The sequence below is a fragment of the Solanum pennellii genome, chromosome 1, assembly GCF_001406875.1.
Source record: "Solanum pennellii chromosome 1, SPENNV200".
Classification (NCBI taxonomy): Eukaryota; Viridiplantae; Streptophyta; class Magnoliopsida; order Solanales; family Solanaceae; genus Solanum; species Solanum pennellii.
The window spans coordinates 45,464,676-45,533,606 of NC_028637.1; the positions used below are offsets into that span (position 1 = coordinate 45,464,676).

Genomic DNA, 68,931 nt, shown 5'->3' on the forward strand with positions numbered 1-68,931 from the left:
CATAAGTTGTAAGAAAAATAACCAATTTAAAAATTATAAAGTTTTAACATTCAGGTTATCATAGAAATTATGAATTATTAATTTAAAAATGAAACTGATCTTAAAATTAAAATAAAAATTGCGATCACAAAAAAGTGTTTCAACGTGTTTATTGGTTGGCTTTTTTTTTGTTGAGATAAATTTAATTATCTTAAATTTCTATTAACTGAAAGTTATTGCGTGGTTAAGTTAGTAACCGCAAACATTTATTATCTATAAAATCTATAAAATAGTATAAGTATGAACAACTTTTTAATTTATTCCGATAGATACTTTTTGTCAACCGCTTCAATAAAAGAATTTCAAATTGAGACAACTATTATACTATATTTGGATCATTGTTATCTATTGTATTGTAATGTATTGTTACTATACCTAAAATGTTTGTTTTGATTGTTACTTAAAATGTGTTGTACTATATTGTTAAATTTCGTTGTTACGTAACAATAGAAACCCCTATTTTATGGAACAACCAATTTGGTGTGTTTCTATTGTTACTTAATTTATTTTTTCAATTCTATCTTTACATAATATTTTAAACTACTATTTTACTATTTACCTTAATTATTTAAATTTAGTCAAACCTCTTACCCTAGAATAATTAAGGATATTTAAGTAAATTTATAAATTACAATACAGTATGATACAATTAAACCAAACAATTAAAATGTCACTTAACAACAACAAACAATACAATCTACCAAACAGTGTATCTATCATACAATAAAGTACAATAGAGTACTATACAGTACGATACATTATGAAACAATGGATAACAATGAATCCAAACAAAGCGTTGGTGTCATTTTATAGTAACCTCTTCAACAAAATTTATATGAAAAAGCCAAAAAAAAAAATTGTTTGTCCTATTGTTTGGTTTTTCACTATATACATCAATCTCAATAACACATATTATAATTATTGTAAAATTATTGAAAATCAAAGAAATTACATAGCTTGAAGCGTGCCGATGATACTGTCCTTAACGATATTTTGTCGATTAAGGTATATATCCTAGAATTTAATAAAATTTTCTAGTATTAAAAATAGAAGTTAAAATCTAACAAAAAATATATTTTACTTAAAAAAATCCAGCAAATAAATAAAAAAAATTATTTAATATAATATATCTTACTTTATCTTCCTTTTTACACATAAAAATACTATCTATAGATATTTAAAAATATGGTAAACATCATACCATCGGCTATGTGCACAGCTGATAAAAATGTAACCGCCAATCTGTTATTAAGGCTATGAATTACTACCAAAGATAGTCTTGCATACAATGCACATAAGAAACAGGAATATTGTCATAAAGTAGACATCAAACATTCTATGAAATATTCTATGGTTCTGACTCCTGAATCCAATATTAATTATTTAATATCATAAAGGCAATTTTCCATTGACATATGAACTAAATCAAACGGCTGGCCACTTTAATATAAAATTAATGGGCCAAGTTATTAAAGTAATAAAATATAATAAAATTATTTTAAATATTATTCTTAATACTTTTTAAGATAATAAAAATATTTTATCAAACAATCCCTCGTATATCTTAAAAAGTATATAAAGATGTAATATAGTAAAAGATAATTATTGCTGGATTTTCAAAAGAAAGAATAATCTGTCGATGTCTCGAAGACTATAAAACAGACCTAGGTAAAATAAGACTAAACTTACCAAATAAATGGTGAAGTTTTAAACTTCTATGAACTAAAAATTTCATTGTAAGTGTAGAGTCTTATTATATCACATTATACTTGCACAATCTTTGTTGTTATCACGGTTTTGCGGTAAGATGCCATGGACATGTCCTGGTATTCATGAATGATTTCAACATCCGTCACAATTTCATAGAAGTGGCACCACTCCACACTCATCTAGGTCCACTCATCTAGTATATTCTGCAGAGCAATACACCACCTATAAAGGATACGGTTATGGATTAGGAGTTTACAACTCAACCTCACTTTCTTTGCAGATTTGCACTATATACACACCATAATAGATTACAGATGGAAAAAAAATTATAGTGCACAAGATCAAATATTGACTTGTTATTATCCATATGAACCTAATTCATTAGATCTCTAATCACATAGGTTGGGTTACCATCATGTTTGATTCACAACTTGACAATAGTCTCATTCTCGTTGAAGCTTCATTTATTAATTTTCCTACCAAATTTTACGTTAGAGAATTGGCCAAATTCACGTATGACTTCACGAGATTCATGGATTTAATTACATCTGTTAACAATGTTCTATTATTCTTCATCTCAAACTTATGGAATCATCATATGAAGGTTACTTAAGCACTTAATATCATTATCAGCCAACTCCATTATATTTAGCTGATTTTAAATCATCTACACAATAGATGGACATATATTTAATTTGAATAACAAGATCACATAAAGTACGTTACCCCCAAATTTCAAAAAGTTCAACCTAGAAAATAATATTTCTAAATATTAAGTTTAACCAATTTTTCAAATAAGCATGTCATCATAATAAGCTAAAAATAAAACTTCAATTAAACATTATATATCATCATTCATCTAGTGATTACAAGAAATATTAAATTAAATTAAATTACAAAATGAAATTGTATCATTAAAAGAACTATATATTTTATTTTATTTTTTACAATCCTTAACATATTGAAAACTAATTATTTACCATAGTAGAAAATTTTATCATCGAAACATAAAAAATTATTTATTCAACTTGTTCCAATTTAGCATGTCAAAAGTAAATAATTAAGTACTAGTTTCTTCTTTTATGACTTGAGAAACATTGAGAACAAATAAGCCATGATTACAATATCATTTACCCACAAACACATTATTCTTGGTTATTACTACCTCACTAGATTCAAATGCAACATTAACCCCCACCTTTCCTAATAATTCCACGGAAATCAAATTGGTTCAGATACTAAGAACATGCAACATCGCAGACAATGCCAATGTTTTTCGAGATGTAAGTTTGAGAATAATTTTTTCTTTTCCAAGGACTTGAGTGGTTGAAGAATCACCAAGATACACAACTTCTTCCCCTTCATTGACTTGGGTGTAAGACACAAAATCTGTTTTATGGCATAAATATGCCTAGTAGCTCCTGAATCTATCACCAGTCGCTCACATTGACCACAAGATTAGCATGGGAAATGACCGGCACTATGATATCATTTGCTTCAGCCAGATTTACTCTTGGATTAGTAGGATTGTCATTTTTCCAGCTGTGTTTTCACATTGAACTACATGGTGGTCTGGTTTGCCACACACAAAACAATTACCTATTTTCTTGAAATTTTGATTATTGACCCTGAGTTTATCATCATGTTCTTTTTCATACATGTTGTGTTTGTTGCGATTGTCTTCCACAAGATTGGCTTTTGTAGCACTTTTTTTTGCTTTGGCAAAATATGATTGCTTTCTGTTGGTATTCTCAATGATGACGTGTTTTACCAAATCTTCAAGAGATAGTAACTTTTGTTTGTACTTCAAATTTTGTTTGTAGTCATTTCAAGATTCTGGTAGTTTTCAATCAATATACGAGCCACGAACAGCTCTGGTAAAATGATTTTCTCCGACTTAAGATCTTCAATTAGTTTGTGAAACTCATTGATTTGTACCTTTACATCTTTCTCCTCATTCATTTCCCATTTGTAAAAATTATCAATAACAAACTTTTATTTGATAGCATCTTCAGCAGTATATTTAGCAAGTAGCGATTCCGAAATCTCCTTTGCTTCCTTATTAGAATAATACACATAGAATAATTCATTAGAAAGAGTACTTAATATTGTGTGCTTACATAGCTTATTTGCATAAATCCATTTATTTAGTTGCTCAAAATCAGATTCCTTCGCTTTTGATTCTGTAGCGCAGACGTCACTCCATACATGTCAAGAGTAAAGAAAATTCGTTCATGTCATCTCTTACAATTTTATCCATAAAAAACTTCCACTTTTAGTAAAGTTGGCACAGTAGGAACAACATCATGAGATGTTTGAGCATCAATGGTGGTATTATTAGTAACAATAGCATGTAAATCATTTTCGTGAACCATGTTAACCAAAATATCATTAAGATTATTGTAAAATTATTGAAAATCACTGAAATCACGGACCTTGAGGCCTGTCATTGGCAATGTCCTTAAGAATATTTCGCCGGTTAAAATATATTTCCCAGAATTCAACAAACTCTTCTTGTACTAAAACTAGGCGTCGAAATCTATAAAAAAAAAGAATATAATTTGCTTAAGAAAATCCAACAAATAAATAAGAAAGAAAATTATTTTAATATAATATATCTTACTTCATCTTTTACGCATAAAATTAAAGTATATATATATATATATTTGGTAGTAATTCAGTCTTGATGGAAGATTGACGGTTACATTTTTATCAGTTGTGCACATGACCGATGGTATGATCTTTACTATATATATATATATATATATATCATGTGCACAACTGATAAAAATGTAACCGTCAATCTTCCATTAATACTGAATTACTACCAAATGTAGCCTTGCATACAATGCACATAAGGAACAAAAATATTGTCATAAAGTAAATATCAAATATTCTATGGTTGTAACTCCTAAATCAAATATCAATTATTAAATGTCATAAAGGCGATTTGCCATTGCCATATTAACTAAATCAAACGGCTGGCCACTTTAATATAAAATTAATAGGCTAAGTTGTAAGATAATAATATACAATAAATTATTTCAAATATCATTCTTAATACTTTTTAAGACAATAAAGATATTTTATCAATAACAATTATACATGAAATTTGTTGAACTTTTTATTGTGATTATAAAGCTATTAAGGAGATGCAAGAAAAAGGTTGTAAAAGGTTGAAAGTTTATGATCTTTATTCGGTAAATTAGATTTACATTTTGCATTTAAAACTATTCTAATGGCAATTATGAGGGAACATGGATGGTGATAATAAACTTGTGGATGACTCTGAATTTTACCAAATATTGTTGAATGTGTTCTTAATTTGAAACAATAGATCATGCATTATCTAACAAGATTTTCAACCCCTCCACCCTCTTCACATGAATTTTGCCATACATGCAAACTTCACATGAGTGTCAAATCTATAATTTTCAGAGCACGTAGCATCATGCAAAAGTTTCTAACTTTTACCATTAAGATGAGCTTTTCTCAAAATAGTATTAGTATGATTATAGTTTTTTTTTGTCTGAGAATACACATAAAATAAGTCCATTCAAAAAGTCACTTACTCAATTTTTTTTTAAAGATAAACGAAAAATACATGTATATAAATATATTAAATGTCGAGATAAATATACCAATATTATTTTTATATCTATAAAGAAAAACGTAAATGTAGAGATAATAATAAGAAAGACCTTTTTATAAATTTAGTGATTAACTTTGGAATTCAAGTTACTGAGAATTTTAAAATTTGCCATGAAATAAGTTGATTGTTGAATTTATTGAATTTCATAAACTATTTAAAATTTTTATATAAATAATATATTAAATTCTACTAATATATTTTTTGACATAAAGCTATCGCCACTAATTATTATTTAATCTATGCGATTAGTTATACATCTTAATACATAATTTACATAAACTTTCTTTTCGTTGTAAAATAAAGTGATACTATTTTTTAATTGATTGTGACCTATATATGTTTTTTTGGACCTATTTTTTTTCTACTGTTGGTTTGTTTAAAATGAGTAGGAATTATTGTAGAGGTCTAAAACTTACACTAGGTTCAAAAAATCATTACATTTTGGCAATAAAAGATTCAATGGAAGAGAATAATAACACACAAAAAAAATACATAATTTTTGAAAAAGTTCTTACAATAAAAGAATATTTACATTTATTTTTACTTTTTAAATAACAGTACATCAAAAAATTGGATTCTTGGAGATAAGTATAAGGATGAAAGATATGAATGAAGCTAAAGGCGATAACTCCAATGTAATTTTGCACTTCTCGACAGATTAAATTTTGAATATTAATTAAATAGTTGCAATTGAACAATTTTTCTTAGTATTTTTCTTAGAACAATTTATTGGTTACATATGTTGAGCATTCTAATAGTTATTTGGTAACTATATATCAACTGGATATAAATTTTGCATTATTTAATTATTTATTTTATTTCATAATTTATTATATTTACTAGTAAAAGATAATCCGTATTGTGCATGAGTCCAATAATACATGTGAAATATTTAAAATTCAATATTTTTTATTATAGAAATCTTCATTAATTAATTGGTGCAAATTTTGTAAACGTATTATTCAAAAAAAAAAAGGTTCAAAATGTAGTATCCAAAAATAAAATTTGTATTGTTTGTGTTTATAAACTATTCTCTCTAACATGTATTATAAATATAATGTGGGTGTATTAAAATGTGTGATAAACATATTTCTCTAATATATAAAAAAAATTATCTCTCTAATATGTATTATAAGTGTCCCATGAAAAAAGAAAATATTATTGTTATCAATGATAAATATTTTCTCAATAGAGGATATCTATGTAAGTTTCCTTTATAATACGTGGATAATATTTATATTTGAATATAATATTTTAAAGTGAGCTAACAAACAAGCTATAAGTTAATTTTTTTTAATTTGAAATATAACGTAAAATTTGTTTTCAATTTAAGTAAAATCAATTACTCACTGTGTCTCAATTTATGTGACACGTTGCATTTTTCAAGAGTCAAACAATTAAGCTTGATCGAAATTTTGCGCATGACATCTTCAATTTTGTAAAATGAAATTTGTATATTTATTAACTACATAGAAAGTACTATTACAATAAACAATAATCGAAAGCTATAAAGTGTATGAAAAATTTAAGTGAAAAGATTGAAACATATATACCTTTAAAATATACTATAAAATAGTCGAGGAAGTAACCATTTTTTCATAAGTTTGGTATCGTAACAACAATTTCAATCTGATGTATTTTTCAAAAAAAATCCTCAAAATTTATGATTAAAGATAAACTTATTTAAATTTTAAAATTTAAAATAATCATATAAATTGATTCGGAGAAAATAATATTTTTTGTTGAAAAAAGTCATACAAAGAGAAATGAAGGGAAAGAGTTGGGTGGAACCCATAGTAAATATTGGTAGGCCCAATATATGATGATATTAAAGGTTAATTATGTCACAGAATTTCTTAAAGTCGTAAAAATTGCAACAAACTGAACATTGAAAGCAATAAAATAAAAGTAAAGGACAAAATAGTCTTCAACCTATTGTAGAAATTCTGGTAAGCACACACGTTGACGGAGACGTGTGTGCTATTTCCCTTTTTTATAATGTACTATGATATATGAGTCTGTGCTAGCACGGACCAACATGTTATTTATTTCGGATAAATGTATAAAATGGAGAATTACGAATGTAAAATAAATATAGTAGTTATCGTTTGATTTATTTGTGTTTCATAGCAAACTATTTGTCAGTCGCCTCTCTCCCTCATATTCTCGCTTGTCACTCTCCCGCTCTCGCACGCTCCCAGTTGTTAGCGTCTCTCGCTTTATACAATGGAGCGAAATTGTATAAAGCGAGAGAAAATTGTGTATACACATATAAATACATATATCTTCGTCCTATACACCTATAATTATACAATGCAAATATTCTGCTCAATTTTCTACTGTCTTGCTCTCTTTCTCGTTTTATATATATGCAAATAATACAATTGATTTGTATAAATTTTTACATTTCTATAAGGATACTATTTTATAATGTTCATATGGACATATAGAATTGCACAAACTTACACATACAAAAATTGAAATCTGTTTGTATAATGTATATATACAGAACCATGCATTCAAACTAAGGACGAATTTTCACTATATAAATATACAAACAGATGTTTTCTCTTTTCTCTTTACTTTATACAATTTGTTCTACACTGTATAAATATAGTAATTATACAATTAACCAAACAACGATTCATCTGTAATAAACTACAATTTTGCTAAAGAATGCAATTTTGAAAAGTTTGTCATCACATAAAATTAAGAATTTTATATTTGTTATATGTGAAAGTTGCCCTATTTATTTTGTCCTAATTTATGTGATAAATATAATTTCGAGAGCCATTCAATTTTTGAGATAGTTTTTTAAATAATTAAGTTGTAAATTATTGTTGCCTATTGAAATTTACATAATTTTAAAATAATATGTTATTCTCTTGGTTCAAACTTATGTGACACGGATGAATTAGAGAGTCAATCAATTTTTTTATATGATTTTGAGATGTTTTAAGTCGTCATTTATGATATTTTACGTAAAAAAGATTGTAATTTTTTTAGGTTTCTTACTCTATCAATTAAGCTCTTTTTCAATATTTAGTCAAATAATTTATAGCAGGATAAAATTTATGATTTATTATGAGACGCATATGTGGAAATAACTATTTACTTCATTTTCAAATAATGTATGATACTTCTTTTGTTTCAATGTAAATGAGACATATGAAATTAGAGAGCTAATCTTAATATTTTCAATTGCTAATTATTGTGACTTATAATATTTTTACGTAATTTTTAATAATATATATTATTTCATTCCAAAACTCAACTAAATCTTTTTCAAAATTTTAGTTTTTTTTATAAAAAGTTATACTCTAATATATTTTGTAACTAAAATGTAAGAAATTGAGCAAATAAATTACAAAAAACTTGATTCACACAACAAAAATAAAGTGATTTTTTTAAAAAGAAATAGTCATAAGACACAAAAGAGAATGGAAATGAAAACTGCTCAACTGGGGTCCATATATTAAGAGGTATTTGGGCAATAGTGAAAAGAAAATTGCAAAGAAGGGAAATATAGAGATATACAGGCCCCACATGCATGGGGAAATCCAAAAGAATTTCGGCTGAAGCAAAGTAAAAAGCAAAACACAGACAGGCTTTTATGTCAGTTAATGCAAATATATGTGATAAAGCAGTGATGTACAACAGTATTTAAGCATAACAGAAATGTAAATACCCATATTACCCCTGAAGTAGATGACCTTTTAATGCCAGACAGGCATGTCGACCGTGAGGTGTGTGGTTACTGTGGCTTATGTATTAGTAGTAGATTTGATGGATGCATTTTACACGTTGTGTTTGGTTTGTGACAAAAGTTCACATGATTACGTAAATAAGAAATTAATCAAAGTAATTGAAAGATACTAACTATCAAATATCTACAATTGCTTTAACTTTTTAGAGCTTTTTAGTCTCAATTTTTAGTCAACTACGTGAGGTTTTTGTATGCATTAAATATATTAATTATTAAATATAGTAAACTGTTAGTTTGTGTTGATTTTTATAAAAAAAAAAATTCAATGATTTTAAGTTTGTTTGTTTGTTTGTTCGTAGGCTTTATGTGTGAATCCGCTGGAGTTTAATTTTAATTTTTTATATATTGTTAAAGTTTGTATTACTACACATATTTAAAGCGTATCATTTGTTTTATAATAAGAGATAATGCATAAGTATCCTCTTAATCTATGCCCAAAATTTCACAGACACATTTATATTATATTAAAGTTCTATTATCCTCCTGAACTTATTTTATAAGTAATTTTCTACCCCTTTTCGGCTTACGTGGCACTATCTTGTGGGCCCAACGTTGGTTGATTTTTTTTTTCAAGCTAGTGTCACGTAGACGGAAAAGAGGTAGAAAATTATTAATAAAATAAGTTTAGGAGAGTAATAGGACCTTAGTATAGTATAAGTATGTCTCTGAAATTTCGGACATAGATTGAGGAAATAGTTATGCATTTTCCCTTATAATAATGATATCTTATAAAATTATTAATAAAGTCATAATTACACATATTTAAAATTTAACATATGTTTAATAACAATAATATTTATCTATAATATAAGAGGACAAAATTTCCATCTATATACATTCACTCTATATATATAAATTATAAGCCAACTAGAGTTGGACTAACAGGGCATCTATAACATGTTTGATTATATAAGTGAAAAACACCAACACAATTTTGCTGTCTTATTTTTCTCAACAGGTTTACCTAAATCGGTTGCCCCATATTAATTTTTCGACAACTCAAAAGGTATGTTATTACAGGATAAGTTTATAATGTTATTTTTTGTGTTAAAAAAATAGGAGTTTATAAAATCGAATCAAACTGTAAATTGAGTGATTCGAAAAAGAAAATCGACTAATGGTTTGGTTTGATTTGATTTGGTATTGGAAAAAAAATTCGACTATATTTGGGTTGGTTTGATTTTAACTAAAAAATTCAACCCGAGACCAAACCAACCAAACATTATATATGTTATGTTAAAATTTATTTTATATATAAAAATATTTACTTTGATATAAGTTTAAAATATTTCTTATACTATTCCATAGTTTTATCTTTTAATATATTATTTCAGGCTTAAAACTTAAAATTCGGAATGGTCCAATAATGATTATAGTTCATAAATCTTGATGATTATAATAAAACTTAAATCAAAATCAAATTAATACTAATGCAAAAAGAAAATCAATTCAATACTGAGAATGACAATATTATTGAATATTTGTTTTTTAATTTTACATTAATTTAGATAATTAAAATACATAATCTAATTTTAATTTTACTTAAATATTTAGTAAATAACTAATACTACTAAACTTATTTTAGCAAAATTTAATACTTTTAAATTATGACCGTTTTCATTAGTGTCTTTAATTCTGGAGAAAAAACCTTTAGTTTATATTTTCTATTAACACCATGTTTCTATAGGTGTGCAAGATTACTTTTCAATGAAATTAACTTGTGGCATGAACTAATAACTGTAATTTACTACCTATAATATTTGTTGTGCAATGTACAATCAAATTATCTTGTTTGTCATGCTCTGTCATATTTCTATATAATACTAGAAATATATGGCGCGCGCGCACATACACACGCACGCACGTACGCACACACACACAATATTAGAACTGTTAATATGGGCTAGCCCACCTCATCCGGGCTAATCCATATAGGCTTCGATATTTTACGGGCTAACCCTTTTTGGTGTGAGCCAGAAAATGGCCAGCCTAATCCACAAGTACGTGGGCTACAGGCTTGCAAAGTCAACCCACTTTATTTAAAAGTATATTATATTTAAAATTATTAAATTAAATTATAAATTATAATTTAAAAATATTATCATAAATATCGACAAAACAATATTACAGGATGTTAATGTTACGATTTTTTAATCAAATTCACAAATAAAATCATCTTTATAATATTTATTAAGATTTTTTTTTCCAAGTAAAAGTATAAATATCTAAAAAGAAATATTAACCTAATTGTTTTGAGTTTGTAATCTCTTTAGTTTTTAATGTTAATATTATATTATATTATATTTTTAATTAATTTTTATTGGCCCATGGGCCGGCCCTACCGATATTTCTCAAGCCCCACAAATCAATAGGCTTATTCAGGCCGGGCCAAAAATTCGTTTTCTCAAATGGGCTTCAAAAATCGTAGCCCAGCCCTATTAAATCCAGGGCTAGGCCAGGCCGGCCAAACAGGCCTAGCCCATATTGAAGGCTCTAATTAATATGCATCTAGGCACCTCATTTAAAAGCTTATAAGGAAAATCCAGTGGGACAAAATCTCCTAAGGGAAAAAAATTTCAAAGCGTATTAACGCCCCCTTATGAGAACATCGATCCAGAGACTTGAATCCTCACATTCCAAGCTTATGCACCATCTTCTTGAAAGTTGCAGTTGATAATGTTGAATAGGTCAGCCACATTGTCACTTGAACGAATATGTTGTACATTTATATCACCATTCTTTTGTAGTTCATGTGTATAGAAAAACTTTGGTGAAATGTGTTTTGTTCTATCTCCTTTTATGAACTTCCCTGAAGTTGTGTTATACGTGCTGTATTATCTTCACATAAAGTGGTGTTACTTTATCACACTCCAAACCACATTTTTCTCGAATGAGATGTATCATAGATCTTAACCACATACATTCTCTACTTGCTTCATGAATAACTATTATCTCAACATGATTTGATTAAGTGTCTACGATAGAAAACTTTGTAGATCTCCAAGATTGACAGTCCTCCAACATATAAACACATAATCTGTTTGGGATCAAACTTTGTGTGGATCAAATAAATATCTTGCATCATCATAACCAACAACATTGGGGCTATAATTGTTAGAATAAAATAAGTTCATATCAGTTGTCCTTTTAAGATATTGCAAAATGTGTTTGACTCCATTTCGATGTCTCCTAGTAGGAGCAGAACTATACCTTGCAAACAAATTAACAACAAAAGTTATATCAAGCCTTGTAGTATTAGCAAGATACACTAGTGCACCAATTTCACTACGATATGGTACTTCAGAACCAAGGATTTACTCATCTTTTTCATGAGGTCAGAATGGATTCTTATTCATATCAATTGAACGAACAACCATCGAAGTACTTAATGGATGCACTTCATCCATACACAAAATCTTTTCAACACTTTTGCTGTGTAGGCAGATTGATGAACAACAATACCATTTGTGAAATGATGAATTTGTGAATCAAGACATAATTTTATCCTTCCAAGATCTTTCATCTCAAATTTATTCTTTAAATAATCAATTACCCTTTGAAGATCTATTGAAGTTCCAGTAAGATTTATGTCATCAAAATAAATATCAAGTACAACAAATTATGATGTTGTTTTCTTTATAACATATGGACAAATTGCATCATTTGTATAACCTTCCTTAACTAAACACTCACTAGGACGGTTATACCATATGCATACGTATTGCTTCAAACCATATAATGATCTTTGCATCTTAATTGAATACATTTCCTAAGATTTTGAATAACATGATTTTGGCATCGTAAATTCTTCAAGAATTCATGTATATCTCATTATCAAGTGATCTGTAAAGGTAGATTGTAACTACATACTACAAATGGATTTCAAATTTCTCATGGACTGTGAAACTAATGAGATAACATAATGTTATTGTATTCATAAGGGGTGAGTATGCCTCATAATAATCGACACTGAGGCTTTGTGAAAATCCTTGTGCTACAAGGCGTGCTTTATACCTTTGTATTTCATTTTTCTCATTTCTTTTTTAGCACAAAATTTCATTTACAATCAACAGATTTAATACCACTAGGTGTTTGAACTATAGGTCCAAAAACTTCACGCTTGACAAGTAAAATCAATTGAGACACACTTACTTCTTGCCATTTAAGCCAATCATTTCTTTGTCGACATATATGACAAATTGAGGTTCAAGATCCTCATTATCTTGCATGATTTTTGTTCCAACATTATATGTAAAAACATAATTAACCACTATTTTTGATTAGTTTCAACATCTCTTATATTTATGGTTAGAACATTATTTCCTTGAGTTTCATGTTTATTGGTTCCGTCATGGATATCTAAATTATTCAAATTTTTGAAATTTCATATGAGATTCTTTCATAGTGTCATCTTGGCATTGAATATTTCTTTTTCTAGGATTTTGATCCTTAGAACCCAATGGTCTATCACGCTTTACGCATGCTTTTGACTCATTAGTTTTGACACTAGTGGATGATCGTATAGGGACATCAATTTTAATTCAGACATTTTTTGCAGGAATATGTGATTTAGTAATTGTTTTCAAATCTGTTAATGCGTCTGGCATTTGATTTGCAATTTCCTGCAGATGAATAATCTTTTGTACTTCTTACTCACAAATAGAAAAATATGGATCAAGATGAGCAATGATAAAATATTCACAAAATTCTCATTTTATTTCTCTATTTTCTCCCCCTAATTTTGGAAAAACTGTCTAATCAAACCGACAATCTGCAAATCGAGCAGCAAATATGTCTCCGTTCAAATGGTTCTAGATTAAAAATAATGGAGGGTGATTCAAACCCAACATTTATTTCTAACCTTCTTTGTAGCCACATCTTAGTGCGTTTTGTTAGTGCCACAGACACATGTACTACACAGTCAAAACTTATTTGATGGAATATATTAGGTTGTTGACTCATAACCAATTGCAATGAAGAAAGTTTATGATAATTTTTTGGTCTTAAACGAATAAGTGTTGCAGCATGCAAAGTTGCATGTCCCCACATAGAAGTGGGCAACCTAGTTTTCATAAGCAATTGTCTTTCTATTAACTGCAGACGTTCAATTAATGACTCAATAGATTATTCTGAGCATGAATATGAGCAACATGGTGTTCAACTCTTATCCCAATTGATAGAAAATAATCATTAAATAATTGGGATGAAAACTCTGCAAAATTATCAGGAAGATCTGATTATTGTGAAAGTGTGCCATTAATCTTATTATTTCTGCAAATAGTTTTGCAAATGCAAAGTTATGAGATGACAATAGTCACACACGAGACCATTTAGAAGAAAATCTATTAGAACCATATAGCATCTAAAAGACCCACTAGGTTGGTGAATAAGTCCATAAATATCCCCATGTATACGTTTCAAGAACGTATGGAACTCAATCTTAACTTTCGTTGGTGATGATTTTACAATTAACTTGCCTAAATAACAAGCAGTACAAGAAAGTTCACCATTTAAAAGAATTTTTAGTTCCTTTAATAGATGTCCATTTGAATTCTCTATAACTCGTCTCACAAAAGTATTGGAATCAGTAAACTTCTTATTTACCATGAAATACGTCTTAATTGCACTAATTTTTGTCCAATACAAGCCAGTAGATAAAACATATAACTTTTCTATAACACATATCTGCCAGAAACATTCTTGGTAATACGACGATATTCAAAATTTATTTCATCCATTGATTGTATATGATAACCATTTTCATTGATATCTTTAAAACTCTACAAGTTTATTTGAGATTTGTGAGAAAACATAGCATTATTTATGATGACTTTACTTCCCTTAGGCAAAATTGCAACGACTCTTCCAAAGCCCTCAATCATATTAGTACTATAAAAAATTGTAACAACATTTATTTTGCCCATACTTAAATGCGTGGAATATTTCTTATTTTTGAATATGTTGTGTTGTGCCAGAATCATTCAAGCAAAATATCTTCATATTTTGATAGTATGTTTTTAGAATTATCCATATCTTCACATGAAATTTCATACACAAAATAAACATATATTAAATATTAATGTTGTCAAAAGGCTACAATTTATTTAATAATTATCAATGTAATAAACTAATAATTAAATATTAATAGTTGAGCCTTAATTTATTGCTTCATCTAAGTCAATAACGAGTCGTTAGAAAAAAATAAAAGAAAATAATTGTTTAATCCTAGTTAAAACAAATTGCATAGCATTATATCAAATTAAAGACCTAATATAATACAAACACATCATAAAATTTAGTAGTTGATTAACAGTATCACATTAGAATCATATAAATAAATCAATTATCTAGTCTAGATGGAACAAATTAATGAACTAAAAAAATATGACTGAACTTATTAAAATACTAATACTCATATAAACAACTATGATTGCATGAAATTTATTAATAACTATTACCATAAAAAATCACTCTTCCATGTTCACAGATCCATCACCAATTAAGTGATCTATCTTTCCTTCAGGATGTGCGAAGAAATTTGCTACATCCAAGTGCGTGATATAAACTTGATTTTAAGAGACAAGATTTGCTTCATGATTTTCTATTTACTCTTTAGTGATTCTTGCTAAAGCTCAACCAAGTGTTTGAGAGTACGACAATTACGTGCATAATGACCTCTTCCACCACATCGAAAACAACCTTCCCTAGTCGTTTTACGTTTTTCATCATTTCTTTTTTCCTTTTGATTGTAATTTTTATTTGATGAATGATTAACACCAGAAAAAGAATTACGTTCTTGACCATAACGACGATCATGTCCATGTCCACGTCCACAACCACAATTAGGGTTGCAACCTTTTTCACACCTAACATGGTGGGCATACACCTCATTTACTTCACGAAGTGGTTTAGATCCAATAGGTCGATTCTCATAATTTTTCATTAATAAATCATTATTTTTTAAAGCCACAAGAAGATGAGAAATTAGTTCAGAATACTTTTTGAAACCTCATTTCTTTTTCATCATATCAAACTCAATAACTGTTTCTCCAAATAATTTCAACTGAAAAGTGATTCTGAACATGGCAGAATTATACTCATGTATAGACTTAAAGTCTTGTAGCCTTAAATACATCCAATCATATTGTGCCTTTGCATGTATGACCATTTTCAAGTAATCATATCTTTCTTTAGGCTTTTTCACAAAACAAGTGGATCCTTAACTGTGAGATATTCGATTTTTAGAATCTGACAAAGATGGTGACATAAGAGTATCATTGCCCACACATTGTTCTGCTTTGATGTCTTATTTTCTTCTTTTATGGTTACTCCAAGACCTATTCCATCAAGATGGATTTCAGCATCCAACGCCCATGAAATGTAGTTCTTTCCCAAACTATGAAGGACAATGAACTCTAATTTTGTAAGATTGACCATTAAAATTAAAAGCAAAATAATAAATAATATCTTATCAATTCTTCAAACTTAACCTTCACTTTTTGAGAGGGTAGAGTTTAGTGCTGATAACATGTTATGAAACTATAGAATAATAAGAAGAAAGTAGAGAGAAGAGAAGACTTATTATTTCTCTTGGGGGATGATTTTACAATGAAGAGGACTCCTCTATTTATTGGGAAAATCTAACTTGGTCCCCAATTAAAATTCCTAACCGTATCGTAAAAGGACTCCACGTGATAGACATTCACTATAATACAATATTTCATAACACTATTTATAATTTTAAAACAAAGTTTTCTTATTTGTAGCAACTAAATACAAGTTCTCATTTCCTTTTTCACTCTATTTTTAAATTTTTAAATTATACTTATCCAAATCTACATCCTAAATAATTGAAGTTTTTGAATTTTATTGATCACGGTACAGATTTAAAATTTGATCAGTATCTTAATTGTTCATTTCAAGTGTTCGCATTGTGTTTGCTTCATGATTTATTTATCTCTTTAATGTTTGTTTTCTATTGTATTTATCTCTTTTATGTTTGATTCTTTTAGTATCTTTATGCCAAAGAATTTAGAAAGGAACAATTATTCAGATGAATGGGTTCGTAAATTAGTTCAAAATTAAATGGAACGAATCATAATTTTTCTTTACTTTTTCTCAAATTTTCATTTATATGACTAATTATAAACTGTTGTAATCTTAATTTATGATAGAAAATTCATTGAATTTTTGGACAGCCAATCTTATGGGCATGAAATATATTTCTTCCTTTTAGTTTTGATTTATACAAACTTTTTATGAACAATATTTTTGACGGTATCCAGATCATTGCTTATACGCATATATAGATTTAGTTTTGTTCTTTTATTGTTATTTTTTTAATTTTTGTTATATTTCAAAGTCCATATGCAAGAAACTTTACCACATTAAAATGTAAAGAAAATGTTAATATATTGGTGATGGAACTTTTTTTAAATTTGTTCAGAAAGCTTTTTCGATAAAATTATCTTTTATTATTCATTCATAATTGTGATACAACATATGTGACGTTTTTTCCGAAAAAATTAGACTCATCCATTGACCATTGTTTAAATTTTGTTTTATGCTTATGTTTTGAGCTTTTACTCTTGAAGAACCTTCATTTAGTTCTTAATAGTGTATCATAGTAGACAACACATAAGACATATATAATGAGTGTTTGTTGCATTGTATTTTTAGTAGAGGCTCAATTGCCTTTTTAGTTTCTTATTATGACAAACATGTTTTAAAAAAGGGATAATGTCCAAGTAGCCCCTCAATCTATGCTCGAAATCTCAGAGACACACTTATACTATACTAAGGTCCTATTACCCCCTGAACTTATTTTATTAATAATTTTTTACCCCTTTTTAGCCTACGTGGCACTATCTTGTGGGTCCAACGATGGTTGACTTTTTTTTTTTCAAACTAGTGCCACGTAAGCTAAAAAGGGGTAGAAAATTACTTATAAAATAAGTTTAGGGGTAATAGGACCTTAGTATAGTATAAGTGTGTCTCTGGGATTTCGGGCATAAGTTGAGAAGGTACTTGTGCATTTTCCCTTTAAAAAATTATACATTTGTATTGGTTACCACATTTTAATAATCAAATATGTTATCTTCCAACTTTTTTTTTTTTATAAAATCAATCTGAAATACTCATATTTGGGTATGCCCCATCTTTATATTACATGAATGGCAATATATTTTCTCAAATGAAAAAAAATACTTCAACAATTATTCATCAAATATTGGAATTATAACTTTTGTTGTCCTTTCGAATTTGATTGAATTGTTTGTATTCGTACTTATATCAAATAACAGAGGACTCGAATAAATTTTATTAAATCTTGAAAAAATAGTGTAAGATAATATCTGTAGTTCACCAAGAAATATTTATTGTATTGGATTTTAATGGAATGTTATATTTGAATTCTGTGAAGTCTCTCTACTAAGGGTATGTTTAGTACGAAGGAAAATGTTTTCCAAGAAAACAAGTAGATCTTTGACTTATTTTTTATGTTTGGTTGGTGAGTAGATAATATTTTCCGGAAAAGATTTTGTGTTTGGTTTATGAATGAAAAATATTTTTGAAAATATCTTTTATTTTACTAGAGTAGAAACTATTTTTTGAAGTTGAAAATATTTTTTAAAAACAAACTTAAAACTTTTTTTCAGCGTGGGGGTGGTGTTNAACTTAAATTTTCTTTAGGGTGGGGGGTTGGGAGTTCGATGGTAGGGGTGATAAAAATGAAATTTTGAAGTTAAAGATATTTTTTTAAAAAAACAAACTTAATTATATTTTGGGTGTTGGGCGGAGGGTGTGTGTGTGTTTGTGTGGGTAAATAATTAAAATTAGAAATATCTTTTCAAAACAACTTTTAATATTATTTTGGGGGAGGGGGTGGTATTGGTAGGGGGTTGGGGGTAGGTGTGAGGGTGGGTAAAAAATTGAACTTAAAAATAATTTTTAAAAACAAGCTTTAAATATTTTTGGGGGTGGGGTGGGGGGCTGGTTTGAGGGTGAGACAAAATAAATTGATTTTTCAATCGAAAAAATTGTAATTTGAAGTTGGAAGAGAGTTTTAAAAAATGTTATCCTTAATTTTTAAAGGGAAGTCATTTTTCTTAAATTTGAGGAAAATGAGTTGATTTGAAAAACATTTTTCAAAACATTTAACTCAATCAAAGATGACCACACACACCCTAAATCTCAAAAGATTAAGTCTTTTAGTTTATCTTGTTAGATTTGCCGACACCGAATGTTTACACCAAGTCAATGTAATTTTAAATAATTTAAAGAAGTAAAACACGTGTAAATTAATTATGATTTAGTAAAATTAAATGTAAATTTAAACACATGTCATGCATGTATTAACTTGGTATAAACTCCCGGTGCAGGTAAGTTCTACCCATTGTAGTGTTGTTCATTATATAATACATTCACTCATTTTTTGAAGAGTTTTTTTCTATTTCTATTTATGTGTAGATGAGAGAACTCTTTAATTTTTGCGTAATGCATAGATACGTATACTAATAAATATTTAAAAATAACTTGAGATACTATCATGTATAAAAAAATTATTCATGCCCAAAATTTCGAACGTGATTAATATTTTTTTATCAGAAATAATATAAATCGAAACTTGCATTAGATGATGAAAAGGTTACAATAGACTTCCCAAATGGTGCAATATATATAATTCTACGAAAAATCTTCTAGCTAATAGAAAAAAATGTTGATGGAGAAGATTTAGTTTTCTCTATTAATTAGCTGTGTTTGATCTGGGGCGTGGATTATTTGGGTTAAATTGAATAACTAAATTAAATTGAAATAAATTTTAATTTGGGTTGATTTTATATTTGAGTTTCAATTAATAATTACTTTATTTGATTTTTCGATTTGATTTTGAATTTAGAAAAAAAATGTGTATAATATTCAAATTTAAATTTATCTTAGAGTTATCACTTTTGATTTATATGACAAAAAGTAATTACTAGTTACAATTGTTTTATAATTGATATTGTTTTTTATGAGTCTGATATTAATAAGTGTTTGCTTTTGGAATGAAATTGGTATAAATATTGACAAAAAAACTTGTATGCATTTCGCATGCTATTTATGTAACGAAACACAATTTTTAGTTACAATTGTTTTGAAATTGATTTTTTTTATAAATCTTGTATGTACCAGTGTTTACTTTTAATATGAAATTGGTATAATTATATAAACAATCTTATCTATCACCATATTTTATTAATATTGATAAAAAAACCTTCTATCACAGTATAAAATGAAAAACGAAATAAAAAATATTGTGAGAGAAGACAATGACAACTACTTTTTAGCTATGAAAAAGACATTAAAAAGCAAATATGTTTTGATAGACAATTAACAGCAAGCGAAAGAAAAGGTCCCTAACTGTTTCGTAAATAATCAAAACAAATATTTTTTTTTGTTATGACTCTCTTGATTTTATGCCGATTTTCAATTATCATTACTAGTATAAAATGTGTCAATTTATATGTTGATTTTTTAAAACCTTTTTGAATCAAATATTATAGTCCATAATTGTTTAATGTTAAAACATGAAACACAAAGAATATATGTCATAATTAATAATAATTAGCCTTATATATGTCAATTATAAAATTTACTCTTTATATTTATGTTTGGACATTTGTAATTTAAGTGTTGTGTTTTAAGTTTAACTTGTGATTTAGATTGAAAAGTACATTTTAGAAATTTAATATACTCGCACGCGCACATACAAAAGATTCGCTTTGGTCCGTGTTTAACATGATTATTAATAGGAAAAATTATGCGGTTAAGCAAACTTATATTATTTAATTACTCATCATAATTATAGTTTGCTATAGTTATCACTCGCGATTAACATTATACATTTATTACATTGACCGACTTCGAGTTTGTATAATTAGTCACATTTGTATATGTATAATTTGCCAAAATATACAAATGCATATGTATAATATACAATTATTTAGCCTAAATACATATACAATTCACCTTTCTCCCACTCTCTGCCCTCTCTCATTCGCCTCTTTCCTCCCTTTCCCCAATCTCGCTCGCCTCTCTCCTCTCTCTCCCAATCTCGCTTGCCATATATACAAATGCATATGTATAATATACAGTTATATACATATACAATTCATCTCTCTCCAACTCTATGCCCTCTCTCGCTCGCTTTTCTCCTCCCTCTCCCAATTTCACTCGCCACTCTACTCCCTCTCCCAGTCTCGCTCCACTCTCTCCTCCCTCTCCCAATCTCTCTTGCCATATATACAAATATGTATGTATACTATACAATTATCTAACCAATATACATATACAATAATTCACCTTTCTCCCACTCTTTTCCCCCTCTCTCTTGCCTCTCTCCTTTCTCTTCCAGTTTCGCTCGCCTTTCTTCTGCATAGAACATGTAACTACGAATTGTAATTATCAAACTATAGCTATGGAGAGTAGTTAGGTTATTTTAAGTGGCTATATGTGAAAGTTCACATGAATTATTATAAGGAAAAATTACTTGGATGGTGCCTTTTAATAAATAAATACGAATTTTAGCAATACTTTTTATTTATTATAATTTATAGCACTACTATATTAAATTTGCAATTTGTATTAAAAGTGAATTAAGTATGTCTAAGCAAAAATAATGTACTCCCATCATTACTTTGATTCCAAGTGTGAAAATTAGAGATTATTGAGAAAAAATTGTATAATTTAAAATCATACTTCTTTTCTCATAAGTTTCTCGGCTCTTTATAAAGGATCTTCTTAGTGTCTGCAGGTCTATGATACTTCATACATTTTTAGGCTCTTTATAAAAGATCTTCTTAGTGTATGCAAGTCTATGATACTTCCTTCGGAGTGAAAATAATTTTATAAAGTGACATTAAGTCTTTGAAAACTAAGTCAACACAAAAAAAAAAAAGAGCACAAACTATCCAAAATCACAAGAACTAACAAAAACAAAAAAGTTCCAAGGCATTAAACCCATCTTAATCTGCCGTAACCACAAATATAAGTCACAACTTTCATTTCTTGAATTGTACTTGTATTAGTCTTAGGACTTCCCTCTTTCATCTTCTTATGATCCTTTTTTTTTTCATCCATTATCTGACCAACAAAATTCTCAGACTTAAAAACATAGCCATAGTGCACCCTTCTTCTATGATCACAACTTCAATTAGCACCCAATTATCCTCTATTTCTTGTGGCAATATTGACCGTGCATATTGCAGCTATATAAAGCTTATGCCATAAGTAATGTTGAAACCCACATTACTTTGTGTTTTGACACCATTAGTTTCATCATTGTTCTTCTCTTGAATGGGATAACACTAACAAGGATATTGACAATGCTAAGGGAAAGGAAAAATGTCATTACATACCAAAAGCACCTTAAACGCATTTTTTTTACCCAATAATGCTTTTCAAACTGCTTGGACTAATCCACCTGGAGGATAACATCAACAGCAAATGGCACAATTGTTATTGGTACTGAAACAATTGTTATCGTTTTTCTAGCATTTCTTAAACCTTCACTTTGAAACTCCACTTTTTTGTCCTAGTAGCGCGATAATTATTTTTGTTGTGCTTCCTTTGATGATTATTGTTATTTTATGTAATACGAATGCTGAGATGATGAGCACTATGCATAATATTAAACAGAAACGCTTTGAGTGTAGTATCCACTTGCAAATATCATTGATCTTGATAGCTCAATTTTTTTCCTAAGATAATTTATTTTTTCACTAATTAATTGAAAACAAAGACAAAATTCACCAAATAAACATAATGTATGAGAAAATTATAAACATGACGTAAAAATTATCGAAAAAATGATTCATAAGAGCTGAAAATTAAAAAACATACATGAGATTGTAATTCTGAACAATAACCTAGCTAAATAGATATATAATACAACCCAATTAATATTTACTACATGTAAACTGTTATAAGGATGTAATTAAGAGAGAATAAGTAGTCAAAAAGACATAGAAAGAGTAGTTTCAGTACAAAACACACATACTGGTAGACATTATCGGCCAACCTGACTCCCACCTCATAACATAAACAATCAAGTAATAAGATCATAAAGTTGACCACGCTGTTCTCCACCGTTACCCTTTTCTTAGAACATAAAATTTCAGATTACCAATCCCCATCTCCAACTACTTACTCTTCTGGTTCATGATCATAACCTAAACATACTAACACCTTAATGAACTCTAAATTTTGCACATGCACACTTCAACTGATATCCCCATACACACTCTTACTTTCTATCATCTTACTCAATCATGATCACATAGTACCCCACCACAAATTTCTTACCGCTAACCCCAATCTTCCCCACCCCCTCAAGGTGAAACCCGCCTACGCACACTTCCTCACCACACTACATCTACTTCCGTTTTGTAATTTCAACATCCGAACAACCCTAGCTATCCATTACTTTTCACTATAACCCTTTGCCTCTCCACTACACTCCACGAGTTTGCTCAACACAACCAAACATAATCCATCAGAACATATAACCACCAAGTCAACATATATGATTCAACACAACCATATCATCACATAAAGATATAGAATATATACGATGACATCAACATGAAGAACAACAACATATTTCACAGTTCTTAATTATCACAATTATGTCAAGTAGTTGGTCCTCTCATGGAACCCAAACCCAACAGATAACTTGGTGGAACGTGGCAATCCGATACCAAAGTTATGCCGGAACTTGGAAATTCGATCCAATATTATGTCAGAACGGGCAATCCAATATTGACATTATGCTGGAACATGGAAACTAATCCAAATTAGTTATGGCGGAACGTGACAATCAATCCCAAATCAACACCACAATCACAATCACAAGTATATCATCATAATCATACATTTACATCATTTTTTCATCCAGGCATCATTCATTTATCTCATTTACAACAAGTGTGATCAATATTGCAACATTCATACATATACAAGTATCACAATGAAGATAGAGCATGCATACATTACACAAACATGGCTATACAACCATCACCTACAAGGAGTGCCTCGTCACACACCTCATGCAAACCCTAGCGCGACCATACTAAGCCCTAATTCCTCCTCTAAGGCTCCTTCCTAGGTTTAGCTCATAAATCATTTGGTGCATGAAGTCTTACACATAAATCCTACCATTGATTCAGATATTACGTAGTGAGCATGTTGACACCCAATTTCGACCCTCCCCGGTATAAATTAATTTTCGAGCTTCTTAAATTTCCGAACAATTTAAAATAATTATTTTATAAATTTTGCGAAAAAAAATAATAATGTATGAACTTTATGCCATTTTCTTATAATTCTTTTTAGATAATATATATTTACATATTTATGTATATAGTTGGTATATTTTACGATTATTTCTCAAAATATTTTAAATTTTAGTAAGTATTCTATTTAACTAATTTAGTTTCAATTATGGTTATATTTTGAATCACTATTTTACAATTTAAAAAATTATATTACTAGAATAAAGAAGCTCGTTCATTAATTAATACAAATTCGTTTTATTTAAGGTTTAGCCAAATTTATTATCCTAACTCAATTTGGATATTTATTAAATTAACCCACCCCTAAACTCATCAAAAACCAAATTTGGGCCTTTTTCATTTTTCCGATCAGCCCACTTTATTTCTTATACCATTCCCTTTCCAACCTTTTTTTTTGATTTCCCAGGCCCAATTTTTTTTTAATCAGTAGCCCACTTCAACCCTTTTCCCTTTAATTCCTAACCCAAACCCCAGGCCCACTCCTTTTCAATAGTTCCAGCGCCCCTTTTCCTTTTAACCCGACCCAATCCTCTTTTTCCACCGACTCGACCCGTCTGCTGTACCCTCTTCCTCTTCAGCCCACAATTCCCTGAAAAAACAGAACTGTACCCCAGACGCGTAAGAGAAAAGTTCCCAGAAGCCCCTCCCATCTCCCTCACGCGCTGAACCTCCCCCCAAGCGCGCTCCTCTCTGTTCTTCCCTCAGTTGCGCGTAAAACTTTTTCCCCGTTTTTTTCCTCTCTGTACGCTCGTACTATCCCTGCAGGGGCGACCGTTTCGAATCGTCCTTGCTCGCGTGGATTGACGCCACGTCGAGGGCAAGGACGAAGGATTATATCCCAGCCGTCCGCGTCGCTCCAAAGGCCGTTGAGCAAGGAATTTTTGAGAGAAAACCAGCTGTCCTCTGTCCTTGGGGAAGTTTAAAATTTTGAATTGGGACTTGAATTGTCGATTTTATCCCAAGCTTTTTCGAGATTTTCCCCCCCACTTCCCCCTGTTGAAAACCCTAGTTTTCCCCTTATAAATTCCCCTTTCCTCGTCTTGTTTGGGGGTTGGATTTTGGAGAGGATAGAAGAGAGAAGAGAAGAGAAAAAGAGAGTTGGAAAATTTGTTTCAAGGAAAGGTTCTGTTTTCTTAAAAGATTCTTGAATAGAATACTCAAGCTTTTTTTTAGTCTGAAAATATATTTCAAGATCGAGAGTTTAGTTCCGGTAGTGTTATAGCATTTCCGGCTTATTGTTCGAGTTTTGCTCGTGATTCCCACTTTGTTGGAGCCTATTTGGTTGCTGTGTTGTATCGACGTCTGCGTAGTGAGGATTGTCATTCCCCTGCTCGTTTGTCCCTGTTTCGCTGCTCCGAAGAAGGTAACACCTTTTCCCTTGTGACGCCCTTCCCTTTATCTCGTTGTGTTGATTCGATGTTACTTGTGGTTGAGATGATGACTTTGGCGTAAAGAGTATACATATATTCGTATGTTATTCCTATAACTTAGTCGTGATGAGTAAAATTTCGTAGCCTGAATATCCTCTATCGATTCCTAGCAGTCCCCTTTGTCTGTATTTCCTTGTCTTTCTTTGTTGGCTAAGCATTTTGTTCCTCCATGTTTTCTCGATTTCGTTATGTGTCTCCAGTTCAGTATGAATATGTGCAGCGTTATGATTTTTCTCCCATGAGTTAACATGACAATGGTTGTACCTTGTATTCATTATCATATGAACTCGAGTTCTTGAGCGACAAAGATGTCATTTTTTTTAGTTTTCTTTTTTTTTTGTTTTTGCTTTACTGTTTCCTTTGCTTCTTCCTAAAAGTTCTCTTGCGATTTCTTAATGTATTGTCCCTTTGGAATCATTTGCTTTCCTTGCTTTGGAATCCTCTCGTTAACGTTGTTCTTTTTATGTGCATTTAAAGCATTAAGCATGATTCATCTGATAATGGAAGTCGTTTTAGCATTATATATTCGTCGTTATGTGCGTTGATTCGAGTTCATATCTATGAAGTTAACTAATGCGCTGTTTGGTGTTGTTTGTTGTTCAACATTTGTTTCTCTTGCTTGGTCTTCCTTAATAAATCTCTTGCATAGTTGAGCTTGTTATTCACATTTATAAAATTGATTAGGAGGTTTCTGTAATTTGTTTCAATAAGTCCAAGGCACTGTTTAATTGCTTTTCTTTTCTTAAGCTTAGGATTATATATTTGTTTCATTTTGATAGATTTTGTTCTTTTGACTTCTACAGCTTAAAGAAAATCACGACCTTCCTTGTTTAAAGCATGTTTTAGTTACAAATAATTTATGTGCTGTTGCTACCTTTTGCGTAATGTAATCACTGCTTTAAATCTTGGTTCTTTTGTGTCCGTTGCTATTTTGAATTCTTTGTAATGCATGGAGTATGTTTGATCAATAAAGCGTGGTGTTTGTTTTGCATTTACTAAGCAGTAGTGGTATGCAAATGACGGATGCATTAGTATGTGTCTATGCATTTCGTGTCACTGCCATTGCTCTACTTATTGTGGGTTCTTGTTTTATTTCTTACCTTCATTTGGAACTGTTTTGAAGTCATTTGTTTCCCCTAACTCGATCTCCTATTAGTTCATTTTTATCTCCGTCTTGCAAGACGCATGCTATTAAGTATATCGTTCAAGGTGCTAATTCTCTTTTGTTTGTTTGATTGCATGTGAAAATTCCTCTCGAGTCCGTTTCGGGACTCCATTTTTCTCCTTGCATTTCGGAAGAACCATGAAGGCTCAAAATTCTTTTCATCGAGTCGACCGACGAACAAATTTTGGAATCAAAATTCAAAGCAAAATTTGAAGAGTTGAAGAGATTGGGACAATCAACCATTTTATTTTACCGCATTGTATATAATTTGTAATGGGCATAAGCCCTTGTCGTCTTTTACCTTTCTGTATTTATTTTGCATGGTTAGATTAGGACAGGTGAAGTGGGTCGAAAAATCCAAACGAGAAATGGGTTAAAAACCCAAAAAGGAGGTGGGTCCAAATTACGTTCAAGGCAAACAGAACCCGGAATTGGACCCAATCTCTCTCTCTCTCTCTCTCCCTCTTTTACTATATTGTTTATATGCCTTCGTTTGGTTGTCGATAGCTTAGAGTTAGAAAACTCCGATCCTCGTCGAAAGTCATACTATTTTATCAAACCTAAAATTGAACCAAATTTCAAAACAATAATACTTCGAACTCGTAAGTTTCGCCTAGATTAAATTTTAGGAAGTTCAACTTCAAACAAATTTGCAAATTTTAAACAAGTATTAGCCAAATAGTTAGGTGTCGCATAGCCGCAACTAAGAAGAACGTCTTGGGTGCTTCTAAAACCTTCCTAAGATGTTAATAGGAATTCCCGAACCCCCTTAGAGTTTTCAAAAGATTTTTCCTGTTTAAAGTATTGTTGAAAACAAGTTTTTCTTAATTTTCTTTAAAAAATAAAGTGGCGACTCTCTAAAAGTCAAAAATCTCTTAAAATAAATTATTTTCCGATTTTCCGATAAAACAGAATGGCGACTGTGCTGGGGATGTAGGAGGATTCTAACCCTAAAACTAACGTTATTTGGCTATTTGTGATAAACTGTTTATTTGTTTAGTTGCTTTAGTTTTGAAATTGTTGCATTTCATGGCATATTCCCGCCAGACAGCAAATAGTATGCATTAGGAAAACGAAATTTACGTGGCTTTCCACGGCTTTCTTCAGAAATACCCAAGAATTCGTTTGGGAGTATCAAACAAATAGTTGGAATGCGGTCATCCGACGTTGTTTGGTAGCTTCACCCCGATGTTTGTCCGACTCGGGTAACCGTCAATATAAAACTATTCTAGTAAACCTAAGATAGAGCGAAACCAAAACCCAAATTAAGCATTAGCCTAAGATGGCTTAATACCCAAGGTGTATTAAGTTCATTAGTAGAAAACCGCCAAAAGCGTGTCTAAGGTCTTCGACCTCGCGACACATCATATTGTTTGACATTCGAATAATGTACGTGTGAAAACCAACTTGGGGGTGGGGAGAAATCTAACTGGTTTCTGTTTTACAGATATGGATCGTTTCTCGAAGTTTGATATGGTCGTCTCAGCGCCACCTCAACTAACGATGTGGTACAATGATTTGGATGGGGATCATAGAAGAGCCCTTAACAAATACGTAGGTGCATTAACCGAACTAATCAACATGAATGGTTGACCAGAACTTGTTGAGGTACTTACGGGATATTGAGATTGTCAGAGGATGATGTTTCGATTTGGAACCGCCGAAAGTACCCCGACTTTGGAAGAAATAAGAGACTGTATAGACACCGTAGGCACCGGGATAGAAAGGAGAGCAAGAAAACAAGAAGACATCTTCATCCCCAATAAGCCTTCCGTAGATGATATTATGGACTGGTTTGGATTGAGAAAGGACTTTGCCTACTGGTGCCAAGAATCCCACGTAGCCTTCAGAGATCTTTATATTTGATTTGGACATGCGAGTTTCTATGCCACTTACAACCGAGAGTTCAAAATCTCCTACAGAGAATGGAACGAGATCCATCTTCTAGCAATTGCTGTGGCGTTATTGGGAACAATGGTCTTCCCTCATGGTCCGAGTTTGAGTGTCAATACCCGAGTTATAACACTCGTCCACACCTTGTTCAAAGGGTATGAGAACGAAGGAACAACAAAATACTACCCTATAGCTCCGGTCATCCTGTCCGACATATATCGAGCCTTGGGAAAGTGTAAAGAGGGACACCGATACTTTCAAGGATGTAATCTACTCCTTCAGTGGTGGATCCTCATCCATTTAGCAAAGGGTGCTGGGACTCGGGAGCTGCATACCCTCGACAACAAAAATACCCTTAAGGATTTAAATGACGTGTTGTACTGGGCAAATATGAACAATCGGAGAACAAGGGGGAGATGGGCCCAAATTTTCTCCGAATTGAGAGAAGAGGACCTCCAATGGATGCTCGACCGTTTTATATCCAAAAAAGTCGTCATGGAGAGTCGCAGACATGTTGTGCTTCCTCTACCAGGAATTTGGGGAATTCGCCCTTACGCACTTTTTCGAGTCTTCCGACAGTTTGGAAGGAGACAAACTGTACCCAGTGAGGCGTACTATGGCACTTATGTGTACGATATTGGAGATGATAGAGTGCACGACGCGTCTGAAATGTTCAGAGAATGGAAAACCGCCAAACGTATGGATAAGGACACCATCGCCCCTGATCGATTCAACGCATGGTATGACAAGGGTTACAAAGAATAGCTGAAGAAGGACATACAAAACGTCTCCTTTCAAACTCCACGTAGCTTTCATAGTGTAACGGACAGAGAAGCCAAAGCAGTGGCCGAGCTACAAGAGATAAAGGAAGAGGCCAAGGAGGTGTACGCTAAGTTTGTCGAGAATCAAGATGCTCTCGACAGGGTGACTCGAGAGGTTGAAAGACTGAGGCGTGGTTATGATGATTTTGATAACTGGATCAAGGAGAAAATCGAGAGGATACGATACGAAAGTTTGGAAGACAAAGGACGCCTGGGTGAAGGTTTCTTGCTGATGCTGAGGTATATGTTTCAGCAACACAAGGTTCAAAGGGACGGCGACGGAGCAGGATCATCTGGAGCGGCATAGTGGATCTCACCCCTGCGTGGGTCTTTATATGTATTTACACTGTTTTAGCTCCTGCGTGGGCCTGATTTTATTGCACTTTCGAATGGCTCCTGCGTGGGTTTGTCTTTATATTTGTTTCCCTTTTGCGAACATTATTATTCATTAGTAAATTTTATTTTGGGGGAATTGTTTATTTGGTTAAATTTCACACGTACATCATTCGAATGCGCTAGGCCTACCCTTGGCGGAAAAGGGTCCCCCTGTATGTTTTAGGACGCGATATATATGTGTGTTTAACTGCTTATGTGTTGTGTTGCTATGAATGAGGATATCGTAGACCCACTCCTAGCTAGAAATTTTCAAAGAATATACAGAAGCTACTATTACAAAAAGTCCGACCAAAATTCCCAAGTCTTAAGTTTCTCACTCAAAGGCTATCTCCTAAACCACAAAATCCTACATACTGCTCTATCGTCTCAGGGAAGGCAAATTACTACTATGGACAAGGGCAAGAACATCCGGATGGAACTCACTGAAAAAGAGCTACAGAGAAAGATCGAACGAGTCACTCGGGAAATTCAAAAGGCCAAGGAAAAAGGGCTCAGAGTTGACATGGCCACAACAATTTACAAAGCTGCAGCCGTGACATTGGATGAGGATCTGGGATCGGCGATGAAAAGAAAGAAAGAGGTTGAGATGGAAACCGAAAGCTTGAGAAAAAAGTTGGACATGCTTCGTTTGAAGGTGCACGAAGGAAAAGCGAGAGAGGCAAAGATAGATGTGGAGATCGCCGTTCTGTTAGCCAAAAATGCGTTACTTGACAAGGAATTGACAACCCGTAGCAACCTGAAGGGCGGAAAATACCTCGCTTGTGAACAGGGAGCCGACAATAATGGCCCCGGCAATGCTCACCCCGAATTGATTGAGGAGGACGACGAGGAGGAAGTCATCTACAAGCCTACGTTTCTAGGTCGTCTGAACGGAAGAGAGTGACGCTGCAACAAGAGGAGAAATGACTAATGTGTCGTCGTCATGTTATCATTTGAAAATTCTACTGTTGTCTTTCAATTTCCTTATAATCATGATGAAAGAATGAATGAAAATATTTCATCCTAAACTCGAACTACGTTGGTCCTGAATTCTCCTTGCTAGATACGTAGGCAACCTCTCCCGGCACGGCCCCTATCTTTAAAAATTTCCATTCTCCTTCATGTTACGAAAATACGAAGATTAGATCAACAAACATCAAGAAGCAGCTGCAAGAAGACCATAGCTCAACGTGGTTTAGCCTTCCTGAGACAGTGTCAAAACTAAAACGGGCAAATTCCTGCTTGTTAAAAAATGTATTCCCGTCCTCCTTCGCGGGTTAAAGATATACTCAAACAAAGCCACTTGTGTGTTTACCTGATCTTTGTGTGATATTATGCATTTTGTACTCCGAATCTGCACTAACAAATCTGCCTTTGAGTTGTTTCACTTCTCAGGTGCTTTTTAACTGGTCTGTATCGATCAAAGTTGGCAAATCATCCTTACTTCACCAGATCGAAAGGTCCTACAGATTCCTTCCCTAGACAAAATTCAGACAAAGGAAAAACAGTTATGGGAGACAACAACGACGAAGTGAGTCTTACTGAAGTTGTGGTGGCTCAGCCCACCGTAGCGAAACAGAATGAATTGATCATGCAACTAATGCAACAGATTGCTGAAATGAAAGTTGAAATGCAACGGAGACAGGATACGCCTTCACCTGGATTTGGTCCTAATATTGTTGATGCAAGACCTCCGATCTACTTCCCTTCATCAAACATGGATCCAACTAAGAGCCAGCCTTCTACACCTGTGCATAATCCGTCTGTGATAGATCTGACAACCCAAAACCCCCAATACGCTTCTGTATCATACCAAACTCCCTCACCTATCCCAAATAACCACCCTCAAATGCCACCCCATCCTCAAAATACTCAAACTGCCTACCGCCACAGAATCAAAACCAAAATCAAACTGCCTTCAATCCCCAAACACCTCATCACCATTTAAATCAGAACACCAATCCTCAGGCTTACCCACAAAACTACCAGACCGCCCAAAACGTCCCAAGTCCTTCTATAGCTCCACCCCTCCCAAAAAGAGCCACCTTCAAAGTTCCCGTTCCCGCCGAGCACGAGGTGCACGGTTCTGAGTTGGATCATTATGAAGAACAGGAAAGAGAATGGAAGGCAAAAGAAGAAGCGAATATTGATATAAAGGAGGAAATCAAAAGGGCTATGAAAGAGCTACAGTGCATCCCAGACGTCGTCGACTCAGTTACGCAGAGTTGTGCATCCACCCAGATTTGAACCTTCCCAAAGGGTTCAAAATTCCGAAGTTTGATACCTTCGGAGGAGTAGGCAACCCCATGGCGCATCTGAGAGCGTATTGTGACCAGCTCGTTGGAGTTGGCAAGGATGAGGCCTTATTGATATGGATTTTCAGCCGAAGTCTATGTGGGGAGGCCTTCGAGTGGTTTACTTCACACGAAACCAGGCAGTGGCCCAGTTGGAGCGCGTTAGCTAAAGACTTTATTGACCGATTTGCATACAATGTTGAGATTGTTCCCGATCGGTATTCTCTAGAGAAGATGAAGCAGAAACCAACTGAAAGCTATAGGGAATTTGCCTATAGATGGAGGAAGGAAGCAGCGAGGGTAAGGCCTCCAATGACCGAGAAAGAGGTTGTGGAAGTGTTTGTGCGGGTACAGGAGCCCGAATAGTATGACAGAATCATGTTGCTAGTCGGAGCTAAATTCGCCGAGATAGTGAAAGTTGGTGAGACTATCGAAGACGGTCTGAAGTCGGGGAAGATAGCCCGGGTATCCGCGTCACCTGGATCTTCAGGATTGATGAGGAAGAAAAGAGAGGAAGTTGCCACTGTCTCGTACAGGGGAAGAAAAACCCCTAGAAACTCGTCGCGTTCCCAAGATCGTTCCAGGCCTTCACCAAAGTCTCACCAAGCCTACTACCCGCAATCCAATCATCCCAACAACCACAATACTTTCCCCACCTATCCAAATGCTCAAATTTTTTCGTACCAAAGTCCACCCCCAAATCTCCAAAATTTTTCTCCCATATACCCAAATTACCCTAAACCTTACCAGATTCCATCCCCTTATCAGAATATTGCTCCCAACTGTGCCAATGTACATTCAAGCTACCGAGCACCTCCGCCCACTTATCAAGTCCAAGCTCCATTATATCAGAACCCTCTCCCGAATTACCAAGCTTCTGTGCCAAATTACCAGACAAACCCTTATCCTCGAAGCCAAGCTCCTCGTCCGAATACCCGAAATTATCAGCAGGTGCCTCCCCCTCAGCAAAGTGGTTATGATCCTTCCCGTCCGAGATTTGAAAAAAGGCCTTCAAGGAAATTTACCACACTTGCTGAAAGCCGGACCAAAACATTTGAGAGACTAGCCGCAGCTGGATACATCCACCATGTGGGGCCCAAGCCCGTGGATGTCAACTCAAAGTTCTACAAGCCAGATCAAAGATGTGCTTATCATTCCAACAGTGTGGGACATGACACGGAAGATTGCATCAACCTTAAGCACAAAATCCAAGACCTGATCGATCAGGAGGTAGTTTCTCTTCAACCGGCAGCGCCAAACGTCAATACAAATCCGTTGCCGAATAATGGAGGTGGCAACGTTAATATGATTGAAACGGATGAAGACGGGTGTGGAACAAAGATGATTACTCGTATTGTGCATGAGGACTTGGAAAGGGCTGTCACTTCTTTAAGCGTCAAGGAAAGGAGAGAGTTTGTTATTCTGACACCTGCAAAGGCTGTTGCCTTGGTGTCTTCAAAAACTCTCGCCAAGACCAAATTTGTCATTGAAACTGCTGTGGCACAAGGCATGACCAGGTTCGGAAGGTGATACACTCCTGATGAGCTTGCTCTGGAAGGACAGAAGAAGGACCATGCTAAGAGGCCGATAAGCGAGACGGAAGCAGAAGAGTTCTGGACAAGGATTCAACGAAGGACTATTCCGTCGTCAAACATTTAAAGAAAACTCCGGCCTCAGATCTCTGTGTGGGCCCTACTAATGAGCTCTCAGTCCCACAGGAAGGCCTTAATGAAAGATTTTGATGATACATACGTACCCTGATGTATAAGTAGTGATAACGTGGCTGCCATGATTCATCAAGTTATTCGGGGGCACCGCATCAACTTTTGTGACGATGACTTGCCAGTCGAAGGAAGATCACACAACAAAGTGCTGCACATTATCGTGATATGTCGTAACAAGGTTGTTAACCGTGTTTTGGTAGATGATGGATCCGGTTTGAATATCTGCCCATTGTCGACGTTGAGGCAACTAAATTTTGACCTTGGGAAACTGGAGCAGAACCAGGTTAATGTAAGAGCGTTTGATGGTGTTCAAAGAGACACATTAGGGGCAGTGAATTTGACCCTTCAAATGGGCCCGGCGGAGTTCAGCGCTCAATTCCAAGTATTGGACATAAAAACCAGCTACAACCTTCTTTTGGGAAGGCCGTTTATCCACATGGCTGGAGCCGTCCCCTCTACTCTCCATCAAATGATGAAGCTTGTATGGAAAAATGAAGAGTTAGTGATTCACGGCGAGGGAAGTCACTCGGGCAAGCAGGTGTCGATCATTGATGAGATGCCGCAAGGTGCAAACTTTTACACGGTGGACCTGGTGAATGCCACCGATGAAGATTTAGCCCCACAGACCCCCATGCCAGCCGTATAAAAAATGATAGGCACGGTGATGCTGCAAAATGGTTTCGAGCCAGGTTTTGGATTGGGAAGAGATTCCCAAGGAATTGTTGAGCCTGTTTCGGTCCTTGTTAAGGGATCCAGATATGGTTTGGTGTACATCCCCACAGATGACAACGTGAAGATGAAGAAGAAAAGGGATCAAGAGTTGGCTAAGCCGATCCCGCATCTGTATCAATCCTTTCCAATCCGGGAGTATGCCGAGCCTGAAGACTCTGGGGAAGGAATCTGTGACCTCTTAAACGAGATCAATGCTGTTGTCGAGGAGGAGGTAGAGTTAGCTGGTATTCGTGATGCTGAACCAGGGGAGGTGCTGCAGAACTGGACTTCCACGCCGATCCTGATGTCCCGAACTCTTCGGTAGAAAGGAGTTATTTTATGCACACTAAAATCGGTGGTTGTCCGTAGGAGGCCCGAGACCCACCATTTCTGCATTTTTCTTAATTGTTCAAATTTTCGAATTTTCGTTGTAATGTTCAAAAGGCAACATGGCCCCCTTGCCATGGCCAAAGTTTGCATTGTTTTAAATGAAAGCCTCTTTATTTTTTTTAACTTTGTTTATTTAGTTGTTTGTTATACTTTATTTTCCTGATTTTGTCTATTTATGATTTCAGTAACATAAGTTACAGACCCGCCAATGTCATGTCATGTCATGAGCTAAATGAACAAAATGAGACAAATGATGACAAGGTTGACGACTATGAAGAAGAAAGTTGAGAACCATATTATGTCGCTGAGGAATTTCGGTAGTTCGAGAATCAGCTTAAACCAAATCTAGAGGAGACGGAAACGGTAAATTTGGGATATCCGGAATGTATCAAAGAGGTTAAGATCAGCACCCACCTGAATGAAGCTCAGAAGTAGAGCCTGGTTCATTTGCTTGCCGAATACAGTGATGTGTTTGTTTGGGAAGTCGGTGATATGCAAGGGTTGAGTACCGATGTCGTATCTCATTAGCTACCGATCAACCCAGGGTTCGAGCCGGTGAAGCAAAAGACTCGAAATTCAAGCCTGAACTGAGTTTGAAGATTAAGGAAGAAATCACCAAGCAAATAGAGTCCCGATTGGTGGAAGTAACACAATATCCAACCTGGTTGGCTAACGTCGTTCTGGTCGCCAAGAAGGACGGGAAAATCAGGATTTGTGTTGATTATAGAGATCTCAACAAGGCTTGTCCGAAGGATAATTTCCGTTGCCAAATATCCATATTTTGATTGACAACTGTGCCAAACATGAGATGCAGTCGTTTGTGGACTGTTACGCAGGCTATCACCAAATTCTGATGGATGAAGAAGACGCGGAAAAAACGGCTTTCATTACACCTTGGGGCGTATATCACTACAGGGTGATGCCGTTCGGCCTCAAGAACGCCGGTGCCACTTACATGAGAGCCATGACGACTATTTTCCACGACATGATTCACAAGGAGATTGAAGTGTACGTGGACGACGTCATAATCAAATCCCGTGAGAGTTTGGATCATTTGAAACACCTGAGAAAATTCTTTGAACGTTTGCGTCGGTACAACTTGAAGTTAAATCCCGCCAAATGCGTGTTTGAAGTCTCAGCTGGGAAGTTGTTGGGATTTATAGTAAGCAGAAGGGGTATTGAGCTTGACCCCTCCAAGATTAAAGCAATTCAAGAATTACCCCCGCCGAAAATGAGAAAAGAGGTGATGAGTTTCTTAGGGAGGTTAAACTATATCAGTCGGTTTATAGCACAATCAACAGTGGTGTGTGAGCCTATTTTTAAGCTGCTGAAGAAAGACGCCCCGACTAAGTGGACTGAGGAGTGTCAAACTGCTTTCGACGCTATCAAGAGCTACTTATCCAACCCACCGGTATTGGTTCCTCCGCGAGAAGGGAGTCCTTTGTTGCTATACTTGTCTGTTTCAGATAGTGCCTTCGTATACGTACTTGGTCAACACGACAAGACAGGAAAGAAGGAAAAGGCTATCTATTATTTAAGCAAGAAGTTTACTCCGTACGAGTCTCGTTACACTTTGCTGGAGAGAACATGTTGTGCTTTGACGTGGCTTGCCCAGAAATTGAGACACTATTTATCTTCATATACTACATATCTCATTTCCAGAATGGATCCGTTGAAGTATATTTTCCAGAAAGCGATGCCGACCGGAAAGTTAGCTAAATGGCAAATGTTGTTGAGTGAGTTCGATATCATGGATGTGACTCATAAGGCAATAAAAGCACAAGCTTTGGCTGATCATCTTGCAGAAAATCACGTGGATGAAGAATATGAACCACTTAAGACTTATTTTCATGATGAAGAAGTTTCGTTTGTGGGTGAAGACATTTCTGAAGCGTATCCCGGTTGGAGATTATTCTTTGACGGAGCGGCAAATCATCAAGGCAAAGGTATTGGAGCACTCTTAGTGTCAGAATCGGTCAGCACTACCCCATGATAGCTAAGCTCCGGTTTAATTGCACAAACAATATGGCCGAATACGAAGCTTGTATTCTTTGTTTGAAAATGGCCATTGACATGGATGTTTACGAGTTATTTGTTATTGGAGACTTAGATCTTTTGATTCATCAAGTTCAAGGTGAATGGGCTGTGAAGAACCTGAAGATTATACCTTACGTATAGTATGTGAAGAAACTGTGCAAAAGGTTTCGCAAGATTGCGTTCAGACATACTCCCAGAATACAAAATGAATTAGCTGATGCTCTGGCCACCATCCCTTCGATGATTAAACATCCGGATACAGATTACATCGACCCGTTGGATATAGAGTTGAAAGAACATCCAGTCCATTGTTCCCATGTTGAAACAGAACCAGACGGTTTGCCTTGGTATTTTGACATAGAAAGATACTTGGAGTCTGGAACTTATCCCGAAGACGCTACTTCCAATCAGAAGAAGTCGATACACCGTATGGCTCTCAATTTTTTTCTAAGTGGAGAAGTCCTGTATAGGAGGACTCCAGATTTGGGTCTTCTGAGATGTGTGGATGCCATCAAAGCCGCAAGGCTTATTGAACAGATACATGCTGGAGTTTGTGGTACACATATGAATGGGCTCACTTTAGCAAGAAAGATTCTACGAGCTGGGTATTTCTGGATGACTATGGAGAATGACTGTTGCAAATTCGTGCAAAAGTGCCACAAATGTCAAGTGCACGGTGATTTGATACGAGTGCCACCTCACGAACTTAACGCTATGAGTTCACCTTGGCCATTTGTAGCTTGGGGAATGGATGTCATCGGTCCTATAGAGCCAGCCGCTTCTAACGGACACAGATTCATCTTAGTTGCCATTGATTATTTCACCAAGTGGGTGGAAGCAGCCTCTTACAAGTGGGTAACCAAGAAAGTGGTGGCTGATTTCGTTCGCAACAATCTGATATGTAGATTTGGAGTGCCAGAATCCATCATTACTGATAACGGTGCAAATCTCAACAGCCACTTGATGAGAGAGATATGTGAGCAATTTAAGATTATTTATCGAAAGTCAACTGCTTATCGTCCCCAAATGAATGGAGCTATAGAAGCCGCTAATAAGAATATCAAAAAGATCTTGAGGAAAATGATCGACAAGCATCGAGGTTGGCATGAAATGTTGTCATACGCTTTACTGGGTTATCGAATGACGGTCAGAACATCGACTGGTGCTACTCCATACTTGCTAGTGTATGGAACAGAGGTAGTCATACATGTTGAAGTCGAGATACCGTCATTGAGGATCATCCAAGAAGCTGAGTTAAGTAATGCTGAATGGGTTAGCAAACGGATTGATCAACTAACTTTGATTGATGAGAAGAGAATGGTTGCTGTCTACCATGGCCAGTTGTATAGACAGAGAATGACTCGCGCCTTTCACAAAAGAGTAAGAACAAGAAATTTTGAGGTTGGTCAGTTGGTGCTTAAGCGTATTTCCTCTCATCTAGATGAGTACAAAGGAAAGTTCGCACCGAACTGGCAAGGACCTTACATGGTTCGCAAAGTATTATATGGAGGTGCTTTGGTCCTGTCGGAGATGGATGGCACTATATGGCCCAAACCTATCAACTCAGATGCTGTCAAGAGATACTATGTATGAAGTTTCATTTTGCATTTTCTATTATTTACTTGTAATCGTTCTGTTTGCTTGTATCTGTTCCGTTTAAATTCTTATACCTTTTGTAATGAACTACGTCTAACCTGAATTCTCGAGAACGAGATACATAGACGGCCTATGTCGGTTTCGGTCACTCCATTTATCCCCTTTAATTATTTCTTTGTATCTGAACTACGTTTGACCTGAATTCTCGAGAACGAGATACGTAGGCGGCCTATGTCGGCCTCGGTTGGTTTCTTTGTAAATTTTATTCTTGTTAACCTTTAAGGGGAACTACGTTTGACCTGATTCCTGCCTCAACGGGATACGTAGGAGCCACAAGGGTTCGGTCATGTCTCCCACAAGAGTTCTATTCCTCTTTACAATAGAACTTGGACAAAATTTTTGAGAGGGACTCAAAAATTCTCCAGAAGAAGTTTCCTCCTCAACAAGTCAAACTAAAGATATTTCGAGATCTGCAACTGGGACAGAATTTTTGAGAAAATCTCAAAAATTCCGCGATCTGTTCATTTACAATGAAAAGATAAGCAAGACAGTAAACTGGGACAGAAATTTTGAGAAGGGCCTCAAAATTTCAGTAAGGGTTTTACCTACAAGTCCGGAATGACTCCGGAAGCTCACCAGCGAATGATCAGATAGACTTCTAGATGTCAGATTCAAAGAAGTTTGTTAAGCCTGATATGACATAACTTGGCAGTGACCTTTTCAAGATGCTATTTCTTAAAAAATTATTTCTCTTAAATTTTCCCTTTTATGTTTATAAAATATTTTGTCTTATCTATCAAGAGTCGGGAAATCGGGAAATCAACCGGAGATATCAAGACAAGGAGCAAACAAATGAAGAAATTGACACAGATCAGTATGTTTCTTAAAACTAACAATTTTTCTGTGGACGCAGGTTTATAGCTTTGCTTTGAAATTTGCAAATTCTTCCGACGAATGAACAGGGGGAACTCCAAGAGGGGAAATTATTCCGAAATCAATGGATTTCCTAGAAGCAAAATGCATTTTATATCACTTATGTTGAAGACTTGGGAATATGAATTGTTTATTTCAATCAATTTCCAACAATATGAAATTTACAAAGAGCGTCTAGCCAGATTCAAAGACGAATCAAAAAAGAATCTCAAGGAAGAGTTTACGATTTCCGTAAAGGCCGCTATTTGCGTCACATTATCAAGCAAGATAGTCATTGTCAATCACGACAATGCATTACCCCAGAGGAGATAGTTATTTTATTGTTATTATCGACCAAGGCGATATATTATCTGTAGGTCGTCCTGCCTTTATCATCAATAGAGACGAGATGAATATTCATGCATTGCGAGTTAAAAATCATGCATCGCGGAAATCATGCATCGCGGAAAATCATGCATCGCGAAAATCATGCATCGCAGAAATCATGCATCGTGGAAAATCATGCATCGCGAGTCAATAATTATGCACAACGAGAAGACTTCATGCCTCGTCAAATTTATACATCGCGAGAAGACTTCATACCTCGCTGGAATTTATACATCGCGAGAAGACTTCATACCTCGCTGGATTTTATGCATCACGAGAACAATCCATGCCTCGTTGAAAATCATGCATCGCGGAAAATCATGCATCGCGAGTCAATAATTATGCACGACGAGAAGACTTCATGCCTCGTCAAATTTATACATCGCGAGAAGACTTCATACCTCGCTGGAATTTATGCATCACGAGAAGAATCCATGCCTCGTTGAAAATAATGCATCGCGGAAAATCATGCATCGCGAGTCAGTAATTATGCGCCACGAGAAGATTTCATGCCTCGTCAAATTTATACATCGTGGGAAGATTTCTTGCCTCGCTGAAATTTAGACATCGCAAGAAGACTTCATATTTCGCTGAAATTTATGCATCACGAGAAGAATCCATACCTCTTTGAAATTTGTGCATCGCAAGAAGATTTCGTGCCTCACCGAAAGTTACGCATTGCGAGAAGATTTCATTCTTCGCAGAATTTACGTATCGCGGGAAGATATTCTTGCCCCGCCAGAAGGCATGCACTGATAAAGAAAGGGAAATCGTGTGTCCCAGGAAGAATATTTATCCATTGGCATCAACTACATTCTTTTATTTTGATAAAAGTAAACATCAAGAAGAACGTCAAAGACGACGTCAAAAGAAATACCAGCATCATATCAACATTTATTTATTTTAACATCAAATGAAGAGTACATTGAAAATTATATTGCAAACGCCAAACATAAGCTTTATTTGCTGTACGTCAGACCGATCTAGTCGACGTCGAATATGGCGGAGAACAATGAAGTGTCGACATGGTAAAAAGACACTGTCTCCCATCCTAATTGCATTTTTAAGCTGACGAGTTTTATCTTAGTATTTGTCGAGAGCATCCAAAAGGACGAATTCTCTAAAAACCACAGGTGCGGACGACATAAAAAAGGATGCAGCACAACATGGAACTTTTTCTTAGCAGCGAACTGGGACACAGTCCAAAGAGGAATGTCAAACTCTTAGGACGCGAGCAAGGGAGCGACTTCCACCACAATCGAACCACTCCCATCAAAAGACATGTGGGTTCTTCTTTAGTTTTGTTAGTGTCAGTCTCGCATCCGAAAGTTTAGATTTACCAGAAGAAACTTTCGAATCTGAGTGACAATGCACCAAGAGCTTTGGATATTATGTCCGTGTAAGTTCTTACCTATGGATGTGAAGAGCTCCACATTCATGGCTAAGAGGTTACAAGCCTCCTTTTCATACTCGTTTAATTTGTCACTTGTCCAAAACCGAAGGTTATCTAGCGTAATAGATTTCCTTTTCAACCGATCTTGTCGAACTACACACAGCCTGATTCCTAAAGGTTTAAGGATATGTAGGCGGATTCAATGTGGAAAACTCGGCTGTATTCCAACATTCGCTCTACAATTTTATTCTCAAGCATTTTGATACCTTCAGAAGTCGGTATCGAGGTGGCTTTTGATTTCTTTCAAAATCATGCGTTAAATCAAGCTTATCGAACTACAAGTGGCCCGAATTCTCATATAGCCTGAGATATGTAGGAAACCCGTCTTAAGGGTTCGGCCATGATTCCTAATCCCTTTGCCAAATCCTTCCCTTAAAGATGAATGGGGTTGGTCAAAATTGGTTTGGTCAAATTCATTTTCCTCGAATTGCTTGCATCAACCCAAGTAAAATGAAGGACAGCTGTTGACACCCAATTTCGACCCTCCCCGATATTAAATTAGTTTTCGAGCTTCTTAAATTTCCAAACAATTTAAAATAATTAGTTTTATAAATTTTGCGAAAGAAAAATAATAATAATGTATGAACTTTATGCCATTTTCTTATAATTCCTTTTAGATAATATATATATATATATATTTACATATTTATGTATATAGTTGGTATATTTTACGATTATTTCTCAAAATATTTTAAATTTTAGTAAGTATTCTATTTAACTAATTTAGTTTCAATTATGGTTATATTTTGAATCACTATTTTACAATTTAAAAAAATTATATTACTAGAATAAAGAAGCTCGTTGATTAATTAATACAAATTCGTTTTATTTAAGGTTTAGCCAAATTTAGTATCCTAACTCAATTTGGCTATTTATTAAATTAACCCACCCCTAAACTCATCAAAAACCAAATTTGGGCCTTTTTCATTTTTCCGATCAACCCACTTTTGTTATACCATTCCCTTCCAACCTTTTTTATTTTATTTCCCAGGCCCAAATATTTTTTTATAAGCAGCCCACTTCAACCCTTTTCCCTTTAATTCCTAACCCAAACCCCAGGCCCACTCCTTTTCAATAGTTCCAGCGCCCCTTTTCCTTTTAACCCGTCCCAATCCTCTTTTTCCACCGACCCGACCCGTTTGTTGTACCCTCTTCCTCTTCAGCCCACAATTCCCTGAAAAAACAGAACTGTACCCCAGACGCGTAAGAGAAAAGTTCCCAGAAACCCCTCCCATCTCCCTCACGTGCTGAACCTCCCCCCAAGCGCCCTCCTCTCTGTTCTTCCCTCAGTTGCGCGTAAAAAATTTTCCCTGTTTTTTTCCTCTCTGTACGCTCGTACTATCCCTGCAGGGGCGACAGTTTCGAATCGTCTTTGCTCGCGTGGATTGACGCCACTTCGAGGGAAAGGACGAAGGATTATATCCCAACCGTCCGCATCGCTCCAAAGGCCGTTGAGGAAGGAATTTTCTAGAGAAAAACAGCTGCCCTCTGTCCTTGGGGAAGTTTCAAATTTTGAATTGGGACTTGAATTGTCGATTTTATCCCAAGCTTTTTCGAGATTCCCCCCCCCCCCACATCCCCCTGTTGAAAACCCTAGTTTTCCCCTTATGAATACCCCTTTCCTCGTCTTGTTTGGGGGTTGGATTTTGGAGAGGATAGAAGAGAGAAGAGAAGAGGAAAAGAGAGTTGGAAAATTTGTTTCAACGAAAGGTTTTGTTTTCTCAAAAGATTCTTGAAGAGAACACTCAAGCTTTTTTTTAGTCTTATAATATATTTCAAGACAGAGATTTTAGTTCCGATAGTGTTATAGAATTTTCGGCTTATTGTTCGAGTTTTGCTCGTGATTCCCACTTTGTTGGAGCCTATTTGGTTGCTGTTTTGTATCAACGTCTGCGTAGTGAGGATTGTCATTCCCCTGCTCGTTTGTCCCTGTTTCGCTGCTCCGAAGAAGGTAACACCTTTTCCCTTGTGACACCCTCCCCTTTATCTCGTTGTGTTGATTCGATGTTACTTGTGGTTTAGATGATGACTTTGGCGTAAAGAGTATACATATATTCGTATGTTATTCCTATAACTTAGTCGTGATGAGTAAAATTTCGTAGCCTGAATATCCTCTATCGATTCCTAGCAGTCCCCTTTATCTGTATTTCCTTGTCTTTCTTTGTTGGCTAAGCATTTTGTTCCTCCATGTTTTCTCGATTTCGTTTTGTGTCTCCAGTTCAGTATGAATATGTGCAGCGTTATGATTTTTCTCCCATGAGTTAACATGACAATGGTTGTACCTTGTATTCATTATCATATGAACTCGATTTCTTGAGCGACAACGATGTCATTTTTTTTGTTTTTGCTTTTCTGTTTCCTTTGCTCCTTCCTAAAAGTTCTCTTGAGATTTCTTAATGTATTTTCCCTTTGGAATCATTTGATTTCCTTGCTTTTGAATCCTCTAGTTAACTATGTTCTTTTTATGTGCATTTAAAGCATTAAGCATGATTCATGTGATAATGGAAGTCGTTTTAGCATTATATATTGGTCGTTATGTGCGTTGATTAGAGTTCATATCTATGAAGTTAAATAATGCGCTGTTTGGTGTTGTTTGTTGTTCAACATTTGTTTCTCTTGCTTGGTCTTCCTTAATAAATCTCTTGCGTAGTTGAGCTTGTTATTCAAATTTATAAAAATTGATTAGGAGGTTTCTGTAATTTGTTTGAATAAGTCCAAGGCACTGTTTAATTGCTTTTCTCTTCTTAAGCTTAGGATTATATATTTGTTTCATTTTGATAGCTTTTGTTCTTTTGACTTCTATAGCTTACAGAAAATTATGACCTTCCTTGTTTGAAGCATGTTTTAGTTACAAATAATTTATGTGCTGTTGCTACCTTTTGTATAATGTAATCACTACTTTAAATCTTGGTTCTTTTGTGTCCGTTGCTATTTTGAATTCTTTGTAATGCATGGAGTATGTTTGATCAATAAAGCATGGTGTTTGTTTTGCATTTACTAAGCAGTAGTGGTATGCATATGATTGATGCATTAGTATGTGTCTATTCATTTCGTGTCACTGCCATTGCTCTACTTGTTGTGGGTTCTTGTTGTATTTCTTAGCTTCATTTGGAACTGTTTTGAAGTCATTTGTTTCCCCTAACTCGATCTCCTAGTAGTTCAATTTTATCTCCGTCTTGCAAGACGCATGCTATTAAGTATATCGTTCAAGGTGCTAATTCTCTTTTGTTTGTTTGATTGCATGTGAAAATTCCTCTCGAGTCCGTTTCGGGACTCCATTTTTCTCCTTGCATTTCGGAAGAGCCAAGAAGGCTTAAAATTCTTTTCATCGAGTCGACCGACGAACAAATTTTGGAATCAAAATTCAAAGCAAAATTCGAAGAGTTGAAGAGATTGGGACAATCAACCATTTTATTTTACCGCATTGTATATTATTTGTAATGGGCATAAGCCCTTGTCGTCTTTTACCTTTCTGTATTTATTTTGTATGCTTAGATTAGGACAGGTGAAGTGGGTCGAAAAACCCAAACAAGAAATGGGTTAAAAACCCAAAAAGCAGGTGGGTCCAAATTCCGGTCAAGGCGAACAGAACCCGGAATTGGACCCAATCTCTCTCTCTCTCTCCCTATTTTACTATATTGTTTATATGCCTTCGTTTGGTTGTCGATAGCTTAAAATTAGAAAACTCCGATCCCAGTCGAAAGTCATACTATTTTATCAAACCTAAAATTGAACCAAATTTCAAAACAATAATACTTTGAACTCGTAAGTTTCGCCTAGATTAAATTTTAGGAAGTTCAACTTCAAACAAATTTTCAAATTTTAAACAAGTATTAGCCAAATAGTTAGTTGTCGGATAGCCGCAACTAAGCGGAACGTCTTGGGTGCTTTCAAAACCTTCCTAAGATGTTAATAGGAATTCCAGAACCCCCTTAGAGTTTTCAAAAGATTTTCCTGTTTAAAGTCTTGTTGAAAACAAGTTTTTCTTAATTTTCTTTAAAAAAATTAAGTGGCGACTCTCTAAAAGTCGAAAATCTCTTAAAATAAATTATTTTCCGATTTTCCGATAAAACAGAGCACATATTTAAACTACTCAATCATAAAACCTATCCTACCCTGGTGCCAAGAAGTTGCATGGAGTTATTGACTTCGATTCCTATTCCAGAGCATTGTAAGGGAGAATTCGGCCTGTAATCCGTAAGATATTGCCACTCATGCTAGGAACCTCCTTCCCCTTCCTTTCCAAACTTAGATCAACTTTTCTAAGATTTCTAGGGTGTTTTACGACATTATTTAGGTATTTTAGGAAGATGGAAAAAATAAGATTTCTTTCCATTTACATTCTGCCTCGCTGATCCTGCTGTTGCGCCGCCGCCCCAGGGGTAACAGGCCCTCTATGGCGGGACAGTGGCCCAAAATTTTTCTTATATTTTTGTTCTTCTTAAATAACGACGGTTTGGGTCGTTAAAATATGTACCAATTTACCTCTCGTTTGTCCTCGAATGACTAGAGCATGAATAATTATGCACCCTATATCGATTTTACCTTTACATTAAAGAATTGTTCCACCATGAAATCACGATAAGTGGTGACTTTTTAGTTCATCGACTGAATAAAAATACTATACTCGACAAATAAGTGAAGAATACAGGAACATATGAAGAAACGAAAACACTTTAATTTACAGCCCTCCCGCTGGGGCAGGGCTACTATGTCAAGGGATCTCCTTCTACAATGGGAGTTCGGGAACAAGAATAGAAAATTTTCATTTTCCCCGTTCCTTCCTATTACCTCAACTTTCTCCCAAAATTCTCTCAACTCAAAATCTTTCAAATGTCAATTTAAGGTAAATTTCGTCTCTCACCCTCTTTACTTTCATTAGTTGCTTTAAAAACAAATGCATGCTCTTATTGGGTTGTTTAGAAATGGTATTTGGGGATTTTTCGAATTTGAACTAGGTTTCTTGATTTGTTAGAAAAACATAGCATGAGTACTTCCCTTATGTACCCAACGTTCCCACAACGTCCTGGACGTAAGAATTTTGTAAATACACTATAGAATTGGTGCAAAATAGGGTGGTGGGATTTGAAGAGTATTCTTGACATGAACTCAAATTTGAGCATGTTCTGAGTTTTATTTTTGAAATAAATGTCGATTTATGTTCTAGGATAGTTAATATACCCTAATCTGCTAGAATTCTGTCAAAACGCGTATTTTGGGATGAAAATGTGCCATTGTTGTGCCTGGTGTTTGTCCCAGATGAAGGTCGCTAGGGCGATCTTTATCCCGCTATGGCGCCATGAATCATCCCGATGTGGCGGAATTTGACCAGTGGCCTGCCCCTTAATAACTAAATTCTCTCTTTACCAAATTTCTATCATATACTGATGGTCCTATCGCATTTTAACTTATATTTCACTACTTGCAGGCTTCTAAATAGTAGGACAAAATGACAAACACTTGCCCTCAATCCAATTTTCCCGACATCGCTAGTCGGGAGAGTCATCATGAATATTAGAACACGGGTTTATATTGTGAGAGGGGTTTTGTGTTGCACAGCTTCGAGAGGAAAGAGCCTACACTCTATGCTCGATTGGTAGAGTTTGGGTGGATCCCGTTGACTGAGGCTTCCCCTATCCTAGAGCTAATTGGGTGCAGTAGTTCTACGCTATCATACCCACCATCTACTAGGACAATCCTAGTCCCGCCATATGCATTCAGGGTTTGACATCTTTCTGAATGCCACTACTATTATTAAGACCCTAGAGGTAACGGAAGTCCCCAACCATTATTTCGAGGACTGACTGAGGAATATGGATCTGGAGTGGTTGAGAGACACTCTTGTCGAGCCTACACTCCAGGATTAGGTCTACAGGGCTATTGCGGAAGGCATCACTAGTACAAAGTGATCACCTGATGCTAAGAAGTGGCTCCATTTGTTTTCCAGGAGGATTAAATCGTCAGGCAACCACATCAATGTGACCTTTCCTCATGCCTTGGTGGTGGCATGCTCCATACTGATCATCCAGCTGAATGTGGGGGCACAATTTCTCTATGAGTGGAAGATTTTTACAAAGGCAGCAAGAAGGTGTTCTTTTTCCTTGGTCTTATTACTTTTTGTGCAAGCGAGCAGGGATACCACTTCTCGATGCCGATGAGGTACTACCTATGAATCCCCTCTTCACCCCCTTTTGGTCAGGTCTGGCTCTACTTCTAGGATCAAGAGAAGGAGGACTGGCAACGCTAGTAACAACAATGCAACCGTGGATTCTGACGAAGAGGACCCACTCTCAAGTGACGGGTCGAGGTAGATGTATAGACGGTCTAGAAGAAGATACGGAGCTCCTATGATGACTTCACTCTGATTCAACCCAGCACCGCCCTGGAGGTCAAGATGCTCCGTCGTCAGTTGCGCTAGGAGCGGAAGAAGAATTTTGCAGGGGACCTCACGATGATTCAGCTTTGGAAGGCGGTGAAGACTATCTTCACTTGTGTCGCCCCTGGGCAGGAGTTTCCAATAAAGGTGCCAGATGATTACATTAGTTTCAGGAACTAAGGGAGGACAGGACCGACCTAATGCCCCCGGAGAAGTTAAACTCTAATACCAACACTTCCTGGTCGCAGGAGTTATGAGCTAGTTTTTATTTGCTTCTTTTTATTTTGAATTTTAGAACAATCTTGTTTTGTCTTTCGACTTCTTTAAGTTTTGTAAGCACATGAATGCTCGTTTTGCTGCATGATGTAGCCTTTTACTTAATATTGAGGTTTTTATTATCTACTACCTCTGTTGCTGAACACTTCTAGGCTAGTTGGGGGTGAACTTGGACATGATGTAGGGCCTAATACGTTAGGGTAAATCAAAGAAGACATGCCTAGGTTTTGCCTCACTCTATCCCTTTGGAGGAAGAAATCCCGCTGTGGCGGGCTTTATCGTCCCAGTGGCTCTGGCAGAATCAGAACACTAGCCACTAATTTCTGGGTTCTTTTCATCTTCTAAATTCCCCTAAAGGTTCCCAACTTTACCCTAAGTTTTATAATACTTCTCAAACTATTATTATCATGACCTACCTCTAAGTCAACTTAGGATGCACGAATAAGTTTGTAATTCGTTAATCCAACACCGCTACCTTACACATCCCAGGATACACCCATACACTCATGATTCAAAAACATCAATCAATTAGGCTAACACATTGCACATATCAAAGCTTTAACATACATTTATGGTGAACTTAGCCAAACCATCACAATCAAGCAAGTACCACCCTTATGTTCACAATAATTTCAGGAGACAAGAAACACGCATTCACATATTCCAAGTCACAAATCACAGACAAGTAAAATTTTTTAATAAGTTATTTATCCCGTGGATGACCATTATGTTTCACTCACACGCATATACTGCCCCTAGGCCAGATATCAAACCTTTCTAGTTTCAATTTCCTAACTTGTGGAACCTCCGTCGTGATTATGACGTCCAATTTTACTTTATTGAGATACCAATTGTAATTAGGAGATACCAATTGGACTTAACTCATGCCACAAGTTACACTTTTTACAAAAGGATACAAGTAGTGTAAGAATTCTAGATCTTTTAGATTAGATGTGGACGTCAACACAACAATCCACAAAACTTTAGTGTAACACTCCGAAAGTCTAAGGTCTAATCTAGAGCCTCACATGAATAATAGACCTGGTAGAACTGTTTTAAGACATAAAATAACGAATACAAATCATTTAGGATGCTTTAGAGTCAAAACGTCAAGGAATGTCCATGACGTCCAGTGAATTGTGAAATAGAGGTTAGTGTGCCTTAGCCTATTTCACAGGGTTTTAGCAGTCGAAATTTGATGAAATTTCGTAGAAAGGTGTTAAGAATGTGTTAAAGTGTATTTAGGGTCTAAAGTCCAGGTACGACTCCCCAAGGACCACCCTAAGGGTCGTTGGAGAGGACCCTTGTATTTGACCCAAATTTTCAAAAAGAGGCAGTAACCGCCACCTACGATTACAAGCGACGAAGTGTAGGTAGGACGATAGGGAGTCGATACCTCCATCGTTCAACACTTAGCCATTTTACAAAAATGGACAAAATTGCATAGTCTCCTACACAAATGATAGTAATGCAGGACGGTTGGTGCATTGGGCGTCGACTGACCTACGGACCGTTGGTCAAGGTCTCTTAGGTCAAGCCTAGTTTTGCTGTGACATTTGAAGTTTCTTCATTTAATTATTTTTATTTAGTTGGTTAGTTAGTTGATTAAGGGTTAAGTGAGGTCTAATCAAGTTAATTAAGGACCTATATAAAGACCCAAGCCTATTTAAACTAACCCAACTCCCACAATTCCCAAACTCACATCTCTCTAACATCTCTCTAGCTTCTTTCTTCCCCAAACTTCAACCTCCATAGAAGAACACTAGGACTCAAATTCAAGGACGAAAGTACAAAGGTTTTCATCTCAAATTCGTGGAAAGATCATCATCAAGGTATTGTTTCGTTCACACTTGGGATTTCGTCCCCCAAGAGGCCCTTTAAAAGATGATTTTCAACTTCACTAAACTAGGGTTTTAATCTAGATATGGGTTCTCTTTTGAAAACAAAATTGTTAATCAATTGTGATGAATTATAGTATTTTATCATTTTTTAACTAATTATTAATGGTCAATTATTGGTAATCAATCAAGATAGCCCCCTTAAACCCTTGTTCTTCCCTACATTCATTATGCCTTGTAATTCTATAATAATTATGAAAAATGGTGATTAAGTGAAGGTGTAGAATAGTAATTTCTATCTATTACTTCTTGGATTGACCTTGTTATGACAATTCGTTATGTAATTCTTGGTAATTGAAGTATGAAGGCAATGATAGGGCAATAAGGTATGAAGATTGATTCTTCTTGAAGTCGATTTTAGAGTATGATTTACTTTGATTGCAATATTTATATGTTTAATGTGTGGTTATGATGTTGATAACATGTATTTCTCATCTTTACCGCTAGAATATTGAATTGTCTACGAAGTATGCAAGTCTGTTAAGATATGATCATTATATGATTGAAAATGACTTCTTATGATTATGATAAAGTGTTGAGTGAAAGGTTTAATCTCTTGTATGTGGTTTTCTAAAGTGAAAGGGTAGTTCTCACTTATGAATACATATGAAATATTATGATGAATTGTTCACATAGGTGTTTAGAAGAGACTAATGTGATTTTATATGAAGAGTATGATGATTATTAAAGGGGATAAAAATTAAGCAGCGAAAGAGGTGTACTTGAGATGGGGTCTCACGTTAAGTAAGTTCGGCCTCCCACATGGGTTTGTTCTTCTTTAGTAAGTCCGGATTCCCAAGATATGTGTTGTCTCATGAGATGGAAATCTCCACGTTAGTAATTCAAGTTTCTAGTAACAATCTCCTTGACCCTTACCTATGTGCCCACATTGGACTATAACTTAGTGGATCAACCTATATAGCTATGTAAATTGGTCACACGTTAGGCAAGTGTTAACCCTATCTTTCCGGTGTGGGTGGAGAACACCGAATCCCATGTAGCTCACATGGTCTCATGTCTATTATTGCACTATTTTCCCTAATGTAATGAGATAATTGAATAAGTCAAGTATGTAACTATTATTATGGTTGTATTGAAGATTACTACATAGGGTAAGGGAGGGTATGAGACTTCTCTTATTCATTGCACATGTGGGATCCTAAGGGAGAGTTCTAGTAGTGGGTTGTATGGTTAATTTTTCTATATGTTATGCATGTCAAGATATATATGAATTTATGAATCAAGCATGTCATGATAAGTTATGAGCTTATGTTGTATGTATTGAATAAGTGAGTTAATGTGATACTTAGCTTTGGATAGGATTATGGGGTTCTAGTCTTGGCATTGCACAAGTATTGTTTTGGGTTGCTTATGTGTTGGGTTAATATCATGTTGGGTTGACTTATAGTATTTCAAATATGTACATGTTGAGTTATTGAACATAAATCATGATTTTGGCTAAATTGTGTCTTTTCTCATGTATTGATAATTTTATGCATAGAAACCATACTTAGTACATGTGTTTTGTACTAACCCATATTTCTTCCCTTTTTCCCAACATTGTACATTGAAGAGATTCTAGGCCATTTTGCAAGGATACTTGGACTTCGTCTTTTAAGTAGTTGTGATTCCACCAAGTTTGAGATGGTCCCTTTGGTATACCCTAGTAGTACTGATATTGTATAAAAGGCATTCGTTGCTTTCTTATTCTTAAAGACAATTGTTGTAAGCCCTAAGTGGAAATATGTACTTTTGAAACGGCTATGCCTAAATATTATGCTTCGTTTAGATGGTTTAATGTGATATGACATTATTTGACTAACTACTTAAGTGTTGTATATGTCAACTAAACGAGAAGCCTATGTAAGCTTCCTATGTGAGGAGTCTAAGTGAACTCCATATGTATATATCTAAAGTAAGTGAGATGTCTATGTATACCTCAATACGTATAAAGTTTCAAATTTTTCCGCACTTTAACTTATGAATTATAATGATGAATGCTAAGAGGCTAGTCTTAGTCCTCATCGAGGAAAACGATGCTTGTTACGTCAACGGGGTGCTACCTTATCGTGATAAACTTGGTACAAGTGCTAGATTAAATAATCTTAGGATTGATGTGTCACTAAACCACGTTAAATAGAGTCTTGTTAATGATTGTGAAGCGCACCACAATTATGAATGAGAGGCTATTTGATTCTTAGGAAAGTCTCACTTTGTTGGTATTCTTGAAGTCGTGCCCCTAGAGTCTTAAATCTACATGTCCTTATCTTCTAATCTCTTTCTTCTACTAATAGGCAATGAATACAAGAAGGAATAACGCTCCAAGGGTCGAAAAGGAGATGTGAATGAGGCGCTTCCCCTTCTGGCTCCTGAAAACCCTCATGTTCCTATTGAAGAAGGGGCTATGCTGAATGTTGAGATGAGGGCGGCGATTCATAGCTTAATTTGGTGTGGCTGCACAAGTTGCTATGGATACTAGGGTTCAAGTGGTTCCCAATGCTATCACTACTGCATCAAGGATAAGAGATTTCACAAGGATGAATCCCACTACCTTCTTTGCCTCTAAGGTGGAGGAGGACCCGCAAGGGTTCATTGATGAAGTGTTCAAGGTTCTAGATTCTACGGGGGTGTCTTTTTATGAAAAGGCGGAACTACTCCCCTACAAACTCAAAGATATGGCTCAAGTTTTGTATGATCAATGTAAGGATGAGCTCCCGATTATAGAAGGTCGGATTACTTGGAGAACTTTTAAGACAACTTCCCTTGATAGGTTTTTTTCGTGGAACTAAGGGAGAGGAAAATGCAAGAATTTATCAACTTACGCCAATGGGGTATGAGTGTGAAGGAGTGTATTTTCAATTTCACTCAACTATACAAATATGCTCCTAATACTGTGGCGGGTTCTAGAGTCAAGATTAACAAATTTGTTATGGGGGTATCCAACCTTGTGGTGAATGAATGTAGGTCGGCTATGTTGATTCCTAGCATGGACATCTCTCGTCTCATGGTTCATGCTGAACAAATTGAGGAGCAAAAGCTTAAGCAAGTTGGTAGAAAGTTGAAGAGAACAAGGTCCGAAGATGGGAATTCTTCTAAGACTAGATTTGAGGTGCAAGATAAGCCAAGGTTCAAGATAAGGTTCCCCAATCAAAGTTCTTTTACCATTCCAAGGGTCAACAAAGGTAAAGGGTCTACACCCAAGTCTAAGAAGGAGAAAGGTAGTGGTCCTTATGTTAAGAAGTCTACTTGTGCTAAATGTTGAAGAAAACATGAGGGCAAGTGTCTTGTCGGTACCGGAAATTGTTATGGTTCTGGAAAGAGTGGTCACATGAAGAGGGATTGTCCTATGATGCAGGCTCAATGCAGATAAAATGTTCAAGCACAAGCAAGTGCTCCCAATCCCGGTGCTCCTACGAAGAATCGTTTCTACGCTCTCCGCTCTAGAAGGGAGCAAGAGAAGTATCCAGATGTGGTCACCGGTATGGTACAAGTCTTTTGCATAAATGTTTATGCTTTACTTGATCCCAGGTGCTACATTGTATAACTCTTCTAGTAGATAGAAAGTTGATGTTCTACCCGATATTTTGAATGAACCATTTTCGGTTACAACCTCGGTGAGTGATCCGTGTTGGCTAGAAGAGTCTTTAGGAGTTGTCCTATATATTCTCCCAATAGAGTTACTTGGGAGGATTAGGTAGAACTTGACATGGTCAATTTTTATGTTATCTTGGGAATGGAATGGTTGCATGCTTGGTTTTCTTCCATAGATTGTCGAACAAGAGTTGTTAAGTTCAACTTTCCTAATGATCCCGTCTTAGAGTGGAAAGGGGGTAATTCAATTTCTAGAGGTCGTATCATCTCTAGTTTAAAATTGGGTAAAATGATCTCAAAAGAGTGTCTTTGCCATAATGTAAGAGTCAAAGATCTTGAGTACAATATTCCTCCAATTGAGTTGGTCTTAGTAGTGAGAGAATTCATAGAATCTTTCTGGATGACATGCTCAAAATTCCTCCTGAACAGGAAATTGATTTTAGTATTGACATGTTGCCGGATATGAATCCCATTTCAATCCCTCCTTACAAGATGGCTCCGGCGAAACTGAAAGAGTTAAAGATCAAACTCAAAGACTTGTTAGATAAGGGGTTCATTCAACCTAGTATTTCACCATGAGAAGCTTCAGTTTTGTTTGTTAAGAAAAAGGATGGGTCCCTCAGGATATGAATTGATTATCGCCAATTCAATAAAATCTCTATTAAGAACAAGTATCCTTCCCCACGGATTGACGATTTGTTTGATAACCTCCAAGGGGCAAGCTACTTTTCTAAGATTAACTTGAGATCGGGGTATCACCAACTTAGGGTGAGAGGTGAGGATGTACCTAAAATGACATTTAGTACTAGGTATGGGCACTATGAGTTCTTACTGATGTCGTTTGGTCTCACGAATGCCCCGAACACTTTTTAGGACCTAATGAACAAGGTGTTCCGAAATTAACTAAATTCCTTTGTGATTCTTCATTGACGATAATAATCGTATATTCAAAGAATGAGGGTGATCATATGGATTATTTGAGAGTGGTGTTACAGGTCCTTAAAGAACATCAACTATTTACCAAGTATATGAAGTGTGAGTTTTGGTTGAGATCAGTGGCGTTTCTTGGACATATCATCTCTAGTGAGGGTATTGAGGTTGATGCAAAGAAAACCAAGGCAGTTAATAATTGGACTTGACCACCAACTCCAACTAACATTAGGCGTTTCTTGGGTCTAGCCGGATACTATAGGAGGTTTGTGTATGGATTTGCGTCCATGACTTCTCCTTTGACTACCTTGACCCAAAAGAGTTTTAAATTTGAGTGGTCGAAGGCATGTGAAGGAAGTTTCCAAATATTAAAAGAAAGGCTTACCTCCACTCTGTTGTTGACTCTACCGGAGGGTACTAATGGTTTTGTATTATATTGTGATGCATCCCGAGTGGGTTTGGGGTGTGTTCTTATGCATAATGGGAAGGTAGTAGCCTATGCCTCTAGAAAACTCAAGATGCATCAGAAGAATTATCCAACTCATGATCTTGAATTAACGACTGTAGTGATTGATTTGAAAATATGGAGACATTACTTATATGGTGTCCATGTGAATTTATTACTGACCACCAAAGCTTACAATATGTAATCACCCTAAAGGAATTGAATCTTCGACAAAGAAAATAGTTTGAATTGTTGAAAGATTACAACATGAGTGTTCTCTATCACCCTGGCAAGGCCAATGTGGTAGCGGATGCTTTAAGTCGTATGACCATTGGAACTGTATCTCATGTGGAGGAATGTAAGAAAGACCTAGTGAAGGATGTTCATAGGTTGGCTCGGTTGGGTGTTTGATTAGAAGATTGTCCGAATGGTGGTTTTATGGTACATCATAACTACGAATCATGTTTAGTGGTTGAGGTGAAGTCTAAGAAACATCTTGATCCTCTATTGATGGAGTTGAAGGAACCGGTACTTGGCAAGTTGAATGAGTCATTTTCCCAAGGAGGGTGGGATGGTGTGCTAAGGTGCCAACATACATTATTTTTGCCAAAAATGAATGATTTGAGGAATACGGTGTTGGAGGAAGCTCATGGTTCCTGATATTCTATTCATCTGGCTTCCCCCAAAATGTATCGTGATCTTAGAGAGGTATATTGGTGGGACGACCTATAAAGGGACATTGCGGAGTTTGTATACAAGTATCCAAATTTCCAACAACTGAAAGCCGATCATCAAAAGCCTAGTGTTTTAATTCAAGAAATGGGTGTTCCTAATTGGAAGCAGGAGGAAATAAATATGGACATTTTTGTGGGTTTGCCTCGAAACCAAGGGAAAATGACTCAATTTTTATGATAGTGGACGGATTGACAAAATCCGCTCATTTTATTCCCGTTAAAGTCTAATAATATGGCGGAGGAATATGCAAGGATCTACATTGATGAGACTGTGAGTCTCCATGGTATCCCTTTGTCCATCATATCGGATAGAGGTACTCAATTCACATCTCGATTTTGGAGATCTTTCCAAAAAGGATTGGGTATACAAGTGAACCTTATAACCGCTTTTCATCCCCACACGAATGGTGAATAGGAGCGTACTATTAAAACCCTTGAGGATATGTTAAGAGCATGTGTGATAGACTTTAAAGGTAATTAGGACGATCACTTGTCGTGCTTGAGTTCTCCTATAATAATAGTTACCATTCGAGTATTTCAATGGATCCATTTGAAGGGCTATATGGTAGGAGATGTAGCTCTCTGGTTGGGTGGTTTGAGGTAGGTGAGCCTTCACTACTAGGTCTCGAAATGGTTCATGAAGATTTGGAGAAGGTTTGCATGATAAGTGATAGATTGAAGACAACCTATAGTCGGCAAAAGTCCTATGCCGATAATAGGAGAAGAGATCTTGAATTCGAAATGGGAGATATGGTGTATTTGAAGATCTCACCTGTGAAAGGTGTGATGAGATTTGGCAAAAAGGGGAAAGTTAAGTCCCCGGATGGGTTTCTTCACCTTTAGTAAGTCCCCGGATGGAGGTCTCACGTTTAGTAAGTCCATCCTCCCACATGGGTTTCTTCACCTTTAGCAAGTTCGAATTTCCAAGATATGTGTTGTCTCATGAGATGGAAACCTCCACGTTAGTAAGTGAAGGTTTCTAGCAACAATCTCCTCGACCCTTACCTATGTGGCCACATAGGACAATAGCTTAGTGGATCCACCTAGATATCTATGTAAATTGGTTACATCTTAGGAAAATGTTAACCCTCTCTTTTCGTTGTGGGAGGAGAACACCGGATTCCATGTAGCTCACATGGTATCATGTCGGTTATGGAACTATTTTCCCTAATGTAATGAGATAAATTAATAAGTCAAGTATGTAACTATTATTAGGGTTGTCTTGAAGGTTACTACATAGGATAATGGAGGGTATGGGACTTCTCTTATTCATTGCACATCTGGGATCCTAAGGGATGATTCTAGTAATGGGTTGTATGATTAAGTTTTCTATATGTTATGCATATCAAGTTATATACCAATATATGAATCAAGCATCTTATGATAAGTTATGAGATTATGTTGTATGTATGTAATAAGTGACTTAATGTGATGCTTAGCTTTGTATAAGGTGTCACAAGTATTGCATTGGGTTGCTTATGTGTTGGGTTAATATCGTGTTGGGTTGACTTATAATATTTCAAATATGTGAATGTTGAGTTATTGCACATAAAGCATGGTTTTGACTAAATTGTGTCTTTTCTCATGTATTGATGATTTTATGCATAGGAACCATACTTAGTACATGTGTTTTGTACTAACCCTTATTTCTCCCCCTTTCCCCCAACATTGTAGGTTTCGGCTATTGAAGAGCTTCTAGGTCATTTTGCAAGGATGCTTGGACTTCTTCCTCCAAGTTTGAAGATGGTGCCTTTGGTCTACCCTAGTAGTATTGATATTGTATAAAAGACATTTGTTGTTTCCTTATTATTAAAGACAAGTGTTGTAAGCCCTAAGGGGCAATATGCACTTGTGAAAGGGATATGCCCAAATATTGTGCTTCGTTTAGAAGGTTTAATGTGAGACGACATAATAAAACTAACTCCTTATATGTTGTTTATGTTAACTAAACGAGAGGCCTATGTAAGCTTCCTATGTGAGGAGTCTAAGTAAAGTCCATATGTATATATCTAAGTAAGCGAGAGGTCTATGTATATCTTAATATGTATAAAGTTTCAATTTTTTCCGTACTTTGACCTATGAAATGTAATGATGAATGATAAGATGCTAGTCTTAGTCCTCTTCCAGGACGACGATGTTAGTTACGTCTAAGGGGGTTCTCCCCGATCGTGACATCTAGTCTAAATTTTTCTATTGTACAAGGATACCGGTAACCTAGGTCGTGATATTAATCTCTCACGGCCCATTGGGCACCCACTTGAACACCTAAGTTGGACACCCTCATACCCCAAAAAATTAAAACATGTAGAAAATGTATGGAAAACCAAAATAAATGTAACACTATGATTTTGTATATAAACTCCTTGGACAACTAATTAAAATCGCAAGGAAACCTAAGCAACTCCCATGGATCTAGTCTAAACAGGTACAAGAGCTACTAAGAGTACAACATGACAACAAAGTGAATCACACAACTCCCACCATAAGAAAGGAATAATAGAATCCGCTAGAGATTTTCTTTGTCTTCACCTAATGAAATGTCACAAATCTTATGCCCATACGATGTCAAAAAGACACAGGTAAAGTAGTATCATTACAAAACAAACGTACTAGTAGGAATCATTGGTCAACTCGACACCCACCTCATTACAGAAGAAATCAAGTAATAAGATCATGAAGTTAACCACCTGCTTCTCCACCTTTACCCTTTTCTTAGAACACAATTTTTTGATTACCAAGCCCCTTCTCCATCAACTTACTCTTCCGGTTCGTGATCATAGCTTAAACATACTAACACCTTAATGGACCGCAAATTTTGCACATAAGCACTTCTACTGACCCCTCCATACCCACTCTTACTTCCTTATCATCTTACTCAATCATGGTCACATAATATCCCACCATGAATTTCTTACCACTAAACCTAATCTCCCCCTCTCCCCAAGATGAAACCCACCTACGCACTTCCTCACAATAGTACCTCTACCTCCCTTTTGTACATCCGAACAACCGTAGTTATCAATAACTTGTCACTTTAGCCCTTTGCCTCTCCACTACACTTCACGAGTTCGCTCAACACAACCTAACATAACCATATCATCATATGCACATAGAACATATATGATAACATCGATATGAAAAAGAAGAACGTATTCACAATATTCAATTATCATAATTATGTCAAGTAGTTTGTCCTTTCATGGAACCCAAACACAAATAGTTAGCCTGTAACAATTTGGCAATCCAATCCTAAATTTATGCCAGAACTAGGAAATGCGATCTAATTTTATGCCTGAACGTGATAATTCAATCCCAAAGTTATGTCGAAACGTGACAACCGGTCCAAGTTAGTTATTCCAGAAAGTGGAACCGATACCAAACAAAAATCATAATCACAATCACAAGTATATCATAAATATCTTATATTTACATCATGATTTCATGGAAGGCATCATTCGTCTAACTTATTACAACAAGTGTGATCAATATTGCAACATTCATACATATACAAGTATCACAATGAAGCAAGAACATACATGCATCACACAAATATAGAACCATAACCATCACCTCTAAGGTGTGCCTTGTCATGCACCTCATGCAAACCCTAGTTCGACCATACAAAACCCTAATTCTTCGTCTAAGGTTCCTTGCTAGATTTAACTGATAAATCATTCGGTGCACGAAGGCCTATGAATAAATCATCCCATTGATTAACATATATTATGAAATTAACACATATTTAAACTACTCAACCATAAAACCTAGCCTACCTGGGGCAATGAAGTTGCACCAAGTTATTGGCTTAGATTCCTGTTTTCCGAGATACGTGACGATGAATTCGGCCCAGAATCCACAAGATATCACCATCCTCATGCTAAAAACCTCCTTCCCATTACATCCCAAGTATATAGCAACTTTTATAAGGTTTCTAGGGTGTTTTACAACTTATTTAGGTTTTTTGGAAGATGGAGAAAATAGAGTTTCTCGAAGTTTATGTTATGTCTCGTTGATCCCTCTAACGCCAACTTATCCTACCCTAGCTCCGTGCCGTAGTGACAACAGGACTGCTGTGGTAGGTCAATGTCCCAAGCATTTTTCGAGATTTTTCTTCTTCCTAAATAATGACAGTGCAGTTCATTGCATAAAGTTATTCTAACTTATATATATTCTCCATATAGAAGTCACCATATGACTTTTTTAAAATTGTTTTCATTAAATATTCCAAATGCAGCCATCTATTCTTCATTATACACCTCTATTGAAGACTAGAAAGCTCAAAATCGTTCAATAGGATTGAAGAGGTAAATTTGAATATTATTTTTCTTTTTTTAAAAAAAAATGATATTTTTGTCTCTATTGTGTTTAGGGTTTCTAATTTCTTATCAATATTTTCTGTATGAACATTTTTAGATATAGAATAATTAAAATTGGATTTGAATAAATTTGTATAGACAATGAAGATTCAAAGTTCATTTTGGAGGTGCGATTAAGTCATGGCCTCTTACTCCCTTTGAAGACTTCTTGACCCGACAACAATCATAGAAGAAGATTTTGGTCGTGCCCATATTATGATGCAAAATATTCTAATTTTTAGCGATGGAGGAATGGTTTTGTTGATGAAATATCTATGTTCATAATTCCAAAATTGGTGAAGAAAATTAAGGAAATGGAAAACAATTAGTACCGAAGGTAAAAATATAGAAGAAGATGGAAGAAATGACTCATCGCAATGATAGTGAAATTGTCGAGATGATGGAAAATTCAACTGTGATGGACCTTGAAAGCAAATCTGCTTCAAGTGTGAAGAAAAAGAAGGAAAAAAAAGGAGATCGATATCCATGATTGTGAAGATCTGAAATAAAATGCAAAATAAAAGTCGATGGAAGCAAAGAAGAAGGGGACCAACAACTCTAGATTCTTTAGGATTTTCATAATGTTTCTAATAATGTGTTTTGCTATATGGATCAATTGGTTAATGCCAGTTGAAAATATAAAGGCTTGTCATGATCAATTTCCATGGTTGTTTTTGTATGTTTCAAGTTGAAGTCTTTTGTGACAAAAAATTTGATCTTCTTAAATGATATTTCTTGCATTTATGGTTACGTTGTTTCAATGAAGCACCTCGGATATGAAAAGAATGAAAAATGCAAAATTTTCTTAGCTGGTGTTTGTGTCTATAGGTCTCACCTATGGACCGTACTTGCTCTTACGAGTTGTAGGTGTAAACCTTAGGTAGTACGATAAATGATTTTCAAAATTCAAGTTCCAGTACCATTTTTACAGTTCACTAGGTTGGTTCGTCACCCTGTATACGAATCGTAGAAAGGTCTGGTATGCAAGTCCAAGACTCAATGACATTTTGAAGGTTTAAGTTGTGGACGACATATGACATTTACGAACCATAAGAAGAATAACGGACCATACATTGGATCCGTAAGAACTGGGTGAATTTTAAGTCCAGTAACCTATCTATGGTTGACCAGAACGGTTTGTAATAGGACCTACATACTATAGGTCCAACCCGTAGATAGGTGTCAACATTTTTTTTGAAGGGATTTTGGGTCTTTTCCTAATTATTCTAACCCAATACTATGTTGTTTTACCATATATCCTAGGCCCTATATAAACATTTTAACCCCCAATTTACCCAATCGAACTCATTCTCCTAAATTCCCTAAAGTTGACCAAGTTCATCCTCTTGTATCCTATAAAGTCTAAGGAAAAAGAATAAGATCTAGGGTTCATTCAAGTTCCCAAATCTACTATGTTTCTTGGGCTTTCATATCAAGGTATGTTCGCATTCACCTTGGAATCTTTTTCTCCATGGTATCCCTAAAGATTTCAAGTTTCCAATTCAGTTTTCCAATTTTTAAATTAGGGTTTCAATTCAAGGAATGTGGGTTTCTTCCAATTATGATTTATTATGATTAGTTAAGTCTTTTGATGCATTATTTAATGTTGACCTATGATATTTAGTTGAAATTGCACTTTGCCATGCTTCAGTTATGTGTTTCAACCATGATCTTATGATATACCCACGAACTATGAAATAATGGACATGCATGTTTTCATGAAGTTATTATAAATAATATAAGGTTGCTTTGACAATAAAGCATTAACGTTGTTTTGGTGAAATGTTATTATCTCTTAAAGGATTCATAAGGATGAAAGATTTTCTGAACTAAAGATTGAATAAATATTTAGGAACTACTCTAAATGAACTCTAGCTTGGATTGACTACTTTATTTGTTCCTTTACATGTATAATGAATAGAATATATCTAATGACTATTCTGCGAGATTTATGCATAGCACCAAGTTGATAAGTGGCGATCACTCATGTCCTATAATTATGTGCCAACATAGGTTTGTATTAGATAGACATTAGCTAGTGGATCCACTTTAGATCAAGTTTATAGTTCTTACCTCGAATAGTAAGAGCATCTCTTTTCACTATGAGATAGACACCATATTCCGTGTTATAGATTGTCTATGTGGATTAATGATAAAATTCCCACAATAATGAATTAAGGTTACATTTAAAAAGGATCTCTAATGTGTTTTAAGATGTTTAGCTCAGATTGACCATGGTTATGATTTATGATTCGTACATGTTATTTTATGATTTTACTTGGTCATCGCATGTCATATAAATTTCTCTAAGCATGATTTCATAACTCTTATGCGTTGCAATCATACTTAGTACATTTCATGTAGTAGTGCATACTTGTGCCTATATAATTTCACTAATATAGGGTCCGACAATCCCATTCCACATACTCGTGGATAGTTGATCGTCTTAAGCTTTGAAGATTTGTGAGTCCTCATGTTCCAAGGATCGAGACTCTTTATTGATTTATATCTTTTGGTTTCAAACTTCTATGTGATGCATGAGATACGTCTGAATCACTTCTCTAATGATGTACTAGATGTCTTGTGACATATGTTAGAGTTCTGTTTTTGACAAACTCTTTATTATATAAAACAGTCTTTTGAACTGTCTAAATTCTATTATCGTGTATGATGTATGTTAGGTGACTTGTGTACGATTTGTCGGAGTCATATATGTCGTGTTACAACTAAGGTGTACTCTGGGTCGTGATATTCAATTGTTGTATTGAAATCAAACACAAATTGATGAAAAGAAATTTTATAAATATAAAACAAATGCATCAACATAAGTTCATGTACCAAAAAGTTACATCAATATAAGTTTATAAATTCACAAAAACAACGATCTTAAACTACTTGTTTGCCAACCCAACTAATAATATCTTATCAGTATCAAGAAATAACCATCTTCACATATTGTAAAAACAAACCAACATCTTATAAGCACTATTTCCATGGTTCCTTAGGTTGGGGAGAAGCTAAATGTTTCCATTTTTTCACCCTCATCTCTTCAAGCTGGCTACTTTGACTGCTGCTTTACATTCCCACCCAACTCCAGTCCCTAGTGTGTATTATCGTTCTACTTTCCAAACTATTCAATAGACAAAAAAAGATAGTTAGTAGACCACATTTAGAACATAAGCTTTTACCCTATTTTTCAACACTTACATTGCAAGTTGTAAACTCATCTTCAACAAACAACCATCTTAAACTACTTAAACTTGTTTTCCAGCCCAACTACTAACATCTTATCAGTACCAACAAATACTAAGATTGTAAGACACAACGAACATCTTATAAACACTATTTCCATGGTTCCTTAGATTGGGAAGAAGATAAGTTTTTCATTTTTTTTACACCCTTATTTCTTCAAGCTGGCTTGCTTTGACTGTTGCTTTACCCTCCAACCTTATTGCAGTCCGCCAGTGTATATCATCATACTACTTGCAAAGCTATGCTATAGACAAAAATTTATAGTTAGTAAACAACATCTAAAACATTAAACTTTATCTTACTTTTCAACACTTACATTGTATTCTATAAACTCATCTTCAGCAACAAACACACCCATCCCAACTGTCTTAGGCCTTTTAGCAGGTGGTTAAACTGGTGCATTATATGATGTTTGTGCATTGAAGTTTCTTGCACTAGATTGAGAAGCAACATGTGGAGTAGGTGCAACAGGTAATTAATAACTAGTTGGATTTTTAAACCACTTAGTAAATGATGTCGTTCTAGGCATTGGTATTGTCATACAAGGTGTCTTCCTTTGCCTTCCTCTGCCTCTTAGAGGTTCTTCAAAAAATTCAGAAGTAGATGTCTCCCTTTTCCCCTTCCACTGGCTATAGGAGGTGCTTTAGTAGTAGATGTTTCATTTTCCACCCTTCCCCTGGCTCTTGGAGGTGATTTAGTAGTAGTTGTTTCTTTTCTTGGCCCTCCCCTGCCTCTAGGAGGTACTTCAGTAATAATTGTTTTCTTTCTTCGTCCCCTTGGTTCTAGTAGTAGGTGCTTCACTTATCGTAGGTGATTCACTAACAACAGGTTTCTTGGCCTCCCTTGGGCCAGCAACATTACTAGGGCCACCAACATTGTTTAGTTCAGTAACATTGCTTGGTCCCAAAACATCGCTTGAGCCAACATGATCCTACAATTTCTTAAACAGTCACATATTCTTGTTATGGTCAAACAATGACAAATTAAAAAGAAAATTCACAAAGTTATATAAACACACAGCTTTAAAGGATAAACTCTCTTGATATGATTTTTGCCATGAAAATTGGTAAAAGTCATGTAAACTCTTTTTCTTGATAACTTGCCACATTGTTTTGTCTCCCCTGCCTCTCTTCTCCCGACTTCTATGGATCTTTCTGGCACTGACTTAACAGCTGATGGTTGAACAGGAGGGTTTTTGGAATCAAGCAACATTTTCATATTGGAGGAAATGACTGTATGTTCTCAGATAAGTCTACCTACTATAACAACTATCAACAAAGTCACTTGGTTTCCATTCTTATAAAATATGGCAGCTATTGAATGTGGGCAAGGTGCTGTCTTGAGCATCCAGGCCCTACAAGTGCATGTTTTACTTCTTACATCAATACTATGTTGATATGGCCCATCATCAATTTCAAATCCTTTCTCCACATTGAACTCAATATTACATGTCATTGACTTCTCCTTTTTTTTCTTCTAGTACCTTGAATTACATTGGACATATATTACTTAACCATGTATGTGCAAATTGACCTATTCTAGTCATTACCTTCACTCTTATCTCTTCAAGCATGGTGATGATGATTTTATGCCTTGGTCCTAAGATCCATACATTAAAACTCTTAGGTATATTCTTGTCCATACTATCACACTTAATATCTATTTGGAAGTACATTTACATCATGTTTGAAACATGTAATGGAGTAAATCGTCAACAATCTTTTCGTTACCTAACAAATCCATTAGTTCCAGATTTGCCTTCAATTCTCATTCAAATGTTTTTTTTCACATTTCTAGAACTGATTCCTTCTTTGAAGACCTCTCCAAGTATTTTCCCAATTAGCAAGGATGTGCACATCCTGTTATCCACCTCCGATAAAGGATTCTGCAATGCTGATTGAAGCCCCTGAAAATGACAAGTCACAGTTTAATATTGAATACAAGAAATTAATTGAAGAAAAGTAAAGTTAATGTCCATACCATTGTAATCTTTGCCATATCCTATTTTTAATGATGTACCAACAGTTTTTAAAAATAATATCTAGGTGGTCTTGTTCTCATACTGTACTACATCTAAACATTAGGTAACATCTGATTATTGTCATCTTTAACCACACCATACAACAATTGTCCTTTAGTTACTAGTTTTAAAACACAACAATCTAAATCAATACATTTTATACAACCATCAAAAGAAGATATAATAAATCATCAAAAAAAATATAGAAACTTTGAAATACCAGTCTACCACTTCCTTTCGATTGTTCTAATGATCTCATTTCTATACTCAAGTATTCTTCCAACGTCTAACACATGATTACCCATAATGACTTAAATTATTTTCCCTCTAGCTCTCCTCTCAATGGTCTTTCCAACAAGAATTTTCAACTCTTTCCAGATCGATTGATAAAAGTTGAAATATTTGGTTGTTCAACAATTCTATCCTTGTAATATATATAGACAAGAACCTAACACTACACATGCAATTCTAGTAGTCTTGACACATTTGCTTTTAGGAATGTAGTTTTTTCATCATAAAATTATTACTTGACTTGCTAAGACTTGCTTATACATCGATAGACAACTTTCCATACACCGGACTCTAACTTTTTTAGGCTCATTGATATAATTTTCCAAGTGAAGAACCCTTTGAAGTAAATATTTGGTAACAACATCTCTAAACTCTTTCGCATCCTCAAAAACTGTAACACCACGTATTCAAAAAATGGTAGTGGAAAAAATTTCCAGAACATGCAGGTGCAACCCACACCAGCCACCCACGGCAAATGGAAGGGACCACAGACCGTAGGTGAGGTCCGTGGACGGGGACCGGACTATAGAGCCTAATTAAAAAGAATTCGGGCTTGATTTTTCAATTCATATCTATGAGCGAGGATTCCTCTATCTCTTGCTCGCTTCGATCGGACTTTGACAGCTTAGGGAAGAATGATGGGTCGCTAAAAAGGTCCCTATCTTCTACTCCATACTATGAGATAGAGGCAATGAAATGGGAATTGCAACACACTATTTTGTCCAGTCCCAATCTACTTTCCTCTTCCGAGATGCCTTCTTCACTGGCCAGGCAAGGGATAAAGTCTTGTCTTCCTTCTACGATTCCGAACTTTGTCCTAAGAGCTGATTCGTTGAAAGACAGGAAAGACAGTTTCTAAATCAGATATATAAACTGGGACAGGATTACTACTGGCTTGAAAGCGGCGTGACTCACTGTGATTGGAATCCGACTTCCTTGTGACCCTCTTACTTGCTTATGTTGTACCTCTTCCTTTGCTAACTCCACCTGTATTTGAGCATGAACTAATCTATCACTTCCCTCCTATGTCTTGAAGCTTTTACACTTGACAGTTCCCCTGGCCCCCTTGGAAGAACAGAAAGTCCATAATCACGACCTGACAACCAGACTGTTAGTCAGACCACAGTCTATGGTTAGGGTCCCTAGTTCGATAGTCCAAATTCAAACTCTCTAATGACCAATGATGGTCAACCAAGATGGGCCGTAGGTCAAACAACGGTCAGTCGACTGGGTCCGGTGGTGGTCAACTGGAAATTAAGTTTCTGGAGTAGTTGGGTTATTTCATAAGTAATTAGTTCATATACTATGTCGTTTTTTCTATTATGACCCATATATAAATATTCTTACCCCCAAATTATGCCATCCACTTCATTCTTCCAAAATCACAAAAGAAGAACTCACAAATAATTCCTCTCTAGAATGTTGGTGTTGGTGGAAGCTTATGATTTCTGACATCCAACCTACTATGGACATTCTGATGGCAATGTCAAATTGACATTGGAAAGATTCCATGCTACCTATGTGGTTGCCAGGAGCAAAGTGTGACTTATTTCCCTGAACCAAGCTCTCAAATCTCAGACTACTCTCCTCCCCACGCTCTAAAGAATGAAGTTGTCATGCAAAGGACTAGAAAATACATCACAGTCCTCTAGAGGAGATCCATTTGGTCTAGACCTCATAAAAGTCCTCCACCACTCTTAAGAACTATGAAGATGAAGGGAAACAAACCGTACGCCATGAGTATCCACCATCCTAGCTGCCTCAAACATCTCATAACATAAGGTCAAGAACTCATGAGCATTCGGTCACAACCCGAGGCTACCCCTTAATGTGATTAGCAAATGAGAACAATTTTCGATCCCCAAGCGGACCCACATCAAATTATTTCCATCTACGAAATTTGTAACAGTTAAATATAGGTGTTAGGACAAGACCCACGACATCTAAACTACTTCTAATATTGAAATGAAAATGGAGTCTCCCGAAACCAAGGAGGTCTCACCAAATACAATCTATGAGCAATAAAACGCCTGTTGATGTTCCTAAATAACTATGTATGCATCATAAAATATGCAGGTCTAATGACATAAATACATTGAATGTGCGAGTATGCAATAAGAATAAATTAAACAATAACTTAATTGGGGGAATAAGAGCAACTGACGATTTATCAATAAATAAATAAGACATGAAAACCCATTCGTATTTACAATAAGATATGTAGTAGAAACAATGTGAAAACAATATATTTTACTTTTGGGGAGTTTCTGTAACCTACAACCATTACCATGAGCCTAGTAATGATATAACGTTTTCCCACGTTGCAAGGGTCGTAATATACCTTATCGGTACATATTGTGACTATGAATCCATCTAATAGTCCTTCTCAGAAGCAGTGAGTAGTCGATGAAGAATCGATTCTATCATATCCTACACAAGCTACGTAGTTTTATGGGACCTTTAATTCATAAAACCTCTAACGTGATTCGGTGCTCGATACTACTCCTAAAATAATCAATACCAACTATGTTCAATTCACCTTTTATAAAAGGATCTATTACTTTACTGCACTACTTTGCAAAATGTCTGATTTACTTGCATTTCAATTGTTCCATTATTGATTTATCTTTCAAGTCCAAGATCTCTCGCTCTCTCTCTCTCTCTATCTCTATCTATCTATCTATCTATCTATCTATCTATATATATATATATCTATCTATCTATCTATCTATCTATCTATCTATCTATCTATCTATCTATCTATCTATCTATCTATCTATCTATCTATCTATCTATCTATCTATCTATCTATCTATCTATCTATCTATCTATCTATCTATCTATCTATCTATCTATCTATCTATCTATCTATCTATCTATCTATCTATCTATCTATCTATCTATCTATCTATCTATCTATCTATCTATCTATCTATCTATCTATCTATCTATCTATCTATCTATCTATCTATCTATCTATCTATCTATCTATCTATCTATCTATCTATCTATCTATCTATCTATCTATCTATCTATCTATCTATCTATCTATCTATCTATCTATCTATCTATCTAT

General features: G+C 35.2%; 1 protein-coding gene across 1 annotated transcript; it reads left to right on the forward strand.

Moving 5' to 3' along the window:
* The first annotated feature begins 38,086 nt into the window (after positions 1-38,086).
* Positions 38,087-38,932, forward strand: LOC114075181 (uncharacterized protein K02A2.6-like). The gene has a single exon (XM_027913479.1). It carries the CDS (start codon positions 38,087-38,089, stop codon positions 38,930-38,932), a length of 846 nt encoding a protein of 281 aa, XP_027769280.1.
* The last annotated feature ends 29,999 nt before the right edge of the window (positions 38,933-68,931 follow it).

Coding starts and splice junctions, on each gene's coding strand:
- LOC114075181 (XM_027913479.1), top strand. CDS start 38,087: ATGGATGTCATCGGTCCTATAGAGCCAGCCGCTTCTAACGGACACAGA.